At 34.9% G+C, this 54,333-nt stretch overlaps 2 protein-coding genes across 2 annotated transcripts; both read right to left on the reverse strand.

The window, feature by feature from the left end:
• Positions 1-16,357: 16,357 nt before the first annotated feature.
• LOC142609909 (exocyst complex component EXO70A1-like) lies at positions 16,358-23,235 on the reverse strand. Its single transcript, XM_075781634.1, has 11 exons — positions 22,865-23,235; positions 22,476-22,571; positions 21,485-21,690; positions 20,382-20,627; positions 19,562-19,700; positions 19,274-19,486; positions 18,708-18,913; positions 17,738-17,935; positions 17,551-17,650; positions 16,887-17,140; positions 16,358-16,795 (listed from the first exon to the last, which is right to left on the reverse strand). The coding sequence occupies exons 1-11, from the start codon at positions 23,021-23,023 to the stop codon at positions 16,678-16,680; spliced, it is 1,935 nt and encodes a 644-aa protein (XP_075637749.1). The 5' UTR covers positions 23,024-23,235; the 3' UTR covers positions 16,358-16,677.
• Positions 23,236-31,779: 8,544 nt separating this feature from the next.
• On the reverse strand, positions 31,780-34,948 carry LOC142609971 (uncharacterized). The gene is made up of 4 exons (XM_075781695.1): positions 34,460-34,948; positions 34,176-34,334; positions 33,779-33,995; positions 31,780-32,174 (listed from the first exon to the last, which is right to left on the reverse strand). Exons 1-4 carry the CDS (start codon positions 34,670-34,672, stop codon positions 32,050-32,052), a joined length of 714 nt encoding a protein of 237 aa, XP_075637810.1. The 5' UTR covers positions 34,673-34,948; the 3' UTR covers positions 31,780-32,049.
• Positions 34,949-54,333: the final 19,385 nt, after the last annotated feature.

Here is a 54,333-nt window from a genome sequence, read left to right on the forward strand (position 1 = left end):
AAAAACCAAATGGGATGCAAATTTGTCAAGAATAATACACTTATTTTTTTTAAAATCCAAAACAACAAAATGGCAAAAAAAATCACCCAAACCAAGTAAAAAAACCCAAGTGCTAATATACCAAAAGCCAACACCATAAGGATTCAAACACTACCTTTGTCAAACCCACACGCCCCCTCCTCCCCCTCCTCTCTCACGACGATTCTTTTGCTACCTGAGGCGTTAATTTACCTACTAAAATATCGCCCGTTTCGACCCAAGACCCCAGCATCACAATTCCATTTTTGTCTAAATTTTGAAGAAGCCGAGTACAGTGCCATGTCTTCTATTGATTCCTTCTTTCTTTCTTTTTTTGCTTATAGCTTTAGAAGAGTAGTCGCACAATGAAGTCAAGCATTAGCAACGTCTTGCCCAAGTGAAAGAAAAACCCATCCTCCTCTAATGGCACAAGACGTGTAAAGAACTACAAGCCCCTCATCGAAACCACCACCATCGTTGTGATGCAAGTTTCCTAACTAAATACAAGCATGAGCTTAGTAGATACATATTTTTAGATACGTACATTATACTTCCCAATTAAATTACAACCACATCATTGTATTGATCAAAGTACAAATAATCACCAAAAAAGTACATATAATATTATCTTTTGCAAGTAATATTAAATTTAATTACAAATATGGAATTCAAGCAATATCCAAGTGATGATGATATCATTTGTAGTGCTTCATATATTTGGTTCAAACCCCACATTCCTCCCCTCCCCAATGTCTATCTATACAGTGAATTTAAAGGATGGTACCAGTTAGAAACATAGCAATCTCTGGGCCAAATAGCCACCCACTTTTCCTGTGTAAAATCAATCTTCAAATTCGAACAACGAGCCCAATAAGACTGAGCGTATCCTAGAGTCCATATGACCATCTCCATGCCAAAAATCACGGTCCCATTGTCTATATCCTTCCTCATGTCCTCCAATACCCAATCAATCACCTCCCTTTGATCCCCTTCCAACTCTTTTGTGGAAAATTTGACGCTCATGGTCGTGTGACCAACAACTTCCCACTCTTGTTCTATATTCGTAGAGTTTACTGCGAGAATATGGTCTTTATAGGATATAAAAGCCTCAATATGTTCGAAGAATGAATTGTCCGAGAAAACTGGGGAAGTGGCCCCGGGCGGGGTAGGTACGATTACGAAAATGGTGAATCTGGCTACCAATTCAGCAACCAGTCGTGAATCCAAGATTTCAAATTTGGATACAGAGAGATGGTGAATGATGACATTAGGGGGTAGATCACCTATTAAAAATATGACCCATATATATATGCTTAGTGACAATATTATTGAGAGTGTCACAATTAACTTACATAAACAGGAAGGCTTTTTTTGAGGGACCCTACTTGTGGTGATGGACCCGTAATAAGACCGTGGCAGAGAGGATTTGGAGTTGGAGTTCATGGTTAAAACTTCAAGGAATTTGATGGCATGTGAAGGTTTTGTAAAGTTTTTTAAAGAATGACATTGAAACATGACGAACAGGAAGAGGGAGGCTAGAACAGAGAGATAAAGGTGTAATCGTATTAGCAATTTCACATCATTCCCAAATACAGCACACCAAAATATTTAAATTATAGATTGTGGTGTGCCTATGTGAGTGTTAGCCATTGCTAATTTAAGAATGTTGTAAAATTGTTATGATATTTTGTTATGCCTGTCGCATTACTCTAATGAGAATTACGATTAAAATGATATTTAAATACAAAATCAAGCCTAGCCTAAAGTTCTAAACCAACTCAGCAGCAGCTTTAACAACAGAAACTAAACCAACTCTTAACGGCTAGCAAAGCAGCGGCTATAATCTCTGCACTGTCTGTAGACAAAACAACGCTGTAAAAAGACAAGGAACCCATTAATAGGAACGGACTAAGTTTTGATACAAACCAGTTTGGAAAAAATCCCTCCAAACCAGTAGGTGACAACATAATAAAGTTATGTATGTCTTAGTCACGTGAGATGCTGAGATGCAGATGCACACGACTAACATATAAGCTAGCTGCTTGGAGGGCTGGTGCTTCAATTGTCCACAATAATAATTCTAGACGTAGTAGTCAAATCGCTAAACCACCTACCAGAGCCTGAAATTGGAATTCTTTATACAATTGCATTGATGCTTTGTAGTACACGAAAGGAGACCAAAATGGAAAAGCAAAGGCCATAACCAAGATAGCTACAATGAAGTACAAAAAACAATATAACGCAACGAATTCTACAACATAACGCAACGACCAGACCTTGGCAGTATCGTTTTAGCGATTTATATAAGAAGATTCAGTATGATATTTCTTGAACATATAAAGATTGTAAATCTGTAATGGTGGGAAGTGAGGAGGTCAGATGTTTTAGAAAGTAGAATATTTTAGGAAATGGCAGATGTTTTAGTAAGGAGAATATATATGAGGAAGAGGCAACGGTTGGAGGCTCGAAGCAGTTAATTTGTAGGCCGCTTTAAAGTGGCGTTTAAGATTTTCAAAGTGACTATTGGTCCTTTAAGAAGATAATATTTTTTTTTAAGTTTACTAAACCAATAGATCAAGTGGCACAACTTTTTTCTTAATTTGTTAAAATAGCTTGTGAGTGTTGAAAAGTAAAAATAATGACAACGATCAATCTATATAAAAGTGATTTCAGTAAATTGCGAAAAGAATTATGCCCATATATAATAAAGTAGCTGATAAAATCATTTGAACTTTGGAGAGCATGAGCATGTACTTGTGACTTTTTTAAGAGAAAATTTATATTGTAATCAATCCCAAGGTAAAATATTGATTTATATGTGTTTTTAGTTCTTAACTTTTGGGATTGGTTTAATTTTGTCCAATAAAATAATGACATATCATTTTTGTAATAAAAAAAAATTAAATAATTAAAAATGACATGGCATCATTTTATTGGATGAATTAAACACGCATAACAAACTTATATGGCACTTAATAGAAAACATGAACAGGGGGTTGATGCAAACAAAATAGCACTTCAAGAGGTGAAATTCAAATTTTGAAATATCAGAATGTAAAATTCAAACACCTTCAAACTTTAGGAGTGTAGTTTGCAATTTAGCCTTAATATTTTAATAAAGTGCTTGTGTTTGTTTCCATTAAAAAAAAAAAAAAAAAGTGCATGTGTTTCATTGTTATCCTTAAAAAACAAAATTTTAGAAATATAACAAAATGCTTATAAGATAGAATCTGACATGAGGTGTTCTGAAAAATGAGTGTGTAAAATAGGAAAAAAAAAAGTTCTTATACTAAAATAGACATGAATTTTTGCACAAGTTAATGCAAATTCTCTAAATGTTGGAAAATAAAAATAATATTAATAGTGAATTTGTGTGAAAATGATTCACTCACGATCGGCCACTTCAGAAAGTTGTGAAAAAAGTTATGGATAATAAAGTTGTTGATAAAATGGATTTGGACTTTGGAGAGCATGACCATGTACTTGTCCAAGAGAAAATTTCTAGTGCAGTCAATTCCAAGATAAAATATTGGTTTATATATGTTTTTAGTCTCCAACTTTTGGAATTGGTTTCATTTTAGTCATCTTAAAATTTCTTCTTCTTTTTTTTATTTCATTATAATCTTTAATCTTTTCCTTTTAATAAAGTTTGTTTCATTATTATCCTCAACGAAAGGAAATTTAGATATGCCAAACAAAATGCTTACAGGAGGAAAGAAAATTTACACCCACAAAATAATCCACATTTAGATGCAATTCCTCACACCTTCAAATATCATATATTTTCCACGATCTTGCTCACAAAGCCACACTATTTATTTGACGATAAAATGTGGGAAAATATAAGAAAAGAAAAGAATATATATATATATATATATATATATATATATATATATATATATATATATATATATATATATATCATGGACGGATCCAGCTATATAAGTAATAATTTTAACAATTTTGTTTTATAAAATTACACTTCCCTCCTTAACAATATCATTGATTCTTTTAAGAGTATTGTTATAATCACGAATTTTTCTACAACATTTTTATAAACTGATAAGGTAGCAAATTCTTATTAATTCACATTTAGGCCCACCATTTACATTATTTTTTTACTTACCAATAACCACTCATCACACCAGCAATTTATAAAAAAGTTTGTAACTCTAGCATTTTTCTCATTTTAAAGATCATATTTAAAACAAAATATACAAGCCCAAAAAAATTATCAATAGTAAAATTTAAAAAAAAAATTAAAACTAGTCAACTAATTTTACGAAAAACAAACAATCTGACTCTTTAAAAAATTTTAAACAACCAGCAGTTAAGCAGCAGCAGAGTCGAAGGCCAAAATCAGTGCACACAACTAGTAACAAAGCCGCCCCCTAACTCTAAGTTCTAGCTCTGTCTTTGATATATATATATATATATATATAATCCAAAATATGAAATACCAAAACAAATGGGCTGCAAAACTTTCAATCATAATACACTTTTTATTTTTTTTCAAAATCCAAAACAACAAAAAGGTTTTTTTTTTTTTTTTTTTTTTTTTAAATCATCCAAGCTAAGTACAAATATACCCAAATCCAGGGCTGCAAAATTTTTAATCATAATACACTTTTTATTTTTTTTCAAAATCCAAAACAACAAAAGGGTTTTTTTTTTAAATCATCCAAGCTAAGTACAAATATGAAATATACCCAAAGCCAACACCATAAAGATCCAAGCCTACCCTAGCCACCCTTTTAATAGGCCCATCAAGACCAAAGCCACTCATGGAAACCAAAATCCTCATTGTAATGCGAGTTTACTAATTAAATACAAGCATGACTCTCATAGATACGTATTCTTAGATAACAGTACATTATATTCCCTAATTAAAATAGGGACACTTCTTTACATTGATCAATCAAAGTACAAATAATCTCTATAAAAAAAAATAGATATTATCTTTTACAAGTAATATGAAATTTAAATACAAATATAGGATTCAAGATATCCACTATCTATCTATACAGTGAATTTAAAGGATGGTACCAATTAGAAACATAGCAATCTTTGGGCCAAGTAACCACCCACTTAGGCTTATTAAAATCAACTCTCAAATCAGAACACTGAGCCCAATAAGCCCGAGTGTATCCTTCAGTCCATACAACCATCTCCATGCCAAAAATCACAGCCCCATTGCCTCTATCTTTCCTGATATCCTCCAACAGCCAATCCTTCACCTCCATTTGATCCTCCCCGTCCAAACCCATTGTGGAAAATTTGACAGTCATGGTCGTTTGGCCGAGAACTTCCCACACTGGTACTACTTTCGTAGAGTTAACAGCGAGGACTTGATCTTTAAAAGAGACAAAAGCTTCAATACGTTCGAAGGATGAATCTCTTGCATAAGTTGGGGTTATGGAATTGGGCGGGAAAGGTACGTCTTCGATAATGGTGAATTTGGCTACCCATTCAGCAACCAATCGTGAATCTAAAATATCAAATTTTGAAACAGAGAGATAGTGAAGGAATACTTCAGCGGATGTATCATCCATTGAAATTATGACCAATATGAATATGCTTATTGAGAATATTATAGTGATTGTCACAAATAAGGTACATAACCAGGAAGGGTCTTTTTGAGGGACCTTACTTGTGGCTTTGGACCCATAAGACCTTGGCAGAGAGGATTTGGAGTAGGTGGTCATAGTTAAAACTTAAAAGGAATTAATGGCATCTGGAGTTGGAAGATTTAGACCCATAAGACCCTATTTAGTTATGTCTGTAGTATTACTCTAATTAGAATTACAATTAGAATGATATTTATATACAAGATCAAGCCTAACCTTCTAGTATGTTAGCTTGCTTAAATAACCAACTACAACAAATATAGTTAACAGAAACTAAACAAACTCTAACGGCCAGCAAAGCAACGGCTATAATCTCTGCACTATAAACAAAGATACAACTGAAGAAAAAATCATTTTAAACCGTTAGGTGACAACATGATAAAGTTACATATGTTTTAGTCATGTGGGATGCACATGACCAATATAATAAGAGCAAAAAACTAGTAGTTCCTCTGGGTTCTCACATTGAGGCTGGGTCCTATACATAGGACCCACCACAAAAAAGAGGGCTATAGCTGAGTTTAAAAAATGCAGCTATAGACCCTAAAAACGCAGCTATAGGCTATAGCTGCATTTTCCATAGCTACGTTTCCAAACACGGCCTATCCTATGCGACAATAGCCCCCTACGGGGTCTAAAGCTGCGTTTTTATAAACGCAGCTCCAAGTTAGCCTATAGCTGCGTTTTTTACCCTTATAGTTGCATTTTTCCATACTTATAAGCTGAGACCTATAGCTGCGCTTTGTAAAAAAAATGCAGCTATAGACCCGCCTTGAGCTGCGTTTCCCAAACATGGCTGTAGGCTCAGACCTGTAGCTGCGTTTTCTAAAACACGGCTATAGGCCATCTTTGGCTACGTTTAGAGACATGGCTAAAGCCCCTTACATTGGGTCTTGCTATAGGTTTTTTTCCCCTTGCTATATCTATAATTCCTGCCCAACACAATTGCAAGCACTCAACAGATGCAACCAATTGGAACAAAAAAAAAAGGTTCCAAAACAATTGCCAACACTCAACAATTCCCAACCATGTGAAAACTTACACAGAACAGTTTTGACATTGTAATTTTTTTTTTTTTTTTTTTGCCCTTTTTCAATTAAAAAACAAAAGTGAAAGGTCAGTTCATTCTACCATGTAGTTAGTTTGTGGCTCTATACTAAAATATAGTCAAGTTATTAACAAGTTGAGCCAACTTGGTCTTGCTTTTGATTTTTTAAAATGATGCCTCTACGTTTCAAAGCCACAATGAGTTAGAGTAAGGCCAATAAAAGAATAGTTTTGAGTTATAAGTATACCTTCAAAAACTCTGAAACTTTTGCTGCTAATTGCTGCCTGCTCAAAACACTCCATAGAGTTCAATGATGTTGCGGCCTAAACAAGAATAAAACATATATATGTATATTTCTGTTAGAATAACATCTAGATGACTCATATGATGATCAATGTCTTGCAACTATGCAACTTAAGAATGCTTAGTATTTGAAATAGAGAAAGGAAATGGGGAGTTAGCTTGCTCATGTTAGTCATTTTTCTTGTTCACTTACCTTATAATCATATTGTAAACAAAATTTTATATATTATCACCAGCCTCTTCTTCTCTCACAAAAAACAGGGTAGGTGGGGTTCTTGAAATTACCGTTATAACTACTTCTAGCTAGTTACAGTTTAGTTTTAGAAAAAAGAGAAAATAATTGCATTGTGCTTTAAATTTAAAATTGACCTAATTTTTAGGTATTTGAAAAATCTTATTTTCCTTGTTTAACCCTATAATTCGATTTTTATTTTTTAACAAATAAAAAAAAAAGTGATTATGTGTGAGGGTATACCCTAGGGTATACCAAAAGGTTCTATTCTCTTAATAATAGTATAGTAGGTACCTACTATAAGGCATACCCCTATGAGAGCTCGAAGCACTGCTCCTGACTGTATAAGAATTGCCCCATAATAAGATGTTTTGCTAAATTAAACCGCCTACCAAAACCTGAAATTGAAATTTCTTATATAATTGCATCGATGCCTTGGTGTACGAGAAATGAGGCCAAAATGGAAAAGCGAAGGTGGGTTCTCACATAGAGGGTGGGTCCTATACGTGAGACCTACTATGAGGCATACCCCTATGAGAGCTCGAAGCACTGCTCCTGACTATATAAGAATTTCCCCATAATAAGATGTTTTGCTAAATTAAACCACATATCAGAACCTGAAATTGAAATTCCTTATATAATTGCATCAATGCCTTGGTGTACACGAAATGAGGCCAAAATGGAAAAGCAAAGGCCATAATCAAGACAGTTACAACGAAGTACAAAAAATAATAAAACACAATGAATTCTTAAGGGAATCACAGCCACAACTTGGCAATATCGTTTTTAGTCCTCAACTTTTGGGATTGGTTCCGTTTTAGTCATCGTAAAAATTTTTGTTTCATTATATTCTGTAATCTTTTAATAAAGTGCATGGGTTTCATTGTTATCCTTAACAAATGAAAATTTAGATATGTAACACAATGCTTACTTGAGGAAAGAAAATTTACACCCACAAAGTAATCCACATTTAGTTGCAACTCCTCACAACTTCATATATCTATTTTCCACAACTTTACACAAAAAGCCACACTATTTAGTTGCTCATAAAATTTGGAAAATATAAGAAATGAGAAGTGTGTGTGTGTGTGTGTATAATCCAAAATAGTACATACAAAAACAAATGGGTTGCAAAATTTTCAAGAACAATTCACTTTTTTTCTTTTCAAAATCCAAAACAACAAAGAGGTCAAAAATATCACCCAAACCAAGCATGAAAAAAAAAAAAAAAAAAAAAAAAGAAGGAAAGAAATTAAGAAAGAAGAAGAAGAAAGAAGCACCTAAGTGCCAATATACCCAAAGCCAGCACCATAAAGATCCAAACGCTACTTTTGTCACCCCCTCTAATATACCCATCCAACCACCACGTAGAGTCATAGATGCTTAAAGACCCACGCCCCTCGTCTAAACCAAAATCCTCATTGTGATGCGAGTTTACTAATTAAATACAAACATGAGTCTAATAGATACATATTATTAGATAATATAGTACATTATATTCCCTAATTAAATTACAAACACATGGTTGTATCGATTAAAGTACAAATAATCACTATTAAAAAAAAGTACATATAATATTATCTTTTGCAAACATTCAAGCGAAATCTCAGTGACAATAATATCATTTGTAGTGCTACTGCCACGTGCATTTAGTAACGTTGCATCTTTCGGCTGAAGAAATCATCCACTTTGCTTGATTAAAATCCACTCTCAAGTTAGTACAATGAACCCACAAAGGCTTAGTGCACCGTTGTTCATTCCATGAGAATATCTCCATGCCAAAACTCATTGCCCCAGCGTCTCTATCTTTCTTGATCTCATGGAAAACAAAATCCTTACACTCCAAACCCCTTGTGGAAAATTTAACGATTGCAGTGTCTATACCGAGGACTCCCCACGTTGGCTTTAACTGAGTCAAATTCACAGTAAGTACATGCTCTTTGTACTTGATAAAAGCCTCAATACTATCGTATACTGGAAATTTCCACGTATAAGGGAGGCTATAGGGCCCGGGATCCGGAGTCATGTATTTGAAAATTGAGATCGTGGCTTCCCATTCTGCAACCAAACCTGAATTTGATATTTGGAAATTTGATGCAGAGAGATTGAGAAGGGTGACTTGAAGGGCTGGATCTTGATCAATGTAAAGCGCGGCCCAAATAAGCAAACTTGCAAGGCATATTATAACAGAGAATAACACAGTAAACTCACACGACGCAGAGGAAGAGGATTTGGAGGTCATGGTCTCGTAACTCAAGGGTCTTGTAAAGTTTTAGAGATTGACACTGAAACACCAAGAATAGGGAAAGAGAAAAGCAACAGGAAGACTGGAACACAGAGATTGACGCGGATGTTTTATTAACTAGAACACACACACACATATATATATATATATATATATGAGGAAAAGGCAGTGATTGGAGGCTTGAAGCAGTTAATTTTTGTTGCTTTGGGATTTGAAAATTGACCCTTTTTTTCTTTTTCTTTTTTTTTTTAATTTTATGACAAAAACAAACAGCAAACATTTTAAAAACCAATAGATCTAGGGAGCAGTGAGCATTTTCCATATCTAACAAAGGACTTGCATGATGCGTGAATAATGCTCTAAACCATTATGTGAAAAGATTATATAAATGTTCAAAATATATTAAAGTAATAATATGAAGTAATAATGCAATAACAATTAATAGGTTTTTGTTGTTATAAAAAAAAAACAATTAATAGATTTTTGTTGAATTAAGGTGATATAAACTTAATCGGGTATAGAATTTTTTTTCTTTTTTTTTTTAATCTCAAGGGATAAAGAATTTAGACTATAACATAATTGTCATAGAAATTAGTTTTTTTTTTTTTTAGAGGAAATGTCATAGAAATTAGTTGACGTATCGAATTCAACTAATCATAGAATTAGACTATATCATAGAATTTTTATGATGTCATGTATATGTTATTAGACAATGACAATGGTAGGTTAAATGAAATATCCTTCTAATAGAATTTTAAATGATATTTATGTATTTTGTCATGACATGTGCATATTTTATTACTAGCCTCATCACACACGTGCTCCGCACGTGCGATGAGACTTTTTTTTCTGTAATTTTTTAATTTGAATTTATCTATACTACTATTTAAGGGGTTTTTCCTGTTTCTTTAAAAAAAAAAAAAAAAAAAAAAAAAGGCTTTCCCTCTTTGGATTCCTCATTTTTTTTGTTCAAAAAATACTATTACACCCCTATGTTTAAGTAGAGACAAAACTAAAGATTTCTCAATGTAACTCTAACTCCCACTAAAACATTGCCTAAAAAATAGGACTACTCTTCTATTAATTTTCAAAGTGTTTTATCCACTTATAAATTAGATTCTCAAAATAAAAATTATATAGATAAAATAAAAACACAATTCTTTTTTTTTTTGCTAAAAAAAAGCTTCATTGCACGCGTGAAGCACGTGTGATGAGGCTAGTCTATTGTTAGTGAGGTTACACATGAATTTTTAAGAAACTAAAATTTTGGATTTTCTATACTACTGTTTAAGGAGCATTCTATGTTTGGATTCATCATTTTTTTTAGTTCAAAAATGCCTCTTACACCCCTATGTTTAAGTAGAGACAAAACTAAAAGACAATCTGATAAAAATGTAACTCTAACTCCTACTAAAATATTGCCTAAAAAATAGGACCACTCTTCTATTAATTTTCAAATTACTTTATCCACTTATAAATTAGATTCTCAAAATAAAAATTACATATATAAAATAAAAACACAGTTTTTTTTTTTTGCTATAAAAAAAGCTTCATCGCACGCATAAAGCGCGTATGATGAGGCTAGTTTATTGTTAGTGAGGTTACACATTAATTTTTAAGAAATTAAAATTTTGGATCCATACTACTATTTAAGAAACTTTTCCTGTTTGGATTCCTCTTTTTTTTTTTAGTTCAAAAATGCCCTTACATCCCTATGTTTAAGTAGAGACAAATTAAACTAAAGAACAATCTGGTAAAAATGTAACTCTAAATCCCACTAAAACATTTCCTAAAAAATAGGACTACTCTTCTGTTAATTTTTAAATTACTTTATCCACTTATAAATTAGATTCCTAAAATAAAAATTATATATATAAAATAAAAACACAATTTTTTTTCTTGCTAAAAAAAAAGCTTCATCACACGCGTGAAGCGTGTGTGATGAGGCTAGTCTATTGTTAGTGAGATTACACATGAATTTCTAAGAAACTAAAATTTTGGATCTATACTACTATTTAAAGGGCTTTTCCTGTTTGGATTTCTCTTTTTTTTAGTTCAAAAATACTCTTACACCCCTATGTTTAAGTAGAGACAAAACTAAAGGATAATCTGGTAAAAATGTAACTCTAACTCCCACTAAAACATTACCTAAAAAATAGGACCACTCTTCAGTTAATTTTCAAATTGCTTTATCCATTTATAAATTAGATTCTCAAAATAAAAATTAAATATATAAAATAAAAACACAAAGTTTTTTTTTGCTAAAAAAAAAGCTTCATTGCACACATAAAGCGCATACGATGAAGCTAGTCTATTATTAGTGAGGTTACACATGAATTTTTAAGAAACTAAAATTTTGGATTTTTTTTTTTTTTTAATAGGCTAAAATTTTGGATTTGAAATGGAGTAAAATGTTGGTTTAGTGCTTGCTAATTTTTAGGAAAAATTGTATCAAACGTGCATAAAATATATTTAAATAGAGAGCATGCTAATTTTTAAGAAAAAAGTTTATCTAGTAGTTTTTTTTTTTTTGAATTTTTTTTAATTACAATTTAACCTTATTTTTTATTTTTTAAGAATAAGGATTATCTAATTAGATTAAAGGGTATTTTTGACTTTTTATGAAATTATTACTAACTTTCTGAATCCTATTAATATACAGAGATTCATGATATTTTGAAATATTAAAATATTCTTATTAAAAAATAATTTAGTTTTTAACTTGGGTCGTATTTTGAAGTATGTTGATGTCATGTATATGCATATTTCAAAGTCAGCTTGTTTCCTTCATGTGTTCTATTGTATGCTTCAGGCTGGTGTGTCCATAAATTAAAAAAATTTAAGTTCAATATGCTTGGACTTTGTGAGGGACAATCTTTCACCAAAGGTAATTTAAATCACACCTAACCTTAACCTCTTTTTTATTTGTGGGGAGGGGGGAAGAGGTGAAAGACTAAATAAAAAATTACTTTAGCAAACTGTTACAAAGCAGAATCTCGTGATTTCCCACATGAGATTTTTGCTTTTCTATATAATTTTTTAAAAATTGACAAATAAACTATATATATATATATATATATATATATTAGAGTAAAACTTAAGTGTTGTACTTAAATATTGTTCCTTATATTTTCCTCTTAAAATTCAATCATGTGACAGTACTTAACTAAAAATGCACTTCCATCCCATGAAAAAAAAAAAAAAAAAAAAAAACATAAGGAACAACACCTAAGAACTGCACCTAAATTTTGTCTATATATATATATATATATATATATATATATATATATATATATATATATATATATATATATATATAAATAATATGTGAAGTTAAGAGAAAATCCAATTAGATTTCAATTGGATTCTCAATTTTGTGCCATGTGTTTTTTTTTTTTTTTTTTGGTCAAGTGAGTTACTATATAATTAAAAGTTTTCTTGATTTTGCTGCCAAATTGTGAAAACTAAAGAGACTACAGTTTTTATACCGATGAAAGGGGAGGGATCCTCTCCCATTCATAATTCTTCAGTTCTAAACAAGAATATTTCACCTGGATACTTCTATGTAGACTCTCTCTCTCTCTCTCTCTCTCTCTCTCTCTCTCTCTCTCTCTCTCTCTCTCTCTTAAATGTTTCTCTAAATATAATCTCAACCCCTAACCACTTGCTACCATAGGCAAACAAGTCTTAACTACACACCAGCAACCCCCCAATGCACAACAAATAGATTTGTAAGTAAACTTGCAGCCCCTTTTCTATTCATATTCATTGACTTATGAAATATTGTCAATTCTTTTTCTCACATATTTTTTTTTAAGGTTAACCACTCTTTGCTTCATAACTAAGCATTGAATTTAACAATATCAATATTCAAATGTATAAATGAAACTTAAATCCGGTATGAGGATTAAAATAAGCAACCATACGAATTTGAAAAATATGGCTTTTGGAAACAATACTTCATTATAATGCTATTTGGAGATTTTATTTATTATTAATTTTGTTGTTGTCGTATGCCTTTTTTGTTTTGGTTGCATCTCAACAATAAACAAAGCCAGTAATCCAATTATTTGTGGTAAGAATATAAGGGTATGATTGGGCAAGACCACTAGTTATTTTTCTTCCAAGTCTAATGTACATGACTCATTTTTTGGAGACACTAAGTTGAAAGTGGTAATTCTAGAAAATTTTCATATTGCTTGAGATAAGATCTATAATGACCAGACTTTAATACAAGTTTTTTATACAATTAGGTAGATGAGATTTATCGATTAAAAATTTAAAATATATTCAATTTCTCAATAGGTAAATATAGAGAGATAGTATTTACTTAGATCCAATATGGCGGATGGCACTCAAAGCCAACACTGTAAAGATCCAAACACTACCTTTGTCAACCCCCCCCCCCCCCCCCCAAATAATAAACCTTTAGGAAATACGAACACAAATGGGCTACAATTTTTTCAAGAATAATACACTTTTTTTTTTTCAAAATCCAAAAAAACAAAAAGGTCCAAAAAAATCACTTAAAGCAAGAAAAAAAATATCCAAGTGTCAAAATACCCAAAGCCAACACTGTATAAACCTTCCACTATTGTCGTGTGCCACATAGAGTCTTAGACCCATAAAGACCCACAAGACCTTCATTGTAACCAAAATCCTCGTTGTGATGCGAGTAAACTTTTTTTTTTTTTTGTGATAATTAAAAAGACTAGAATTTCATTTAGCATGACGAAAAGAAATTACATCATTTAAGAGAGGTGTTTTAAGAGATAAAAATTCTCCTCAATCCAAGTAATATAATGCTCAATGTCCATCATCTAGAGCATATTTTGCTTAAAAAAATGAGCTAGTTCATTATCATTCCTACAAATATGAGAGACCTCAAACCCACGAAACTCATGTGATAGAGAAGTAATTCCATAGATAACAGCAGCCATCAACGATAGAGGATAGGAACTTCCTGCAAGAGCATTAACAACCATAAGAGAATCCTCTTCAAGCTCAAACTCTTGGATTCCAATATCCCTAGCAAAAAGGATTCCTTCCTCAAAAGCTTTAGCTTCAATCACTAATGGACCTAGCGGTTGCTTAATCTTTTTGATAAGAGCAGCTATAACCAACCCCTAATCATCACGAATGATAACCCCAACCCCAGCCTCCTGTTCTAACGGAAAGATAGCACCATCAATCACATCATTGTATTGATCAAAGTAAAAATATTCACTAAAACAAATGCATGTAATATGATCTTTTGCAAGTAGTATTAAATTGAATAAAACACGGGGTTCAAGAGATATCTCAAATAATAATAATATCATGTGCAATGCTTCGTACATTTGCTTCAAACTCCACGTTTCCACCCCACTATGGCATCATCTATCTATACTCTATAGAGTGAATTTAAAGGACGGTACCAATTAGAAACATAGCACATTTTGTTCGAAGTAACCACCCACTTTGCCTGATTAAAATCAACTTTCAAATTAGGACACCGAGCCCAAAAAGTCCTAGTGTATCCTTCAGTCCATAGTCTCCATACGACTATCTCCATGCCAAAAATCACTGCCCCATTGTCTCTATCTTCCTTGATCTCATCTAACACCCAATCCTTCACCTCCATTTGATCCCCTTCCTAATCCCTTGTGGAAAATTTGACGATAACAGTCGATAGACCAAGCATATCCCACGTTGGCTCAATGTGAGCAGGGTTTACTGCGAGAACGTGTTCTTTGTATTTGATAAATGCTTGAATACGTTCGAATAGTTGAACTCTCGACATAATTGGGTATCGGCTATTGTCCGGGGGAGGTATGGATTTGAAAATTGCGATCTTGGCTACCCATTCAACAACCAAACGTGAATCCAATGTTTGAAATTTGGATACCGAGAGATTCAAAAGGAGGACATCAGGGGGCGAATGTGCACTTGAAACCAAGGCCCATGCAATATTATAGTGTCACACAACTAACTTATTTAACCAAGAAGGCCGTGACAGAGAGCATTTGGAGGTCATGGTTAATGGAATATAATTAATGGCACGTAAAGGGTATTGTAAACTTTTAGAGATTGACACCTGAATTACAAAGAACAGGGAGAGAGAGAAAAGCAACAGGAAGACTAGAACAGAGAGAGAAAGCTGTAAACCGAATTAGCAATTCGACAACATTCCCAAATATAGAATACCAATTAGAATGATACTAGTTTAGAAAATTAATCGTTGTGGCATTTTGTTCTATCTCTAACATTACGCAATTACAATTAGAATGATATTTATATACAAGATCAAGTCTAACCTTCTCTAAATAACCAACTACAGCAGATATAATAACAGCTATAATATCTGCACTGTAGACAAAACAGCGTCGTGAAAACACTTGAGAAACTCATTTATAGGAAAGGGTTGAGTTTAGATACAAACCAGTTTAGAAAAAATCACAACATGATAAAGTTTGGCAAGCTAGCTGCTTGGAGGATTGGTGCTTCAGTTGTCCACAATGATGTTTCTAGACGTAGTAGTCAACTTGCTAAACCACATACCAGACCCAGAAATTGGAAAATCTTTATCCAATTGCATGGATGCTTGGTGTACACGCAATGAGGCCAAAATGGAAAATCAAAGGCAATGTGCACATAGTTTTTGTTTCGAGGTTGAGTTTCTTATGCAACAGAATATATGGAGACTAGTCATTCATCCTATCAATGTTCATTGGCCTATGCTTTTGTTGCATTGATCTTGCAAAGTTTGCAATCAGCATCCTTGTTTTGGTATGTTGGATTGAGATTTTTAATTCCCTACCACATTGGGAGCGTGTGGTGGATGATCAGTGACCAGTAAGATGAAAAGAATGCACATTTAAACAAAATCTCTCAGGAAGGTGAAATTTGGATGGGTCTAAACTCTTTTATGTTTCCATTATATCAAATCCATACTGAAAGTAGTACTACAATCGTGCTCTACAGCTCTAGTAATTCATTCATGGGCGCACACAATAAGAAACGCATGCACGCTAACCTTCAATGTAACAAATTGGGGAACCAATGGCAAAAGTCTAGAAGGAGCAGAACCTAAAAAAAAAAAAAGCTTTAAGATGAACATGAGTTTAGCATATTATTTAATCTCATAAAAAGAATACCACTAGCTATTCTATCTAAATTCTACTAAATCGACTAAATCGAAAGGAAAATGTGTCCTATCGATTATTTATCGCTTTTGTTCATTCCAGGTCTTGCCCTCAAAAAATTCACCCAGCATGTGTTCAAGATCTTCAGGAGTGTATCTGATGTACTTCTGAGGGTTCTTCCCAGACTCAATCTGAGGCCTGTAACACAAAGACACATTTGTATAAATGAAAAAAGAAAAAAAGGCAAACCTTCTAAAGAGAGGAGGTAAAAAGAATAGAGAAAACATACCCATGACGTCTAAGGAAAGATCTGTAAGCTGGCAAGAGGACTTCAGCAACAGCCAGCCTCAGAGACTCGCGCAATTCACTGTCAGGAACTGTCCACTGAGATTGCCTTTGATGAATTTCTTCAAATTGGACATTGAAGGTCTTGAACCTATCTTTCACCCCTGCTCTAGAAAGTTGACTTCCACTACCATCGCCTCCAATTGGACCACCACCACCAGATGAATTAGAAGCCTGAACGGTGAGACACTGAAGAATCTGTAATTCAAAAAACATGAGCAGCTTAGTGAGATCTTTGGACTTCCCTAGTACAAATTATGAGATATCAAGTACAATCTTGGATCCTCATTATTACCACCTATCAATGGTAAAGCACAGTTACAGTTATAACTCTTCAAAAGTCAAAAGTTAAAGAAGAAGAAAAAAACAGAACTTCAATTTGCAGGAGTTTTAATAGTCAGGATTTTGGCATACTCAAATCCATAAATGCTATGGGAATATATAATGCTCAAACAGTCAGAATATTCTGTTAACTTGAGGATTGGAAAAAATGTAAATAGAAAGACCACGTGTGCTCAATATCTGGCATAAAATTCATGTTTCCAGAAATAGCTTCAACAATTGTCAGGAAAAAAGTAAAGAGATGACTTTGACTAATGAAACAGGACCTTTGCCCAAGAAACCCTCTTATACTGATTTGCATGCTGCTGAACAATCCTTCGGTGTATCTGCACCCAGTCATCCCCCAACAAATCCTTTGCCTCTGACCTGTAAATATATATTTTGAAAATTGAGCATACTAGCAGGCACAGAGGATCATTACCATTAATAGAACAAGTTGAACATAGAACAAACCTCCGAACAGATCTCACAATATAGTGAATGTTGTTCATAAGAAACAATTGTGTCAATGCAGAATCTTTATACTGCTTGGATTTCCCATCCAGATTATTCTGGAGAGCCTGCATAATCCTCGTAGTTACAGATGCTAACTGAGCCTCAGGATTACGACTGTCAAACTCCTGAAAAAGTTGCTTCAACGTTGATTGGTAGCTGCACACATGAAATTCCCAACAGTCATATGCCTATTGTTTTCCCACAGTTACTGTTAGAACATGCCAGAGACAATTGCAACAGAACCAAAATCTGAAAACTGGATGGAAGAGAGGTGAGTGTGCGCCCATGTGAGATTTTTCTTTTTTCAAAGTGAGAGCATGCAGGGGGGAGTGGGGAGCAAAAATCTGACTCATATAGAATAAGAAAGAAACTACTGAACTTGAACCAGAATTGAATTGAAAGTGAATAGCAACAATACATGCTAAGAACAAGCAGGCAGGACAACCTGTCTCAGAGGCATTTAAAACTGTAAAGTCAAGAATCAGAGAGACAAATAACTCATGCCCCTATTGCATTTAAAAAATAAAAACTATCGTGGAGGGTGGAGAGGGGCAGATGGGTAATTTTCCATCTAGGCCCCTCTCCCTCCATTTTCTCCCCAATTCGGGGAGACACATGGGCCTGAGGAGAAAACACTCGGGGCCCACCACTTTCTCTCCCCCTTTCCCCTCACCCAAAATCCCTCCTATATTTCCCTCTCTATTTTCCATTTCCCAAAAATCACCCCAACCAAAAACACAATAAGGGCTACCTATCCAGAAACTTCCATAACTTCTGACCTCATCAGCAAATCCATCAAGAAATATCAGTACTCAAGAGAACATTCATTTGGGGGAAGGGGGTTGGAAGGAAAAAAGAAGGAAAATAGAGCGGAACCTCTCAGAAAAAGAAACCAGCAGCAGGAAGTAGAAGCACAGAAATAACTTACTCAAAAAGAAACTTTACATAATTTATCACATAGCTAGTCAGAGGGTGGACAGTTCCATCAAAAACAGAAGTTTTTGTAGCATCTTTTTCAACTGCTTCTTCAAAATCACCAAAGGTCTCCTGGGCTGTCTGAGCTAACCGTTTTGTCAAACTCACTGAAGATTCCCGCATATCATTGCAATACTTACTTCCAAAAAGTGTTTCCATCTGCAATATTTGATCAAGCTCTATTACTCAACAGAAGCTAAACTAAAATATTCCACTTAAAGATCTAAGATTATGGATAATGTTTAACCAGCAAAGAAAGAGCTGTGAAGCAAGACAGCAATTAGAGCCTTTTTATATAATCATAAGTTATGACAAAAACTTCTTATGTTGTCTTCCTGTCACAAACTGAACTGATTTATTTTCATATGCTAAAGTCCAGCAGGATTGAAGTATCTGTCAGTTTTCCCTATAAATCATCTCCTACATATATCATAAGTAACTATAAAACATTTAAGAAAAATAAATCAATACCACCGCATGATTCAGTAATCTTGGTCTGGCATAGTAAATTTATCATACCTCTGACTGAAGTTCTCTCATTATCTCATACATGTCTAAGAGAACAAATAATTTTTCTGGGGATCTCTTGCTTTTAGCAATAGCCTCTCCAAAACTGAGCAACACAGACATACTGTTTGAAGTGACATCAGCAAAACACTGATCCCTGAGAGAATCAACACCATCAAATATTTGATCACAAACATTCTTTTCCCCAGCGAAGAGCAGCTTGACCTGTTCCACAAGTTATTAAATAGTTGAAGAAACAAAACCACTACCAATTCAACAGAATTTCAAGTAAGTCCTTACAGCAATCCGCATGTAATGTATCCAATTCCCAATCTTAGCCTCCAAAACCTCCCACTGCATTTTCTGTACATCATCTTTTGTAAGTCTTTCCACGCCTAATTTTCTGAGAGACTGTTCCAAAACTGAAGCACGAGTATCCCTAATAAATTTAGAAACAGTATAAAACTGTTATCAACTAACCCAGATTATTAATGTATCTAAAATTTAAATAAAAAAAAAGGATGCAAGTGGAAGAAAAAATCATGAATGAATCAATCCCTATGATAAAAGAACATGTAATCATTCCTTTAATAAAAACAACATCTGCCTCTATTCTTTTTAATTTGGAATTCAAAAGACAATATACATATACAGATATACTATATCTAAGAGTAGATCATTAACTTGTGTCACCAAGATCTGCATCAAACTACCTCTAGCTAATCAGGCACAAGTCTTGAACATGTAAGATCCATCCCAACTTAAATCTGACGGCTCCACCAACCACTAGTGAAGATTATCAAAATTATACCTCCAAGCTACACAGAATTTCTAGAATAATTAATTTATCCTCAGCCAGCCACAAAATTTAGTTCCAATTTGGTTTTTTGATCAAATAAAGGTCATTCCTGTTTAGTCAGATTTTAATTTTCCTTGCACTCTAGACAATAAAAGAAAAAAAAATAAAATGGAAAATTTATCCTATTCTATCGAAGGAAGTACATTTATGAAATGAAAATTCTACTGAGTGAAGATTTTCAAAAAAAAAAACATTCACATCGAAAAGAAAGTGTTGAGCAACGGCACAGCATTTGATTAAGAAGAAAATATATAAATGAACCTGTAAATTCTAAATAGCTGTTGTTGATGGCCAGCTTGAACCATTTGCTGGGCTAAATCATGCAGCAGTGGCAAAACCCTGGGAGGTATGAGAGTTGGAAGCGTATAAACAGCATTTTCCAAGCTTTTGTTTTGGTGCTCAGAATGACCCTTGCTACTAACATCGCTTTGCTGGCTAGATGCTGCTGATGATGGCCGTAGAGAGTTGGGAAGACAATCAAAAAGACGATCAGGTTCCACAGGCTTGCTGAAAACAAGACTAGATGTGATTTACTTAAAAGGCTAATGTAGCTTAAAAATCAGAATCTTAAAGGTGCACCCAGTGCAGGAAAAAAAGGGGGAAACCAGTTATACTCTTCTCTTCTTTAGAGACTAAAAGGTGACCAGTCAGCATAAAAAACATACTAGTTGTATGCTATAGGTTGTTCGTTGTTTATTATTTAGTCTCAATAATCATTGCAAGACATTCTATAGTATTAAGAAATGACAATGAGATTTTATTTCCAGTGTACTAAAGCAATTCTACCCTATTCTGTTGGTAAAATAATCATCCATAAATAACCAAAGTTGTAACATTAGAAATGGAGTGCAGGGAAATTATAACATTTGAGCACATAAAAGAGTAAACAATGAGTTGATTTTCAAATCACTTTAGAAATTCCATAAGCAAAGTACGGCAACAAGGATCCTAAATTATCATAGTTCTTCATAAACCTATCAAATGACTAAAGGTTTCAATTTTTAAAATGTGTTGTTCTCTCTGTTCTACTTGGTAAAAATCAAACCATGAAGTTAATTAAAAGTTAAAATCTAGTGCAACTTTCATTAACCCCATGGCAAATAGAATGTATTCCACAAATTTCAGGATATTTCAGGTTACTTCTCCCCACCCAACCCCCCCCCCCCCCCCAAAAAAAAGTAGGAAAGGAGAGAGAAAAATTCCACAGCTAGTGGAGGTTCTAATCCAATCAGAAAGGCATTAGCTGGTAATCAAAACATAAGGAAGTTCTAAGAAAAGCTAGCTACCCAAAAAAATGAAGCAGCAATAAATTATCTGCCCCATAATACAACATAATGCAGCATGGATATTTAAAGAAAATGAACCTGTAATTTGTTAAAAGCTGCCTGAACTCATCTTCGAGTTTTGAGATAGCTTTTGCAAGCAAATTATTGGTGTGGCTAAGGATGCCACCACTACTCTTAAAACTTTTGTTGCTGCTGAAAAAACTAACAATGCTTCTTAGCTGATCAATTGCTTCTAAGTAGCTTTCAAGGTCCTCATGAGGCCCTCTTAGAATTTTGGCCTCTGCCTACAAATTTATATTGAATTGAGAGTCAGAAAATCTTTCATACAAGAACTTACCACTCAAAATTGAATAGAATGAAACATTAGTTTAATAGTCTACAGTGCATTAACATTTGTTGGAACAGATTGATGTGAAGAAAAAAGAGGATTACCCTCAGATTTCATAATTTAAGTAGACAAACTAGCTGAAGCTTCATTTACAAGTTCCCATGCGATTCAACAAAAACAACAACAACAACAACAAAAAAGGGTCCTCTACACCATTTTAAGATGTCCTAAAATATAGTCTTTCAAAATTTCAATAAACACAATGCTACTAACTTTCCGAACTTGCCCTTTACTTTGATATTCCCTTAAAAAGTTCGATTTTCTAAGCAAGACCAACAAAAAAGGACAGAGGGGTAGCAGATTAAGCCTCTATTGACTAAATACACTAAACAATGATCCATTTTTTAAAAAATTCTCGGCTTTATCTAAATGGGTTTCCTTCTTCTAATAAAATGGCTCAAAATTGCAACTTAAATTTCTGTCTTTTAGTGGGATCCATTTGTATTTCTCTTTGCTTTCCCACCATTAAATTATACTTCATTTTCAGATAAAATATCCAAAAGCTCACATTCCAAAATCATAATAAATTCATCAACAAATTAAATAATCACAAAGGAAAAAGACAGTTGCTATTGTCAACAACTAAATTAAGCTTTTAATCACAATCAAACATGTCCACGTTAAGTAAAATAGCTAAAAAGATCATAAATTTTCCTCTCAAAAAAAGAGTGAGTGATCAACCTTGCGCGTGAGGTCGAATTTCGCCAATATAACCTCTGCAGCCTTCAATGTCTTATCAATATTCTCATGTGCTCTTCGAATCGAATGCGTTCGTATCTACCACAACCAAAAATAATAATAATTAAATTAAAAATTAAAACCCTAGCTTATCCTGATTCAATTAAAGTACAATCACGTAGATCTCATTATGTAAAAGCATTGATAAACAGAGCAAACCTAAAAAAAGCCATTTCCTTCATCGCTTTCAAGCATTTACAAACAAAACCATCACAAACCAGGAAAATTCACGCTTTTCTCTGTCACATTCCTTTCGTTTTAGCAATGTAAGTTTTTTTCCTTTTAATTTCCCGGGAACCAAACAGTGAGGAACACAGGAAATGGTAATTTACCTGAGTGGGACGCATGGCGGTTTCGAGAGCAGAGAGGCGGTGATCGAAGGAGCCGAGAATGGCGACCATGTTTTCGGTGCTTGTTTGGCTCTTCTGCAATGACTCTCTTATGGACGCAGCTCTCTCGCTCAGAGCCTCCATTGCTTGTGGAATCCCCATTGTTTTTTTTTTCCTTCTTCTTCTTTCTGGTTTTCTAAATTTTTCCTTCACTTTCTTTTCTTTCCTCTCTGTTTGGTCATCGAGAAAATGTGAAAAGGAAAACAAAGACTAAAATTTGTTGAGATTGAAAATTGAAATGTGCGTATTTTTGGGTTCCAGTGTTTTTTCTTTGCTTTAGTTTCGGTTGCTTTTTAGGTGTCGAAAGCGCGAAAGTCGTTATAAAGGTTAGGATTTCCCTAGGTTCTTAATTACTCAGTCGGCGGGTCATGTTGTTATTTATATGGACCCTCCACCGCATGTGGGACCGGGTCTAGTTGGCCTTTCATTTTCCAATCACTCTTTTTTCTTTTCTTTTTTCATTTGTTATTAAATAGGAATAGCATTACTTTAAGCCACGTCATTGGAAGCAAAATACTTTCCTCAAAAAGTGAGAATAAATAAATAAATAAATTATGGATGTTTTTTTAAGCATATTGTCAATTTTTTCTTTCTCTTAAAAAAAAAAAAAAGTGTATTTCAATGTGTGATGTTACCTCCTAATTTTTGTTCTTTATTATTAAATTAAGATACTAATTAGATTTTAATGTATGCACGAATTAAACTCCAACAATAAAATATTTTACTAATTAAACTAATTAAAATCTACATTAATTTTTTTTCTCTTACCTTTTGAATTTTTAAAACGTTATTTTCTTTTTGAAAAAAAAATATTATTACCAAATTGGTTCGGACGAAAATTCTTCTAATTCACTAGTTAATGTTTAAATTAATTTCATGAATGTAAATGTTTTTTTTTTTAAATTGTCACGTAATGAAATGAGAGAAGATATTTTTTACAAATTAGTTTAGAGAAAAATGTGTCCATTATTTTCTTTTTCTTATTATTGACCTCTCCAAATTTATATGAAATCATATGTAAGAAATGAACAACGAAAAAGCTTCAAATGAACATTTGAGAATTATTTATGGTCTTCAAATATTTGGATACATTTAGCTACTTTTTCTTTCCTCTCATTTATTTTAGCAACATCATCGGAATAAAGTCAAAAAATAAACCTTACTAAATTAGTCCTCCATTGGGGCGACAATTGTTGCTTTAATAAAAGGATTAAGAAAAAAAAATTTTAGTTTTTGTTGTTGTGAATTGGCTGTCTAAGTGTATTATTGGCTATACCTATACTATACGTAGCCGTTGTTCAAGTGTATTATTGTATTATGCAGAAGCAGGGAAAGTAGTGGTACGTTCTAGGAGTCTAGGAGAAGCTGCGATGCAAAAGATTCAAAAGATGATGAGAGGTCTAAAGATAAATTGGAATGGAGAATTGACTTGGCATCTGAGCATGAAAGGTATGGTTCTATGATTCTATCTTTTTCGTGTTCCTTCTGCTTGAAGCTTGGGATATTTATCGTTGCCTTGGTTCATCCTGCATCCATGTAGATATATAATTGCTCTATGTTAAAGGATGTCCGTTGTTAGGAGAAAATGGACTTTTGCCCATATTTTTTAAAATATCTAGCGATATGTTTCTGTTTTAAAACTATGTAGTGATATGTCCTTGTTTTAAAACTCAATTTTTTCAAAACTGAGTTTCAATGTAAAACTCAATTTGTAGAAAATCGAGTTATAAGCAATCAAACTTAAAGAAAAAAAAATTATGAAACTCAAGTTCCATTCAAGGAACTCGAGTTCCACTTGAAAATTTTCAAGGAACTTGAGTTCATGGAACTCAAGTTCTATACTTAAAACAGGGACATGTCACTATATAGTTTCAAAACAGAGATATATCGCAAGATATTTTAAAAAATAAGGGCAAAAGCCCATTTTCTCCTCCATTATTATTGTGTGTGTATAGCTATGTTTGTTTCACGGGTATTAATTGGTGGTGTGGAGTTTAGTCGAGTCAAGTTGAAAGTACACATCACTATTTTTAAGGGTTGGAAAGAAACTTTGACATTCATGGCAGGTTTTGAGGTATTTTGTCATCTCTAAAGAGTTAGCTTTAACATTAATGAAATAGAGATGAAATAAAAAAGAGATGGACAATTATGAGAATATTCAAAGAGAGAAGCAAGTTCTTAGGGATGATAATTGATGGGGTATGATAAAATATAACTCCAACATCGTCCATGGAGGTTGTCCAGGATAAGACAGGAAAGCAAAGGTTGTAAGAAACTCGTTCATGTAGGAAGGTGCTTGGATGAGTTTCGCATGGTCAAGTTTGACAAAACCGCACCGTCTCGTCCAAGGGAGCCATCAACCTCGTCCTAAAGAAGGTCGTCCATAGAGGAACAACCTTCCTTGGAAGCGAGGTGCGCTCGACAGGAGGAATCCTGGACGAGCCCTTGACACTTAGGAAAATTCCTGAGTGTGTACTACAACTCCTTATCACACGCATAACTTCCAGTGACCGTTATGTGAGAAAAATGTAACTCCTAAACAGTTATGGAAGTTATCCCTAAACCCTCACACCTCCTCAAATCCAGGGGAGATTACAAGTTTAGTAACTGTTTCTAGGACACTATATAAACTCTCATTCAGACCAAACAAATATACATTTTTTACATTTCCTGAAAAGTTGGAACTCCAAAATTATAGAGAGAAAACTAACTTTGTCATCGGAGGGTTCTTGGCTGGCAACCCCGGTCATCTTTGATCATTGTTCTTTCTTTTTCAAACCATCAAGACAGCAAGTAGGCCTTTCAAATCCGAAGCATCCAGCCTACTGATTTTCTTCGCATCATCAATAATATAATATGTAAAATGGGAAATTACAACTTACCAACCTATGGTTTGCTCGAAATTTAATTTGCCTATCTATGATTTCATTTTTGACACTTTACCCACATGTGGTTCATGCCATCAATGCTTCGTAACCCACCTCCCCACATGCCGTTAGTTTAACACGTTTCATCCCAAAATCAAAAAACAAAATGGATCAAACACTCCTCTCCCCAAAACTCTCTCATGCTTGCTCACCCACTCAAAACCAAGGATGCTACCCACTACCCACCTGAGATCTTAGACCGAGGATCATCTGGGTAATTTCGTGCAAGGAAACCGAGGAAGAAGGAGACCCATAGATTCATTCTTGATTATGGGTTTTGATCGTTACCTAGTAGCGATTTTTTGTTAACATTTTGGGTCTTGATCTGTTTGGGTTTCTTTCTCTAGGGTGAGTCCCTGACTTCCTTAGATTTATGTTTTGGGCATTTGAATATATGGATTTTTCTTTTTTTCAATTCTTGGAATTTTAGGTTTTGTCTATAAACTTGAACTTGATAGAAAAATGGGTTCAATTAGCCCGTATCATATATGATCTTGATATAGTATATATACCATAGAAATAAAAAGACTAAGAGTGAGATGTATGATTGCAATGTATTAGATTTGTAATTGATCAACTTCTAAATTAACCTGAAGATCTTGGTATTAGGATCTTTCAAATGATAGATGGATGTCAGGGAGCACTACAAAACACGTGGGTCTATAGCCACGTTTTTTTTTTAGCCGCGTTTGTAAAACCACGGCTATAGCTATCCTATAGCCACGTTTTTAAGAAATGCGGCTATAGACTTAACCTATAGCTGCTTTTTTAAAACGCGGCTATGAGTTAAGTCTATAGCCACGTTTGTAAGTAGTTTTAGCCGCGTTTTATTATATATTTGGCTGGACCTATAGCCATGTGTTTCTACCGTGGCTATAGGTCCAGCCAAATATATGTATATTTTTAAAGGAGGACCTATAGCCACGTTTTTTAAAACGTGGCTATAGGTTAAGTCTATAGCCACGGTCATAAACGTGGCTATAGGTCTAGCCAAATATATATATAGGTCCAGCCAAAAAACGTGAATACTCACCATGTGAATGTGGTTTAATTTTTTGTGTGATAGTGGTAAGGTCATTGATGACCAATTAACTTATTTGACATAGTGAACTTGAAACTACAGTCTCTTTTTTGGCCTCATTCATGCTAGAAGATTTCCTCAACCAAAAAAAATAATATCCTTGTAAAGAAACTACTGGTTTCCTTGCACAAAATTACCTAGATGATCCTCAGTTTAAGATCCGGGGTGGGTAGTGGGTAGCATCCTTGGTTTTGACTGGGTGAGCAAGCATGAGAGTGTTTTGGGGAGAGGAACGTTTGATCCATTTTGTTTTCTGATTTTGGGATGAAACGTGTTAGATTAACGGCAAGAGGGGAGGTGGGTTATAGAGCATTGATGGAATGAACTACAGGTGGGTAAAATGTCAAAAATAAAACTACAGGTAGGCAAGTTGTAATACCCCCTATGTAAAAAAAAATTAAAAAAAATGATAAATAGGATGTGTAAAAATAGATTAAATTCTATATGTAAATAATTTAAATATATATTAAATAAAATATCCTTATCTCATCACCTCTTCGCGGTAAGGAAATCTCAAAACAAGATAAGTCAAGCATACCTACCATTGAGACAACCACCTTTGTTGTATCTTTTATTGAATAATTATTGTATTTAATTTTTCTTACAAAAAATCAATAGTTAAGTATTCTTTTTAAATATATTAGTACCATTATATTTGTGTTCTTTGTTGAATTTATTTGTGTTTTTAGAATTGTGTTTTTGCATATAAACTTGCTATTTATGAATTTAATTAGTTTGAAAAATGATCTTATTCTAGATTTAATTAAAAATATTTTTAGTTGAAGGATACTAAACACAATGTCTTTTATGCTTGTAAATGCTTATATTATTTCAATTCTTTGGAAGGTTCAATTTTTAAAACTTTATTTGATGGCCGCCTCATTAATAGATATGAACAGAAATGCCTTTTTCCAAGAGTAGCCTAAATATTAAGGGTACTAATCCAATTTTTAAAACTTTTGGAGGCAAAATTCAAATAACTCTAAACTTTAAGGGTTTAATTATAATTTAGTCTAAATTAAAAAATAATAATAATAAACAATGATCAATGAAGTTAAGGATTGATTTTGATATGTACAGGAGTACAACCAGCACTATTCCCAATCAAGCATGGTTTAAGTCCCATATTTTGAGACCAATGGGTAAGGCTTTACTTCCAGTTCTTACATGCCAATCAGGTACACTCGTAAAAAGCCCATTTAGCATGCAGAGCTTTAGAGGCTTCCATTTGGCAAAAAGGATTTGAGCACAAAGTAGGGTCATTGATAAAGTTTTGGGATACCAAAGGCTCCATTGTCAGCTGCTGCAGAATGATGTATTAATGCTCCTCCCCTACTCATTATGCCGAGTTCAGCTCTAAATTGATCAGCTTACATATGTCCAAACAGGAATACTAACTCTACAACGTGTCCAAATTTGTTCAGGTTTACAATACTAACACATACATTTGAATTTAGGGGTGAAGTTAGGGGTGGCAAATGGGTGGGTTGGGTCATAAATAGGTTAAGTGTGTAATTACCTATTTATCTATTTATGACTCATTTATATATAAATTAATTATTCATTACCAACCCAAACTATTTAATTAGTAACCCACTCATTTAACTTAATATGACCTAAATACCTTTAAAACTACTTGAATACCCTCTCGACCTCCAAAATTACCAAAATACCCTTAAATACCTAAAATGACGCAAATTCCCCTGCACTTCCAAAATTACCAATATACCCTTGGACATCCAAAATTATCTCCAAATTTTTTAAAATGAGCAAAATACCCATGAAACCTCTAAAATAACTAAAATACCTACGATATCTCTAAAATTACCAAATATGTTCAAAAACTACTAAAATGACCTAAATATCCCCAAAATCTCTAAAATGAGCAAAATACCCATGAAACCTCTAAAATGACCAAAATACTCCCAATATCTCTAAAATCACCAAATAAGCTTAAAAACCACTAAAATACCAAAATACCTCCAAAATCTCTAAAATCAGCAAAATACCCCCAAAACATCTAAAATGTCCAAAATCTCCCCAAAACCTAAAAAATTACCAAAATACCTCCCCAAACCCAAAAATGACCAAATACCCCCCGAAACCTAAAAATGACCAAAATACCCTCAAAATCCAAGAAAATTACCAAAATGCTCCCGAAACCCAAAAAATGACCAAAATATCCCCGAAACCTAAAAAATTACCGAAATACCCGAAAACCTAAAAATTACCAAGATACTTCTAAGCCCTAGAAATTTACCAAAATAAACAAAAACTCTAAAAATTATTGTAATAACCCTAAAACCTAAAAGATGACAGAAATGCCCTTGTAACCTAAAAAATGATTGAAATATTCTTAGAATCTAAAAAATGATCAAAATAATCCTGAAACCTAAAAAATTACCAAAATTCCCTCAAAACCTAAAAAATTACCGAAATTCCCTCAAAACCTATAAAATGACTAAAATACTCTTAGAACCTTTAATTTGTCAAAAATATCCTCAAAACATCCAAAATACGATAAACCTCTATTTTGGTAATTTTAGATGTTTTAGGTGTATTTTGGTCATCTTACATGTTTAGGGGTATTTTAGTCATAATTTAGGTTTCAGGGGTTTTTATCGATCTTTTTTTTTTGTGGTTATTTTGGTCATTTTTTAGATTTTGGGTATTTCAATCATTTTTTAGGTTTCAAGGTATTTTGGTAATTTTTTTAGGTTTCAAGGTATTTTGGTCATTTTTTAGGTTTCGGAGGTATTTCGGTCATTTTTTAAGTTTAGGGGGTAATTTGGTAATTTTATGGGTTTCGAGGGTATTTATGTCATTTTTTAGGTTACGGAGTAATTTGGTAATTTTATGGGGTGTTTTGGTCATTTTAAGTTCCAGGGGTATTTTGGTTATTTTTTGGGTTTTTGGAGTATTTTGGTCATTTTTAAGTTTCGAGGGTATCTTGGTCATTTTTTTGGTTTTGGGGGTATTTTGGTAATTTTTAGGTTTTGGGGTATTTTGGTCATTTTTTAAGTTTTGGGAGTATTTTGGTCATTTTTATGTTTCGGGGGAATTTTGGTTATTTTTGGGTTTTGGGTGTATTTTGGTCATTTTTTGGGTTTCAGGAGTATTTTGGTCTTTTTTTGGGTTTTGGGAGTATTTTGGTCATTTTTTAAGTTTCAGAGGTATTTTTGTCATTTTTTAGATTTCAGAGGTATTTTGGTCATTTTCTAGAAATTTAGATCTTATTTTGTTTATTTAAATTTTACATAGGTTTTAGTGGGTATTAGTGGGTTTATCCACTAAGACCCATATGGCCATATAATTAAATAACCTAACGGATCTTTACCCATTCAACCCAAATATTCAAATGGGTTGGATTAAGACTTATCCAAATTAAGTGGGTAATGGGTGGGTTCATAGATATGGATAAAAATTACCACCCTTACATTTGATTAATTGAGCGATTGATATGACTCATATAAGCATCCTATCGACACATCCGCATATGAGTGAATCCCACAAATCCCATGTGAGAGAGATCCCACAAGCTAGCCCCATTCATAGGATGCTCATATGAGTCAAATACATGAGTCATTTCTATTACATGAGAGCCTCACAAGTCCCATGTGAGATGGAAGACTTATGCACTTATGCATGCTATTCCTCCTCTCTAGAAAGACTACTTACTGTCAAAATAAAATAACAACATTGAATAATAGGTGACAATTTCTAGTAAAAAAATTTATTAAATAACAACATTAAATAGGTGGTTAATTCCAATAAGTAATGAAAAAAAGTTGCCAAAAATCTTATAGCTAACTGACACATCTTGCTTTTTTTAATAGACATATCCAGAAACTTAAAAATAAATATTTTTTTGATTAATTGAGCAATTGATATGACTCATACAAGCATCCTATATACACATGATGTATTTCTTTTTTCCCTTCATAGGATGCTCTTATGAGTAAATACATGAGTCCTTTTATCTTAAATGAGAGTGAATCCCATATGCCCCATTCATAGGATGCTCATGTGAATCAAATACATGCGTCATCTCTATTACGTGAGAGTGAATCATGCATATACCTCCTCCCTATGAAAGACTACTTCCAGTCAAAATAAAAGATTAAACAATAACATTGAATAATAGGAGACTACTTATAGTCAAAAAAAATTAAATAACAACATTAAATAATTGGTTAATTCCATTAAGTAATGAGAACATGTCGCCAAGAATTTTGTAACTAATTGACACATATCTTTACTGTTAATTCTAATAAGTAATTAGAACAAGTCGCCTAGAATCTTGTAAGGTTAATTCTAATAAGTAATGAGAACAAATCGCCAAGAATGTTGTAACTGACCCGCCTTGTTGTTTTTAATAGACATGTCCAAAAACTTAAAAAAAAGTGAGTGTATATTGTTTCATATGTAAACTCCCCATTAACATATGGAGGAAAAGTTGGTATGTTCTTGGCCTGAAATAATAAAAAAAATGGGGCCACATGCTGACACTCCCTTACAGTGAATAACCTTTAAAAATTGCATATTCAAACAAAACAGCGAGGGAGTTCCAACATTCAACTTTCATGTACTATTCTGCTATTTCCATGCAGAAGGGTGGGGGCATCACAATAAATGTTTCTCGTTTTGTCTTCACCAATGGAAAAGGAAAAAGAGGTTTTCAGCTAGGTATCATAGCACATTCAGTCGCAGGAGTAATAAACAAACCACAAACAAACAGAATAAGGGTCTTCCAAGAATCCATTAAATTATTATACTAATGAACTACAACATACTAATATACTATTTAATGTAATACTAGGATATATAATAACCAGAAGAAACAGTTCAAATTCCAACAAACACCCTTCCAAACACTTTTTATTTATAACTTAAAACTCTACAAAAGCTAAACAGCATAGAGAAAACCAAAAAAACAGGCCTGAAAGTTCTCTAAACTTCAATTTCTTTACTTCTACTGCACAAAACCCAAAAGATTATATATAACTTGACCTTCCATTTTTCCACTTGAGCTCTCTTTTTTATTATTCTACTATTCTCTCAAGACAGAACTCAGAAGACCACTTTACAGCAGAAAAAAGGCTGTAGAAGATAATTAAAGCTCAATAAGTCCAGTCCTGAGGCAAGGCCAACTCAGGTGGAAGATAGTGATGGCTCTCCCTTTGCTTGCCCATGCCAATTGCTTTGAGGTGTTGAGTGGCTTGAATCTCTTGCCTATTTCTCAAAGCTGCCATAGATAAATGAATGAAGATACTTTTTTTAAAAAATTCATTGCCAAATTAAGAAGATTGAGTTGAACATAAATGAAAACTTGGGATCAAAGAACTATTTGAGGGTTGAAATGGTCAAGTTATACAAGTGTGAACATAAAAAACCTTCGTTTCTTTGTTTTCCTACTGTGTCCTCGTATATAGCCATGTAAAAAGGAAAAAAAAGAACTATAAAATGGGTAAAGAGAATTTTTATGTCTATAACAATTTCACAATAAATTTTATGTGATAAGTTGTTATTCGCTGTTATTAGTGGTTAAAAAAAATATTGTAATAAAGCAATTTCAACTACAAATTCAAATTAGAATAAGTAACAACTTATCATTTTGAATTTGTTATAAAAATATTTGAGTTTCCTAATTAAACTCAATTAGGATTCACACTACGAAGGAATCCTCCATTTCACGCTCATTGCACCTTCTTTTTTCTTTTCTTTTTTCTGACTACTTTTTTTTTTTTTAGATTTAAAATGGATTATAAATTTTTAAAAAATTAATACGGGGCATGCTGTAATTAGTGAAACATCAAATAAGACGTGAAGCTTCTTCTTTTTTTTACCCATTTATTATACACTAGTTAACTACTATGCAATCAAAAACAAAGTCAACTACCATGCAATCAAAATTTAATCAGGAACCTAAGTAAGCCACATCACTGTGCTGGCCAATAAAACAAAGTTAAATTTAATCAGTGAATCTAAGATACAGAACTTTTAAAATATTATTACAATATAAAACAAATATTACTTGTTTAACACATCATAACCCAATTTAAAAGAGAACATAATAATAATAGAGAATTTGGGGGCGTTTGGTGACAATATTTAAACAATGAAAACGGTTAATTAAACAACATAGCACAAATTTCCTCAAGTGGCCTAGTAATGTTTATTTAAGTGATCTGAAAATACGTATTGTAGTATTTAAACATCGATAGAAAACATGTCACCCTCACTTATTTTCACAACACTTAAATATAATTACTATAAATCATGTTTGAGGAAGAATTTGAGTTACGTTGTTTGGGTGCTTTTAACCTACGTTGCTTGGGTGAAAACGTTCGTGTAATATTATTTAAAAATATGAAATGATGATAATCTCCCAAACACCCCTTAATCACCGGATTCCCTTTGGTTTCAATTTTAGTTCAGAGGACACTTTTCATGTCATATAACGTCATAACGTGTGGAAAAAGCAATTGGATAAGGAAAGCGGTAAAAAACCAGTACTACTATTCATTAACACCAAGCACATGCATTGTAAAGTACTGTACCATCACAGTAAAAATAAAAAAATAAAAAAAAGCAAGACCCACTTCATAAAAATCTCATACGAAAAGGTATCCTTCGCAAATATTTTTTTTTAAATCCAATCATGTAAAAATCTACCAATGTTTCTTGTTATCCACTTCTTCTTTTGAAAGTTAAAATTACCAAAAGAATCAACACAGTCAATCAGTCACACAAAAAACCAAAACCCATCATAAAATTTTCCACAAAAAAAGCCAAAAAAAAAAAAAAAAATCAAAGCAAAGAATAAAAAAATTAGTTAAAAAAACTGACCTTGTTTCTTTCTCAAATCAGTGGTGGTGGTGGTGGTGTTCAAAATACGTGGGTGAAAGACACCTGTACCACCAGACTCTTTGACAAAACCACCACCACCACCACGTCCACCACTAACCCCAAAACCGCTACTTGCTTGAAATGGATAAAGACGGTTTTGTCCGCGGTTCTGCTGACTCTTCAGACCCCTAGCCCGCAAGCTACTCTCATACACACCCTGCAAAATATATATATATATATATATATATATATATATATATATATATATATATATATTAATATTAAAATAATACAATAACAACTCTGAACTCTCTGAGACACTCGTTTATTAAAAAAGCTGAACTGAACAAAAAAGCAAAAAAAAAAAAAAAAAAAATAGCAAAGCTTGAAACTAAACCTGTGGAGGTTGAGGTTGTTCGATGAGGAGGTTCTCGTGTGACAGCCTGTGACCGTGATGAGAGGAAGAACGACCGTAACCGCCGTTGAGGTCAAGAATATATTCCAGCGGCGCATGAGCTTGAGTAACAGAACCGTAACGAACAGCTTGTCTGAGCCTCTGCAAGATTCAAAAACAAACAAAGATAAGGTTGCTATTTTTAAGATTTCCATGCAAGGTGGTTAAAATTTAACAAACAAACAAACAAAAGGTAGGTTGGGGTTTTTTTTGAGAGAGAGGGGGACCTCTGAGTTTGGGTGAGGTTTCGAAACGTTTCGGAGAGTGAGAGCAGCGATACGCTGAGCAAGTTCGTCGAACTCGTCTTGCATGCAAGAGCAAGAGCAAGAGCAGGAGAAATGGTGGTGTGGGTTGAATTTGGTGATGGGTTTTTCGTTGATGAAAATATCAGAGGGAAGCCATACTTCTCCATCGTCCAAATTTGGAGGAAATTGAGCCATAGTGTGAAACTTTTAATCCCCAAAAACAAAACCAAGCAGAGAGAGAAGAGAGAAAAGTTTTGGTTTTGGTTTTGGTTTTGGTTTTTGGGGGGGGAGAGAGACAAATAAAGAGAAGGGTGTGTGTGGAAAGCGCGGATTTTTACTTTTGGGGAGGAGAGACAGTAAGGGGTACCGAGATAGAGATAGAGACAGAGAAAGAGACTAGGGGCTAGAGAGAGGGGTCTATGATTTTAAACTCCTCTCTCTCTCTCTTGGGGTCTCTCGCTCTCTCTCTCTTTCTATCTCTCTTGCTCTCTCACTTTCTATTACTCCCACCCTTTATAAAGAGGGTAGGAATGAAAGAGAGAAATTAATAAGGTTTGTTTGGTTTGTGTTTTTATAACAACTTTCAACAATTTTAGCCCAAAATTTTATTGGTTAGTTTTTTAGTTATAACTCTTTTTCGATCATTCCATAGTTCCAACCAGAAGTGAGGAATTTTGAATACGGGATGTCTTGTAAGCAATAGAATGTGTCAACTTATTGAGCTAGTTATACTTATAATAAGACATAATACAACTCTGAGCGCAATATATTCACAACAAAGTTTAGGTGGTAAATTGTTAATAATTTTTGTTGTAAAATGTTATATATGTAACAATATTCTATAAGGCATGACCAGTATACAATTTTTGATTGGCCAGATTCACTTTTAGATTTTTTTTAATATTTAATATTGACTATGAAGTGAATTTATTTTAAATGGAGAAAATATTAATAGGTAATACTTAAGTACAACTTTTTAAAATCTAGCCTATAAGGTTTTCTTTTCAAATTTAAACAAATAGTTTCATTTACCAAAAAATAATAAATAATATTATTTATTCCAATACAATTAAATTCAATAAATTTAAATTTATTCAATACAATTGGAGAACATAATGTACGCACCTAAGTTTTCTCCAATTCTAACTGAGTTTGGAGTTGGTGGTTAAAGCACTCTACAAAGGTTGAGGTTTAATTAGTATCACATTATGTAAATAAACATTATTTCTTATTTGATGAAATTAGTGAAATCAATTATAGTTTTGTATTTGATGAAATTAAAATTTGATTTTTATAGTTTTATGGACACCCTTTAATTTATAAAACTAAATACAAACCAAGATAAAATAAATGAGGAAAAAATGTTTCAAATTTTATCTTTGAAAGGCCAAAGCATTAACATACGAATTTTACCATACAAGAATATATAAGATATATGTATAAGTATGCTCTAAAATTCAAAACTAAATTAATACATTAAAAAAATAACATCTATTTAGTATTAACAAAATATATGCAAAAGTCATTAAAGAACAAAAAAAACACACAAAATATACTATTTCTTAAGAAATTTCAACTCAATCATTGATGACATATCAAAATGCAACTTGACATTCTTTTAAATCCTTTAAAAATCATAATATTCAAGGATATAAAATGTTTGTTCATAATTGTAATAGAAACTAAAAAAGGCAAGCACAAGTACAACAACTCTACAAACAAGTTGGTCTTTTAGTGATTTTATGGTTCTTAGAGCATATGTGCATAAATGTGCAAAATGGAAAAAGTCACTAATTTTACATATTTTGGGCATAAAAAACACCCACATCAGTGGGTGTAAACTTGTATATAAATGCGCGTTGCTATAATAACCGTGCAAATTTACACGATTAATGTAGCATGTGTATTTAATATCTTAATAATTTTTTCTCTCCTCCCTACCTGACTCTCACCTCCCTCTCTCTCAGTCGCACAGCACAGCTCTCTTTTTCTCTCATCTCATCAATCTTTCTTCCTCAAGCTTCCGCTGATCACCACCGCCACCAATGAGAACAAATTAAGTAAGCCGAGTCGTCGGACGAGTCCGTCACCTACAACACAAACAGAGTTCTCCGACAAGTCCGTTGCCTAGAATCTCGTGGGTTTTTATCCATTTTACTGAAATCTTAAAGCTGCCTTGAATCTTTTTTTACTGGAATCTTAGAGCATCTAGCTTAAGGCTAACAACAAAAAAAGGCTTGAAGGACCTGCATCTTCAGTGCTAAGAGGAGCATAAGAAGACCGATCCAGTTTTCTCTCAGTTTCGATCACCGAACCGCCGGAACCGAACGCCAACGAAAACAACGGAGTAAGCACGCCGACAAAAACAACTACTACTTTCCTTTGCATGTTAGGTTTGTGAGAGAGAGGGGCAGTGAGGGAGAGATAGGTCTATGAGAGAGAGGGTGGTGAGGGAGAGTTGGGTCTGTGAGAGAGAGAATAATAAAAAATGGTAAAAAAAATGAATATTTTATTTTATAAATGTGTATAATAAATAAATTGATGTATGTGCTTTGTAAAATTAGATGTGTAAAATATAAAAAAAAAAAAAATAGGATTTTTAGTGTAAAATAGAAAGAAAATTTGCACCCACTAATGTGGATGCTCTTACTAGCCTTTGGAATGACTCAAAAAAATACTTAGATAAAATTTTCAAATTTGGATGCTCAACCCCATTATCCTCATAATTGATGATAAAGTTTCATTTTCAACTATTTCTTGTTATGTGAATAAAACAAATTGTCTTTTTTAAGGATACTAAGTTGAATTAAGAGCATTCCTAACAAAAACTAATTTTATAATATATAACACATCATTTTACAATATCCCTTCCATCAAAACTTCTATTTTTTTTTTAATACTTCATTTAAATATTCTTTCTTTATTATTTTTTATCTTTCCTCTCTCTCTCTCCTCTATCTCTCTCTTTCTCTCCTTTGTCTCTCTCTTTATTAAACATTTTTTTTTTTTACAATCTTGCTACAATGGGCTACTATCTCTAGCAGCCCAGTGTAGCTTGATTGCAAAATGAATAGGATTTAAGAGCTTTGATGGAGTATGCTTTTTGATCTTTTGATGCTAAAATTTAGCATTTTTAGCATTTGAGAGTATTGATGAGAATGCTTTAAGAATATGCAACATAGTTAAATCCTTTCAAAACCGAGGATTTAGTTTTTGTCTTCTTCTTTTTGTTGCTAAGCAAGGAGGTAGATGGTGGCAAAATTAGGGATTTTTTGGGGTAGTAAAAGGAGACTCTGATTGTTTTGTTTTAGGGATACGCTAGCCATAAATATGAACCACATGGTCATTTTATTTTATTAGGTTATTTGGGCCACCTTCAAACTTAGTGTAGTGGTTTTTAATATTTGGGGCCAAATTTCATATGAGATGTTTTTTCAAGTACTTTTATCTTTTAGTTAATAATTTTATAACCCAATTGGCACATTTTGATATTTACGTTGGAAATATATGTTGTTTAAATCTCCCTTTCTCTTAGTAACTATTAAATTGGATAATTAAGAACCAAAAAAACAAAACTTTTATGTTTTGCTAGTTTATTTTCTAACTTATTAAATTTTTAGTAAACTATTTGCACTTCTTAAAACTTTTTTTTATAGGACCAAGACACTAAATTTTACTAGTTGAATCAAATCCCAAATTTCTTATTCAACAATAAGAAATTTTGTTAGTTGAATTAAATGAAACTTGCAATAAACTTTTTTAAGATTCTAAGTACAGTTATACTTTTAATACGTAATAAACTACTGGAATGTCATGCAAAACAATCAATACAACAACTATGTCCCTTAGAAGAGTTTTAAAAAAGGTTAGGTTAAATTTTAAAGGATTTGGATTAGGTCCAGTACTTCCAGTGTATTAGATTCGGTCAGATTGTGATACATGTTCAAAAATAGAAATGTATTATCATCTCAACGAGTTCAGTGCTATTGGACACTAGACCTAACTGTTCCTAATTGTAAATTGCATTCCTAAAGTTTAAGAGTGTTTAAATTTTACACCTTAAATTTTAAAACTTTAAGATATAAAATTTAAATACTCTCAAATTTTAGAAAGTAAAATCTAAAACTCAAAAAATATAGAGGTGAAATTTAAATTCCGAATGGTAGAGTGTAAAATTTAAACAAACAAGACACAGGGTTCCATAAGGCAACCGTACTACCATCACGTGACCACTCGGCACACGCATGTTTTGCCTCAATCCGTCAAAATCGGCTCTTCTCTCTCTCTCTCTCTGCAACACTACTCAGCCGTTTGCCTCCCTGACCCCAACCACTCATTTCATTTTCATTCTTATTTTGCCATCTTTTCATTCTCTACCAAATCTGGGATTTCACAATTTTCAAGCGCCACAGTGATTAGAAATTTTTTCCAATTCCGTGTACGTGTCGAGCCCAGAAAGAAAGTGTAGGAGCTGTTGTAAGCAGAAGCGCGTGTAGAAGAAAGACAGAGTGTTGTTGAGAAAGGCTGATACGTAATGCGATCTGCCCATGACTCGATGAGACTCGTCCTCTCTATGATTACACGTGTCAGTCCGGAGATTCATTTGCAGACGAAGGAAAGAAAAAAGAGTAAATATATATGGGTTTGAAAATAAAAAAACTGTTAATACTTTTTTTATTTTTGAATTTTTTTTAAATCATTAATTATTATGTTTACTAATGGTTTACACTAGCAAAATTATATATATGAGAAATGTTAATAAGCATCAAACGGTGCTTGTTAAAGTTTTTTTTTTTTTTTTTTTCACTAAAAAAAAGGAAAAAAATTGTCAAAAGAGATAAAAAAATTGTAAAAAACTGAAAAATTGTCAAAACCTAAAAAAGTTACCCAACCCTATAAGGTGCTCGTTAGCAACACAATTTTGGGTAATTTTTTAGTAAGTTTTTTAACTTTTTAGCAACCTTTCAATTTTTGGCAATTTATTTTATTTCTTTTGACAATTTTTTTTTTCCTTTTTCTGAGTGAAACACAAAAAAAGAAACGTTAACAACTACTCGACGGTGCTGATTAACATTTTCCTATATATATTGTCCTATATATATTATCCGCTACCTTTATATTTTGTGATTGTGAGGGCGCTTTCATTGTCTTTATTGCGAGCACTCCACCCCAAAGCTAGGCCAGCCTGTTTCTTTTGGTTGTAATGTTCTTTTTTCACAAATTGGATATTATCAAATTTTGTCACAGGTGCAGTTTGGATACACGTTTTCACGTTTTGCGTTTTGATTTTTTTTTTTTTCTGCTGCGGGGGGGGGGAAACGCGCACTGTGCGCGTACTGTGTGCGCACTGTTCATGTACGTTTTTAGCAATTTTTTATTAAAAATGGGTCCCGCAGTACTATTTACACATTTAAAAATTATTTTGCTACAGTGTTTTCAGTTTTCAGTTTTCAATTTTCAGCAATAAGTTCTATCCAAACGGAGCCACAATCGTCATAATTTTAGATAGCATTAGATTAGATTAGTTTATGAATCATATTAGTTTTTGCTATGTTTAATCTTATAAATAAAAGTACTTGTTTAATTATCATTTGAACTAATTGCTTAAGAGCTTGATGGCTGGAGGGCAGTGGCAACTCTAAGAATTTTTTTCAGGATGTTCCTTAAGAAGCATAAATTATACCATCTAATCAAAAAATAAATTCATATATTGACAACAACAATAAAAAAAATACGCAAATACATAAAGCTTACAATTGCCTTCTACGAGTTTTCATATTTTGAAATTGTTGCAAAATAGTTTCATTATCAATGCTACAAGCTATATTTCTTTCAATGTACACAACCAAACAATTATTCATTCACTGAATGTAGAACAGATTATGGAGCAAAATTTAATTTTATGACGCTGCCCCTGCTAAAGGGGGTAATCTCTCTCACAACCCAACTTTTTTTTTTCTTTTTTTAATGTCAACATCCCTATTTATTAGTAGCTCACAACTTAGCTAAATATGCTAGACATGTTAGTAGTTTTTCAGTATGAATGAATGATCTTCCATTATACATCAATAATGTTCTATTAGCCGATCTAGGCTAATTTTTTGTTTAATAAAATCTATCAGACTTGTTGCTCAAAAAAAAAATCCCCACTTATTATTATTATTATTATTATTATTATTATTATTATCAGTAAAAGAGAAATGTTATGTTACAATATTTTTACTACAAATTTTAAGTGATGGGTTGTTGTTAACTGCAATTGGTGAAAAAAATAATAATTTTAGTAATAGGTTCAAATTAGAACAAAAAAAAATTTGACACTTAAGATTTATTGTAAAAACCTATTGTGAGTGTAGCAATTCTTTAAGCAAAAACTATTATTTGTAATGTGTACATATGTTTTCAAGGAGCGAAAAAAGATGAGGATACTCATAAATTCAAATGATGCGATGGGGTATGATAAAATGCAACTCTAATATCGTCCATAAAGGTCGTCCAGGACAAGGCTGAGAGAGTGAAGGTTGTAAAAACCTCGTCCATGGCTAGCTCGTCCATGCAGGAAGATGCTTGGACGAGATTCGTATGGTCTGGTTTGACAAGACCGCTCCGTCTCGTCCAAGGAAACCATTAATCTCGTCCGTGAGAAGGTCACCCATAGAGGAACGACCTTCCTTGGAAGCGAGGTACGCTCGTTAGGAAGACCCCTGGATGAGCCCTTCACACTTAGGAAAATTCCTTATTCAGTACTACAACTCCTTATCATACGCATAACTTCCAGTGACAGTTATGTGAGAAAAATGTAACTCCTAAACAGTTGTGGAAATTATCCCCGAACCCTTAAACCTCCTCAAATCTTGGGGAGGTTACAAGTCTAATAACCGTTTCTAGGATACACTATATAAACGCTCATTTAAACCAGACAAAGGTACATTTTGACATTTCCTAAAGAGTTGGAACTCCAAAATTTGAGAGAGAAAAACTAACTTTGGCATCAGAGGGTTCTTGGTTGGCGACCCCGGTCACCTTTGATCACTATTCGTTCTTTTTCAGGCCATCAAGACAACTAGTAGTCCTGTCAAATCCGAATCATCCAGTCTACTAATTTTCTTCACATCATCAGTTGGCGCCGTCTGCAGGAACAAGTAAGTTTTTGTCGTTCGATTATTTGTTTTCAACGATTAGCCTTTCCTAGACAAAAGACTGAATGGTTCGGACAAGATCAAAGGTTACCAACCCAGGCCATCAGGAGAGTAGGGATGCTTCTAGCAATCCTCACCGTGATCATTAGTCAGCGTCTGTTATGCAACCGTCTTCCGTTCAACATATACAGTCCATGGTTGCCGTTATGGTAGAATTAACCTGTCAGAACCAAGAGTTGAATAGGGAGATTAATTTAAGGAGGCAGTAACACGAAAGGCATGCGGAAGGGCAAGCCTAGAGTCAAGAGGGTAGAGGAGAAAACGTTGAGTCTGAGAATTAGTCAAGGGGTACTATTTTAAGAAGAGTGCCACACTTGGAGAGGGAGATGGACTAGATGAGAAAAGCCATGGATGAAATGAAGGAGAATATGAGTTAGGCGAACCCCGTGGATGACTTAATTCACCGAACGGACTCCCCTTTCACGGCTTCCATCAATAGTCATCCCCTACCCCCGAAGTTCAAGATGCCTTCCTTGGATTTATATGATGGAAATCGTGATCTGTGTGATCACATCGCTACCTTCAAAACCACCATGCACCTTCAAGGGGTTCTGGACGAGATTATGTGCAGAGCATTCCCTACCACACTTAAAGGACCAGCGCGGGTATGGTTCAGCAAAATACCCTCAAACTCTGTAGGCTCATTTGACGAGTTGAGTAAGTTGTTTGTTAATAATTTTATTGGAGGGCAACGCCACAAGCGTTCCTCTTCTAGTTTGCTAACTATAAAGTAAGGGAAAAATGAGAGTTTGTGGTCCTTCATTACTCTGTTCAATAGAGAAGCCTTGACGGTGGATGAAATGGACGACAAGTTGTTATTAGCCTCCTTCCACAATGGGGTCAACTCTGACTTGTTCATTCATAAGCTCTACGAGCAAGAACCACAAACTATGGCCAAACTCGTCCATTCGGCCCAAAATTTCATGAATACTGAGGACGCTATCATAGCCAAGAAGAGGAAGAGAGCAGAGCGCTCGGAAGCAGGTCACTAGCGTTATCCAGATCAGGGTCATCGTCCAAAGAAGGCTCGAGCAGAAGAGAAAAAAGATAAAGATAGTAAAAAGGCAAGCTCCTTAACGAGAAATCAGCAATACACTCCCTTGAATATGCTGCTAGAGCAAGTGCTTATGCAAATCAAGGATGATCTATCCTTGAAGTGGCTTGAGAAGATGAAAGGAGATCCTAACAAGCGCAATAGGAACAAATATTGTCGCTTTCACAGAGACCATGGGCACGACACGGAAGAGTGTATTGATTTAAAGAAGCAGATAGAGAATCTTATTAGGTAAGGGAAGTTAAGGAATTTCCTTGGACGAGACTACAAGGACGAGAAGCTCAAGGCCAAGGTGGAAGAGTCATCACGACCCCCACTTGGAGAAATAAGAGTTATTATTGGAGGAACCTTAGCAGCTCAGTCGTCCAAATCGAGAAAGGCATACCTGAAGGTAGTGCAAAACGTCCAGCTGTCCGAATGATTTCCCAGGATGAGGGAAGCAGACGAGCAAGCCATCACGTTCACGGACGAGGATGCTGGACGAGTTCATCACCCATATGATGACACGATTGTCATTACCCTGCTCATTGCCGATTATACGACCAGGAGGGTGTTTGTAGACAATGATAGCTCGACAGACATCTTGTATTATCTCGCCTTCCAACAAATGAGGTTAGGACGAGATCAATTCCGACCAGTGAATTCACCATTGGTGGGATTTGGAGGAATGAAGGTACAGCCTGTGAGCACCATTACATTACTTGTGATGGTTAGAGCGTACCCACAGCAGATAACCAAAGAGGTAAACTTTCTTGTTGTTGATTGTTCATCATCATATAATGCTATTATTGGAAGACTAACTTTGAATAGTTGGAAGGCAGTAACCTCTACCTACCATTTGTCCATCAAATTTCCGACCGAGCATGGAATGGGTCAAGTACAAAGGGATCAGTTAGCCGCCAGAGAGTGCTACTTAGCCATGTTGGCGATGGACGAGCACGTACAGACAATGAGCATAGACAAGAGAAGGATTACAGCGAAACCCACTGAGGTGTTAGAAGATGTCCCTTTGGACGAGGGCAGCCCCAAGAAGTTCACTAGAATTGGGGTGAGCATGGAAAAAGAGGCAAAACATACTTTGGTCCAGTTTTTGGAGGAAAGTCTTGATGTCTTTGCATAGAGTCATAAGGACATGTCAGGTATTGATCCAAGTGTCATTACTCATCGTCTGAATGTGTGTCCCTACTCCAAACTAGTGCGTCAGAAGAAAAGGGTTTTTGCTCTTGAGCGAGACAATGCCATCAAATAAGAAGTCCACAAGTTGATTACCACGGGGTTCATCCGAGAAGTCTATTATCCGGACTGGTTGGCGAATGTAGTCATGGTAAAGAAGGCCAACAGCAAGTGGCAGATGTGCGTGGACTTTACTGACTTAAACAAGGCTTGCCCTAAGGACAGTTATCCATTGCCACGCATTAACCAACTGGTGGACTCGACGGCAAGTCACAAACTGCTGAGTTTCATGGACGCCTTTTCAGGCTACAACCAAATAAAGATGGACGAGACTAATCAAGAGAAGACTTCCTTCATTACTAGCCAAGAGTTATTTTGCTACAAGGTAATGCCTTTTGGTTTAAAGGAATTTAGGCAAATTCGGAAAAAATCCAAGTGATACTAAATATGGAACCACTAAAAAACATCAAAGAAGTCTAGTCTCTTACTGGATGAGTTGCTGCCCTTAACAGGTTTGTTTCGAAAGCTACTGACAAGTGTTTGTCATTCTTTAAAGTCCCCAGGAAGGCATTCAAGTGGACGGACGAGTGTCAGAGGGCCCTTCAAGACCTGAAGGCTTACCTCACGATGGCACCGTTGCTGAGCCCATCTATACCTAGTGAAGAATTATATTTGTATTTGGTGGTGTCCCCACACGTAGTAAGCTCGGTGTTGGTTAGAAAAGAAGGGCGGATTTAGAAACCAGTTTACTATACAAGCCGGGTGCTGAGAGGAGCGGAAGGGCGATACCCGATGATGGAAAAGCTAGGCTTTACTTTGATCACGGTTCTAGAAAGATGAGACATTATTTTCAAGCTCATGTTATCAACGTCCTAACGGATCATCCCCTAAAAAAGGCGATGAACAAGTTGGAAGCTGCAGGACGACTAATCCAATGGGCAGTGGAACTTAGTGAGTTTGATGTCAGATACCAGCCAAGGAGCGCAATAAAGGCACAAACGTTGGCAGATTTTATTGCAAAGTTCACCCCCAGCCAGGACGAGCTGGACAAAGACGTAGGAGTTGAAAGGTGGGTTATCAATGTAGACGGATCGTTCACACTATACGCGGGAGGGATTAGAGTCATACTAAAATCCCCAGAGGGTGACAAATTGGAGTATACAGCCCGTTTACAGTACCAAACCACCAACAACGAAGCTAAGTACGAAACTTTACTCAAAGGGCTAGAATTGGCTAAGTCCCTAGGGGCGGAGTCAATAATAGTCAAAGAAGATTCTCAGCTAGTCATCAATCAAGTGAATGGAATGTGTGATGCTAAGGAAGATCAGATAAAGAAATATCTCAACAAAGTGAAGTGGCTTGTCCAAAAGTTTAAAGAAGTGAGTTTTGTTCAACTTCCGATGGAGGAAAATATGGAAGCAGATGCCTTGGCGAAAGCAGCTTCGGCATGAGGAGTTATGGACGGATATGACAAAATCCAATACATGTCGAGCATAAACCTTCCAAATGTACAACAAATAGGAGGAGAAGAAAATCGGATGAGTCCAATAGTAGTCTATCTTAAGGATGGGAGGCTTCCAAAAGACAAGGACGAGGCTAGGAAGTTGAGGGTCAGGGCTGCCAAGTACGTCCTCATAAATGAAGTGTTATACAAGCGAGGCTTCTCTCAGCCCTACCTAAGGTGCTTGGCTCTGAACGAGTCAAACTATGTGTTGAGGGAGGTCCATGAAGGAGCATGTGGAAATCAATCCGGAGCAAGATCGCTAGTTCATAAGGTCGTCCGTGCAGGCTACTATTGGCCTACAATTCAAGCAGATGCTAAGGCTTATGTCAAGGTTTGTGACCAGTGTCAGCGCTATAGCAACGTCCCTAGACAGCCATCGGAGCACCAGACCCCAATGATAGCCCCATGACCCTTTGCACAATGGGGACTGGATATCCTAGGTTCTTTCCCCATAGGAACCAGACAAATGAAATTTTTGGTAGTATCGATTGACTACTTTACGAAATGGGTGGAGGCCAAGCCTCTTGCAAAAATCACTCAGCAAAATGTTAAGAATTTTGTGTGGAAGAATATCCTATGTAGGTTCAGAGTACCTAGGATACTAGTATCTGATAATAGGACGACAATTTGACAACGCACATTTCAGAGACTTTTGTGAATAGTTTGGAATCAAAAACCACTATTCTTCACCCTCTCACCCACAGGGGAACGAACAAGTAGAAGTAGGAAATCGATCCCTGCTGAAAATCATTAAGACTTGGCTCGAGGGGGCAAATGGGTATGGCCAGATGAGTTGCCAGGTGTTCTTTGGGCCTACAGGACGACTGTGAGGACATCGACAGGAGAAACCCCTTTCAAACTAGCCTATGGAACTGAAGCAGTTATACCTGTGGAAGTTCATATGGCTAATCATCGAGTGATGAAATATCAGGAGAAAGAAAATGAGAAACAACTTCGTCTTGACCTCGATCTCATTGATGAGGTAAGGATGAATGCAGAGCAAAGAACAACAAGATACAAGAATCTTATGGCTAGGCAGCATGATGCCATGGTAAAACCCAGGCGTTTCAACGTTGGGGACCTCGTTCTTAAAACGGTGTCCTTGCCAACCAGGAACCCAGCTCATGAAAAATTAAGACCCAATTGGGAAGGACCCTATAGGGTAATCAACTGCAAGAGGCAGGGGTCGTACTACTTGGAGGCTCTGGACGGACGAAAGTTAGAGCATTCCTGGAACGTGGAGCACCTGAGGAGGTACTATTAGTAATGAGCTTAGACGAAATTCACCAAGGACGAGGTTACAGCTATGAACGAAGTTACTACTATGGTCTACGTGTTTACTCATATTTCTGTTGTGTTCTTACTACTACTATTGTGTGTTTTAAGAATAAAAAGTGCACTAGTTCTTAAACTTTTGCACCGAGTCGTGTACATTTTAAGTATTTTCTAAAGTATTTTCCTAAGGCACTGGCTTCTAAGCATGTGCCATATTTGTGGACGATGTTTATATAATAATATGGTTTAGATTTCTAATGTATTTAATGCATAAATCTAACTTCCATAAAAGCATCCACAAAAAGGCAAAAGCCTAAGACAAATGAAAATCTCTGGACGCAGGGATGTAACGTTCATAAGCTTTCCTCGAAATGAGGATAAAGCAAATAAAAATAAGCTAAGGCATACTCATCTGAAAAGCAGACGGACGAGAAAAGGGGCATACAGTGAAGCATTAGAGTCCATGGACGAGAATCTACCCAAGACACTCTAGTGTTATAGGACAAGTAAAACACTATACACATCTTGACAAAAGACGAATACCAATTGCCCACCCTATGGATGTGGAAAGGAATTAACAAAATCATCATTGCCACTTCTAGGACGAGTCACACTTAGAAAATTTAAATGGCAAACAAAGCGCCCATGCATAAGTAGGTTGTCCATAAGAAAAATGCGTGGATGGCACTCCAACACTTAGAATTGGCAGATTACTTAAAAGCCAATAACATTAATGAGGAAAACAGAGGATAGACTCGTCCATACAATAACATTCAACGATGAATAAAAATAAGCATTCGTCAAAAGTTTAAAAATGGTAGACGACTACCGTCCAAAAACCCTTACCAAGTAAGCCTAAAAAGGCAATTGTTAATAAACTCGTCCAAGGCACTTTGGACGAGTTAAATGTACTTGAATACATCTTAACAAAGGTCCTAAAAACAATGGACCAAACCAAAATAAAAATACAAAGAAAAACACTTGAAAAAGCAAAACATAAAAATCTCGTCTTTAAGCAGGAGGGGCATCAGCATTGGGGTCGTCCTGAGGTGGCAGTGTGGTAGCATCGTCCTCTATATTGATGTTCTATGAACTCGTCTAGAGGAGGGAGCTTAAAGCGGCCCCACCAAGATTGAGCTTGATAGAACTGAAGTCAATCTCTGAGAATTTCTCCACGGCGTCCATCCTGAAATCTTCAAACCCAGCTGCGTAGTTGGTATCCAATAAATCGGTGAATTGTTTGGACGCCGTAAACTCTGCAACTGCGTCTCCCTTAGCTTTTTCAAGAAGGGCACTTAACTCGTCGTTCCTCTTCTGAAGGAGATCAAGACGAGCATCCTTCTCTTTGACTTCAGTCTTCAACTCCTTGACGTAGTTTTCCAACTTCTTTGCGTCATCCTTAGCCTTGGCAGCCACCTCAGCGCACCTCTTAGACTCGTCCTTCCCCTTTTTGACCCTCTTCTCCAATAGAATCCTCGTCTTGTCTAGCTCAGTTTCTTGCCTAGACGCGGTGATGAACTTAGACATTGCCTGCATAAATTAAAATTTTATTTCAATATATACATTTGTATTAATAATAGGACGAGGTATACATATATAAAGAGAACTTACCTTAAAAAGGTCATGAACACCAGAGTGGTCAAAGTCCTTCAAGGACATGTCATAACATGTCGTCACGTCCTCGTCCGTAACAGCCTTCTCGAACCTTTCCCAAGCCAACTCCTCATTTCCAAGAAGGTTTTGAGGCATCTATTGAGGGGGTTGAGACAAGGCAAGCGCATTAGCAGTGGACGGGATTTGCACAAACGAAGGACCTTTGGGCTCTGAATCAACGTCCAAAATCTAGACGAGGTGACCCTAGAGGAGGAGGAAGGGATTGGTTTGGTTGTCCTGAGTTTGGGCGTCCTGAGTCTTGGACGACCTATGCTTAGCCTTTTTATCCTTACGTCTGCTCGGAACGTTCCCCAAATCAACTCCTATTGATAGGCTTTTTCTTTTATTGCCAGTAGATAGACGAGGTTCGGATCCACCCCCTGCCTAGTTGCCTCGTCTACCACTTCTTTGCCCTTGTTCTCCTTCATCATCGCCATTTCTGAAAAGAAAGACGTCAGTCACCAAATAAAAAAAGAGAGAGAAAAGGAGAACTTCCGTCTATGAACAGTGAGCTCGTGGGCAATAGCTTCAGCGGACGGCTCTGGACCTAACCCCCAAGTGGCAAGACGTTGAAGGCTTACTAAGAAATGAAAAGTCTTGTTAGTATATAGATGCGCCTTTTGGACCCGTTCAAGATGGAACCTGCTTAAATGAGGCCGTCTAGCATTTTTTTTTTTAAATGTTTAGACGACTACAATCAATAATAAATAATAAGTAGTAAAATGGCAACCACAGACTTCCGGACGAAGGTTCCCTAATTCTCCTGTGTAGGGAGGGAATGGGTCCCAATCAACCTCAATAGGGCATCCAGCCCAAAAGCCAGAGACGAAGAAGAACTCCATCTTCCATTTCCTATCTAAGGTGACTAAGGACTTTATTATCCTATAGTCTCTCCCTCTGGCTGTGAATTGATAAAAGCCAAGGGATTGGTTAATCTTGGAGGGCTTATAGCAGAAGAGGAACGTATCCACGGTAAGAGGACGAGCCCCATCAAACACCTCCCTCCATAAAACTTGCATAGCAACAATTAGCCTTTATGCATTGGGGTTGAAATGACATATACCTAAGTCTAACCTAGAAAGCAATTCCCTGGCAAAGGCATTAAGGGGCAACCTCAAACCCCCCAAGAGGTAAGCCTCATAAATGCCAACGCCAAAACGGGGTTGAAAGCACCACTCACCATGCACAGGTACCCTGGGATTCAAGTCTTCAGGAATTTGGTACCAAGTCTTAAGGATGCCTAATTTTCTCTCGTCTGTCTTAGAGGTAATCACAACGGCACAACTATAAACTACCTCTTCCTCATCTTGAGCAGTAGACGAGGGAGCACTTGTGCCAGCCTTAGACCCAAACTCAACCCTCTTCCTAAGTTCTTCCTGAAGTACCTCTAAGGGAACCCCAGGGACACCAGACGTGTACTCGTCTGTAGTGTTTCCCCCACTGCTGCTATCGCAACCATTGCTACTACTATCACTAGACCCACTAAAACTGCTAGGGTCATGATACTCGTCTATGGCTTTATCAATACTATTGCTAGACGACAAAAGGACTACCTCAGATATTCTTTGAGAAAGCTTAAAACCTGAGGACGAGGATGGAGAAAATACTTGGATCTAGACGAAGGGAGACTATGGACGCAAAAAACTTCTAGACAGGGCGCTAAGACGAGGGATATCAAAGAAGAAAATTTGAGAAATGTAAAGGTACGAGAGGAATTCCACTATTTATAGGCGTTGAAAAATGGTGTCTCGAATTACGTGACCAACCAGGACGTGCCATGTGGCATTTCTCTCAAAAAATTAAATTGACAAGACAAATTGCCAAAGAAATTGCGACACGTAGCGCAATCTGGAACCATAAAACTTAGTCATTAAGACTGCAACACCTAGAGTAGCAAATGATCACCCACATGAAGACATACGTCTAGAGAACAGTAGTAGGCCCCCCAATGCTCTGGACGACCTTTTAGATAAGGGGGCAACTAATGGGGTATGATAAAATGCAACTCTAATATCGTCCATGAAGGTCGTCCAGGACAAGGCTGGGAGAGCGAAGGTTGTAAAAACCTTGTCCATGGCTAGCTCGTCCATGCAGGAAGATGCTTGGACGAGATTCGTATGGTCTGGTTTGACAAGACCGCTGCATCTCGTCCAAGGAAACCAGTAACCTCGTCCATGAGAAGGTCACCCATAGAGGAACGACCTTCCTGGGAAGTGAGGTACACTCGTTAGGAAGACCCCTGGATGAGTCCTTCACACTTAGGAAAATTCCTTATTCAGTACTACAACTCCTTATCACACGCATAACTTCCAGTGACAGTTATGTGAGAAAAATGTAACTCCTAAACAGTTGTGGAAGTTATCCCCGAACCCTTAAACCTCCTCAAATCTTGGGAAGGTTACAAGTCTAATAATCGTTTCTAGGATACACTATATAAACGCTCATTCAGACTAGAAAAAGGTACGTTTTGACATTTCCTAAAAAGTTAAAACTCCAAAATTTGAGAGAGAAAAACTAACTTTGGCATCGGAGGGTTCTTGGCCGACGACCTCGGTCACCTTTGATCACTGTTCTTTCTTTTTCAGGCCATCAAGATAATCAGTAGTCCTGTCAAATCTGAAGCATCCAGTCTACTAATTTTCTTCGCATCATCAAGATGTACATTAAATACTTTGTCAAATGATTCTTCTTTTGTTGTTTTCAAAAAAAAATATATCAATCAAATTATGTACAAATAGGGATGGCCATGGGTAGGGTATGGATCAGGTATACCCATACCCTACCCGAAATGTTTGCCTATGGATACCCAGATACCAATACACATTAATATCCATACCTGATCTTTACCCAAATGTATTATCCATGGATATCCATACCCTACCTAAAACCCATTTAAAAAAATGCATTGAATATCATAAACCTACCAATGAATAAAGCAAAAAAAAATAAAAAATAAAAAATAACCAATTCAAATTATTTACAGATAAAAATAAAAGCTACCATTATTATCGAGTGGTAAAGGAAAAGGTCCAGAGCTCGGGTCGTGTGGAAATCTTCGAAACGAAATCGAGAACAGCATTCGTGACTCCAAGAACATCGTCGTCATCCTCGTCTTGTCAAAAAGCTTCTTCTTCTTCCTCGTTTTCGAACTATAACAAGTTGGAAGCGAGCTTCGAGATCTCACTCACGGCTTTGGTACTGGACAGAAGGGACAACCTACTCTTCAAGCTCCCACCGATTTCAACAAGATCGTTGCAGATTCCAGCGAGAGCTTGAGATTGCGATTGCGATTTTGATGATGATGAGGGATCAACGACTGCAATTGAAGAAGGTGGTGGTGATGGTGGTGGTGGTGGTGGTGGTGGGGCCAGAAAGTTGGTGATGCCGTAGAACTGGCGGCCGAGGGTTTGGCGGTTAATTTTTAATTTTCAAATTTTTGAATAGGTTTGATCTGATTGTGTTTGTGTGTTTGAGGAGAGGCAAAGAGTTTTGAGAGAGAAATAAATTTAGGTTTTTTAAATACGAGTTGGGTTGGGTAATATCCATACCCTACTTGCAAAAGTTGGGTAATATCTAAATCCTACCCTATTACCTTCTACCCATGAAAAATCAAGTATTATCTGGAACATTTGGATCTGGTAGGGTTGGATATCCATTACCCAATGGGTATGACCATCCCTATGTACAAATGATAAAGTAAGTAAATTGATCCATTGAATTTTTCTATGCTTTTATGAATTATTGATAAATTTACTTTTCTTTTTTTTTAATAAAAAAAAAAGAGAATTTGTTAAAATTTACATTCAATAATAATATATTAGTTGTGTATAAAATTATCACTATGTGTCATTTTTAATTAGTTGTCAGTTTTTTTATTGATCCATGTGTACATATTGCTGGGATTGTATTTGTTTGATTGGGAAATTTGCATTGTGACATGCTTTCCCCAAAGTGCTTACTGGTAACACGTTGGTGGGTCATCTGGTAACCTTTTTTTTATAAATTTCATTACTGGTTTTCAACTATTAATGGGAAAGGAAGATTTATAAAATCAAACTTGTACTTTTTATGAATTTTTTTGAATTTATAAGTTCAATTATTACTCCCAAACTTTTGAGCAAAAAGGTTTGTCCTACAAGGGTTGGGATTTACGGACCAATGACTTTGTAGAATTATAAACATTTGATCAGAACTCAGAAGTGTTATACAACTTCAACATAATGTGTCAGTGTGTGCTCTTTTTGGGGGGGGGGGGGGGGGGGGGGGGGGAAGGGGGGGGGGGAATACTGTAGATAAATAAGGAATTCTCATACTCTTTAAAATCTTAAGAGTTTTAAGACATAATGAAAATACCACACAGATTAAGGTTGGAGCTCTTATTCTCTTATAGTAGTAAACTAACGTTAAACTGCAAGTCTAAGAGATCCCCAAAAAATAGAAAGATAAGCCTAAATATTCGAAGTATGAGTTAGTATTTTGTATAGTAGTTGCATGAGACATTTCTTTCACAATGCATAGATCTTATACTTAAGTGATTCGCCTCATATGATAGGAATGTTAAGTGTAATTGTGCAGAGTATTAGAACTATTTAGACTCTTTTACTTGAGCAATAAGCCCAAAATGTGAGAGATTATGATTTATGACTTCATTTTCATCAAATTCAATACACTTGATGTATTAGGATAATTTCTTCAAAATCTGAGTTAGAATTCTGTTAGTAATGATATAATCCATCTCTCACACGGTCACACCTCTTAAATTATTACCACTAAAAGCATGAAAAAAAATAATAGAAAAAAAAAAAAACAAAGCAATTATTGTCACAAAGCAGTAGAGTTAGGAGCACTATTTGACTCGAATTAGCAACCGGAAAAGACTTTAATGTCTGAGGCTTTAAATTTATTAAAAATATAACACAATTTAATCTTGTGACTCTCGTATAAAATATAAAATAGGAAGGGTGTTCAATCTTGTAGGCTACATGTCTCTAATATTATTTAGGGTCCAGTTATACACGTTAAGCTATCCATTTTTTGAAACATTTTATGGAGAATTAAAAAAATTATAAATTTTTTTTAATTCTTGATAAATTTTTTTTTCTAAAAATGGTATACTATTGTGCGTCCCTAAGAACGCACAGTAATAAAATCCTATTATTTATGAGTAGCTAATAATAGTTTGTACTTTGTAGTTCTACTAACACCAATGGGTGTTTTTAACGCGTTTTTAACAAATATATCTAAATCAAACCCCTCTTAAGTCTTATCTATTATAAATATCAAATTATATATTTATAGGCAGGTATAATGTTATCAGTTGGCAATTCCAGAGTAGGGAGTGGGGGTATAATCATGTGAGTTATGTACCTGACTGCTAGGAGAGGTGGTTGTCCATAATTTAACTTTTACACTTTAATTACGAACCAATTATATCCCAGGCACATGATATGGAATAATTACCTTGGCTATCATCTTTCACACAATTTCATGCTAATTAATAACGAGAGGATGGATTTGACCCTCTATATATAACTTACATAGACTTTATGATATTCTCACATGATTGCCCTAATCCAATGCATAAGCAATCATTTTTATTTTTATTTTTTTATGGACGTACCAAAGCAATCATATTTTTGTTGATCCATAGCAATAACATTATTAGTCATATAGTTAACTTCCATGACAGGAAAACGCAAGCTCGTAATGAAGCCAACCATTATATATTGCAATTAACATTATCATCTGTGTGTGTGTATATATATATATATATATATATATATATGTTTCAATTAGTTCAACTGATAAAGCCTCTGATGGTTGAATAAGAAATCTAGAGTTTAATCATTGCCTATACCAAAAACCAATTAGTGTCTTGGTCTGATGATGAATAAAGAGTCACCATCAAAAGCGAATGCCAAAGATTTGAAACTCTATGTAATAAAAAAAATGTATAAATATATCATTATAGTTAGTAAAAAATCTTGTAATTCAGTGA

This window comes from Castanea sativa, chromosome 9 (assembly GCF_040712315.1).
Source record: "Castanea sativa cultivar Marrone di Chiusa Pesio chromosome 9, ASM4071231v1".
In the NCBI taxonomy this organism is placed as follows: domain Eukaryota; kingdom Viridiplantae; phylum Streptophyta; class Magnoliopsida; order Fagales; family Fagaceae; genus Castanea; species Castanea sativa.

Coding starts and splice junctions, on each gene's coding strand:
- LOC142609971 (XM_075781695.1), bottom strand. CDS start 34,672: ATGGCTCAATTTCCTCCAAATTTGGACGATGGAGAAGTATGGCTTCCC. Junction 34,335..34,459: donor AACCTCACCCAAACTCAGAG/GTCCCCCTCTCT, acceptor TGAATCTTGCAG/AGGCTCAGACAAGCTGTTCG. Junction 33,996..34,175: donor AACAACCTCAACCTCCACAG/GTTTAGTTTCAA, acceptor TATATTTTGCAG/GGTGTGTATGAGAGTAGCTT.
- LOC142609909 (XM_075781634.1), bottom strand. CDS start 23,023: ATGGGGATTCCACAAGCAATGGAGGCTCTGAGCGAGAGAGCTGCGTCC. Junction 18,914..19,273: donor TGAGAGAACTTCAGTCAGAG/GTATGATAAATT, acceptor CAAATATTGCAG/ATGGAAACACTTTTTGGAAG. Junction 17,651..17,737: donor ATTGTGAGATCTGTTCGGAG/GTTTGTTCTATG, acceptor ATATATTTACAG/GTCAGAGGCAAAGGATTTGT.